The sequence below is a fragment of the Ochotona princeps genome, chromosome 5 (genome assembly GCF_030435755.1).
Source record: "Ochotona princeps isolate mOchPri1 chromosome 5, mOchPri1.hap1, whole genome shotgun sequence".
NCBI classification, from domain to species: Eukaryota; Metazoa; Chordata; class Mammalia; order Lagomorpha; family Ochotonidae; genus Ochotona; species Ochotona princeps.
The window spans coordinates 67,022,706-67,083,653 of NC_080836.1; the positions used below are offsets into that span (position 1 = coordinate 67,022,706).

Below are 60,948 nucleotides of genomic sequence, written 5' to 3' on the forward strand. Positions count from 1 at the left end.
AATGAAAGCTCTGTGTAACATTTTAAAAACTAAAGTCCACCTTAATAAAATTAACTGCATTTAAACCTTATTTATTTTAATCCTTAAGTTATAACTTAAATAAGTAATTTTAATTTAGATTTTAGACTTGAAATATTACTGAAATTATTCTGTAATCTAGGCAAGAATTTGAAGTAAAAATATTTCTGCTTTTCTTTTACATTATTTTTAGTTTAGCAAGCATTTGAAGTTAAAATATTTATTTGCTTCGTATTTTTAGTAGTTTGCAAGAAAGTAAAAAATTATGAAGATCTTAACTTAAAAGATTTTGATACTAGTAAAAGATTTTCCTCTGTGGTCAAATTTGTTTTCTACTGACTAAATTCCTAGCACATGTTGAAAATCATGCTATAATGATATATTATACATGGAATTATTTTAAAGTAGATTAATATCTTCTGCTAATGTAAAAATTAAGCAAAATTTATTTTTAGATTTTTAAATGATGCACTGAAAAAGTCCATGGAGTGTTTTTCTGCGTGTATACATTGTGTGCATTTCATTTATCATTTCTCCATGGTGGAAAAGTTCAAAATCCTTTCTCCTTTTCTTTTTGTTTTTATTCAAAACCTTACAGTATACAGTAGTCTTGTATAGTCTTATCATGCTTATAGTGTTTCTTATTCTAAAGGAATTACATACTTATTAATGCGATTAATACTATTTTTCATTCAATAATTCTTTATTATTTATTATTAGCCAATTGAAAAATCCCTGAACTTAGAAGACAATGGATTGTATGACTGGTGTTGCAACACTTATCTGTTGGCCTCAGATTTCCAGTGGTAAAAGTAAAAAGTAGTGTATCTCTGTTCCCTATAAATTTATATCAAAATATTGTGAGCCCTTAAAAAACAAACGAGCACCATAATAGAAGGGTGTCCTTCTGCTGTTTCCCAATACTGTGATAGGTTTGTACCCCTCTGCCAGTTTCTCATTTTTGACCAGAGGGCAGACACCTGGCAGGGGTTTGGGGCAAGGTCTGGGAGCAGAGAATAGAGCTTTTTGTTCTGAAAAATGTAAGTGGCCTCTGGAGGGATCAAACGCTCAACCCTAGCTTTGAGAGCCACAAGATCTAATCAAATGAACTATTAAAGAGCTACACAAACATAGCCAGTGAGAAACAGAAGATATTTCCAGGCCACAGGATTTCTCCTTGCTGCCATTTTCAGGAAACTAGGGTCTCCTAAGAGATTTAATGCATTACTTTTTGCAGTGGTTGTTCTAAGCAAATGCAGTGGCTCATATCAAATATTTATTGTTTAGGTCACTACCATTTTTGCACACTGTACACCAATTTACTGCCTCAGTGCACTAAAATGCAATCCAGTAGCCTAAAAAGTTAATGCATTTTCATCAAATTCTTAAGAGGTGTCTACATCTCTTGAGAAAAATGGCCTGCCATAATGCATTGGATTTGCCCATCATTAAAGATTAAGGAAAACCAGACGCCAACCAGATGCCCTGGGGATTTCACATATTCTTTGTTACCAAGCAGTGTCAGATTGGGCTCCTCAAGTTTTGGTTTTTTGGAAAATTAATTTTCAATATGTTACCACCTTTGTAATGTAAGCTTCTATACACTTGATAAGGTCAGTGCCTGTTTTGTTGTGTGTAGAATTGCAGAACATTTGAGAGCTCAAGCTCTAGTGTCAAATAGGCCAAGATGAAAAAGATCTCCACTTTGCCACTTCAAACTATATGATTATCAGTGAAACACTTAACTTCTTTACCCTTTGTTTCCTCATAGAATTTTGAGGAGATATAATTAAATAATGCGCATGAAATGCTAAACATGGCGCTTGTCATGTAGCAGGTCATTGATCTCTGGTCTTGAATGGTGGTTCTTTGCTTCTGGCCCAGGGTTGAGAGTATGCTTACACTGCTCCTCCCCCAGACTGCATCAGGTTGTCACTGCCGCTTGTCAATACACTTAGACTCTGAAACAAGGAAGGTTTGCTAATGCAGTTCTTCTACAAGCCGTGTTTTAGTTCTTTATTTTTCCTATCAAGAATAAAGGAGAAAAAAAAGGTTTTTCACTTTCATATCCCATCAATTCTCACTATTCATGGATTGCATGTTTTCAGGTCTTCCTAGCTGTTGAAATCTATTTACAAAAGGCAGAATTCCTGGTGCTGCTGCGGCCATTCATTGACATGCAAGAGCAGCATAAATTTGAGGCTTGTGACACACAAGTTCCTGGCTGAGGTCAGGCAAGACAAGGGTCTGCCTTATCATTCCAGCTCCGATACTACAGACAAGTGCCCTTTTCTATAGTCTCTATTGTGCTGTATTCTTCACAATTTTTCGTGCTTTTGTTGCTGTTGCTGTTGTTGTTGCTACTGACTTTGAGTTCAAAAGTGACCTTTGAGTACAGCATTCCTAAGCACAAGGTGGCTATAATGGAAAGCAAAACAAGGTGGCCAGGAGCTGGGGAGTGGGTGGGCAGGAGCGGTGAGTATTTAATAGATGCAGAGTTGCCGTTTGGAAAGGCAAGAACGTTCTGGAGCTCGTTGGTGATGTATATACTCAAAAATGGCTAAAATGGTAAACTGTTTGTTATACATCTTGTGCCATGCTTCCAAAAGATAGTTATATGCTTTCACAAAAAATATTAAAAACTACATGTGTTTAGATAATCTGAGGCACGAGTTTAATGCTCTGGCTATGAGTTCAATGTTAGTGAACACGTGTTGAAAAAAAAAACAAGATAGTATATTGACTGGTAGATGGAAAATGCTAAGACCAGAGACTCCTCTAACATGGTACCTCCTTTAGGAGTAATTTTCAAGGCCTGAGCTGGTAGAGACTTCCTATAACATAGCTGCCATGCAAATGAGAGCGGATTATATTACTCAACTTCCCTGGAGGACAGTGCTGGAGAGATTTAAAAGTTCTCAGAAGATTTCAAGAACTGTCATTCCCTTTCCAGGAGCAGGATCTGCCAGCTTCCCGCGACCCGAAGCAGCAGGGCTCATCAGGTGTAGGAACCTGCACTGTTGGCTAATATCTGCATTCGCAGTTTGGGTTGCTGTCTTCCTGGGCACAGGACAATTCCTTTCAGGATGAGTGAGTACAGAAGCATTCATTCATGTCAAGTGGGTTTCCTTGGGCTTCCAGCTGTTGGTTTGTCTCAGGCTGTTTTTTTTTTTATTCATTACATTGTATTATGTGACACAGTTTCACAGGTACTGGGATTCTCCCCACCCCTCCCCAAACCCTCCCACCATGGTGGATTCCTCCACCTAGTTGCATAACCATAGTTCAAGTTCAGTTGAGATTCCCTCATTGCAAGCATATACCAAACATAGAGTCCAGCATCTTATTGTCCAGTTAAGTTCAATGGCTTCTTAGGTATACCCTCTCTGGTTTGAAGACAGAGCCAGCAGAGTATCATCCCGATCAATTAAAAGCTCCAACATAGCATCAGTAAACATTTACATCATTATGGAATTAATTGACATGGTAATGAGTAGCCAATATGTTAAAAATAAATGCGAGTTCTTAACCACCTTCTGTGACCACCTCATTGACAGAAGTCAAGCTTTCACTTTACGCAGATGACATGATTCTTTATGTAGAAGAGCCAAGAGACTCAATACAGAGACTGCTAGAACTTGTACGAGAGTTTGGTAGAGTGGCAGGGTACAAAATTAATGAACAAAAATCAACAGCCATAGTGTATGCAAACAGCCCCAAGATGGAAAAAGATCTAACCAGCAAGATACCATTCAAAATAACAGAGAAAAGTATGAAGTATCTGGGAATAAATCTAACCAAAAATGTAGGGGACCTATTTGAAGAAAACTACAAACTACTTAAAAAAACAAATTGAACAAGACCTCAAAAGATGGAGTAACATCCCATGCTCCTGGATAGGTAAAATCAATATCATTAAAATGTCTGTACTGCCAAAAGCAATATATACATTCAATGCAATCCCAATCAAATTGCCCAAAACATTCTTCATGGAACTGGAAACAATGATTCAAAAGTTCATCTGAAAACACAAAAAAACCACGAATAGCTAGAACCATCCTGAAGAACAGGAAGTTAGCAGGGGGAATCACAGTTCCGGACCTCTGGACATACTATAGGGCAGTGGTCATCAAAACAGCGTGGTACTGGCACAAAGATAGAGAGGAAGATCAATGGAGCAGAATAGAAACACCAGAAGGGAACCCATACAGATACAGCCAAATAATCTTTGACAAAAAGACAAACGACAATCCAGGCAAATGGGAAGGTCTGTTCAATAAATGCTCACTGTTTTTAAAAGCAGTTGCTCATAGAAGTCGGAATTTAGGCAGCCAACTCAACACCTTGCAAGAATTGTTTTATTCTTCCTTGAAATGGATGGCTTGTGGTTCTTGAATTTCCTGTAACTATCAGTAAGACAGCAAACAAGTATCTCTCATCTCTGTTATAAATAACCATAGGTGGTTGCAAAACATAATTAAGGATATCAAGTATATTGTGCAAAATAGTATTTATGCTTTTGCTCTTTGCAAAGTCTCAGAACTACTGAGTATACTAAAGTTAACACTTGCAGGAAGTTTAGTGATAGAGCCAGAAGTGGGTGGAGGGGCAGGTGAGATTAGGAATCAAACAGGAGTGGTTCATAAAAAATTTAACTGCGAGAAAAAAGCTGAAAGTTAAAGTTAATCTAATAATTCTAGCTGTTTTTTCATAGTAACAGCTCTTTGATATTACTACAGGCCAATCATTTTTGAAACCAGAAAAATTATATAGTGCTCAACTCATAACTATGTTAGCTTTCAATAGATCGTAACAAAAAAACTTTTTTCCAAGACCACCCTTGAGGGCCTGGTGTAATAGCCTAGCAGCTAAAGTCCTTTTCTTGTATATGCCAGAATCCCATACAGGCACCGGTTCTAATCCCGGCAGACCTGCTCCCTATCCTGCTCCCTGCTTGTGATCAGGGAAAGCAATCAAGGACCACCCAAAGCCTTGGGACCCTGCACTCACGTGGGAGAGCCTCAAGAAGCTCCTGGCTTTGGATTGGCTGAGCTCCAACTATAACTGTCACTTGGGGAGTGAATCCTCAGATGGAAGATCTTCCTCTCTGTCTCTCCTCCTCTCTGTATATCTGACTTTGCAATAAAAATAAATGTCTTTTTAAAAATGTCCTTGAGCTAGGAAGTAAGAGAATAGTAATAGAAGACACAAGCTCTGAAATATGAAAGTAGTTCAGAAGTATCATTGGAAATATGGGATGAAAAAACAAATTTGTTTAGTTCAAGAAAATGTTTTGAGATGTATGCAAAATAATTGTGAAATCTGTCTAAGCAATTTTCAAAAAGATCATGAAAACATGTATTTTTAAAAAAAATGAATCTCCAACTTTTTGCACCAAAATAAAATCATTTCATGAGCTTTTTGAAATACCTACATTTTGAATGTGTGTGAATTCATTATTTTATGAAATAGTTGAATGCCTGCTGCCCACCCAGCTCCCTTCTTGTGGCCTGGGAAAGCAGTTGAGGACAGCCCAATGCCTTGGGACCCTGCACCCGCATGGGAGATCGGAAAGATGCTCCAGGCTCCTGGCTTCAGATTGGCTCAGCTGCAGCCATTGTGGCCACTTCGGTAGTGAATCAGTGGATGGAAGATCTTCCCCTCTGCCTCTCCTCTTCTCTCTGTATATCTGCCTTTCCAATACCAAATAAAAATAAATCTTAAAACAAATAGTTGAATGCCTTTTATGTCGCTGGCCCAGTGCTAGATTCTGAGGGTGAAGCAATGAGTCAAACAAGCACAGACAGTGTTTCCATGAAACCTATGATCTGGTTTCTTCATATATCATATAAAGTATGAGGAGGTCAGGCACTGTGGCACAGAGGCGTAAGCTGCCTCTTGGAGCACCCATACCCAATATCTCAGAGCAAGTGTAAGTACCAGTTCCTCTATTTGCTGTTCTATTTCCTGCTCATGTGTCCTGGGAGGAAGTAGATGACAGCTGAAGTGCTTGAACCCCTTAGTCCCTAAGGGAGACCCGGTGCAGTTCTGGGATCCTTGGCTTCAGCCTGGACCAACCCAACCTGTTGTAGGCATTTTGGGGAGTGAAATTCTTATTCATTCATTCATTCATTCATTCATTCATTCATTCTCTCTCTCTCTCTCTCTCTCGCTCTCTCTCTGTCTCTCTCTCTGTCTCTCTCTCTCTCTCTCTTCCTTCCCCCCCCCCCACCATCTTACCTCCCACATCATTTTATGTGCTCTTTCAGTGGAGATTTGCACTGGAATGCAACAATCTTTAAACTTTTTCTTCTAGGAATCAACTTTAAATATCCATGTTTGTTAATTCAAAGAGAACACATTCTATCCATTCCATAGGTACAGTTCCAAGAAGACAATCACATTTTGCTTACCTCCCTGCTTTCCCAACACTCATCCCTCTCTAACATTTTTGGATTACTTAACCTGAATATTGTTGCCATGAACTTGAAGTCCCTTCTTCTGAATACCTGAAGCTTTGCTGTTAAAATGACACTGTGGTGATTTTTAAAACCTTGTATATTTATTTAATAGCACAGAATTATTGGTCACAGAAGAAATATAAATATTGCTATATTATTATCGCCAACAACAAACTTAGAGGCGATCTAGAGCTGTCCAGAACAGGTGTCGATTCTGGAGTATGCTGAGATCCGTGATCTTGAGGGTTCCTTGCAGAAGGCCTCCAGGTCAAGCTTGGAGACATCCATATGACGGCACTGCCTTGTCTAATAATGCCACTGGGTTTCAAGTTGTGCATTCACTGTCCTCTAAAGGCAGAATTTGCTCCCCAAAACTTCAGAGTAATGTATGCCCTTCCAAAGATTGGAGCTCTGGTTTATTTACTATGAATTTGAGATACAATAAAAGCTGAGATATGGTGGTGTTTTCATTTCCTTTGGATAAAAGGTTCTTGACTCAAATGCGTCTTGTTGTACAGATTGTGTCCTCTGTTAGGACAACTCCCACCCATTTGTGTTTTAGTTGTTTCTTTGTCTTCCTGCCTTTTTCCTCCAGATTATAAGTTCTTTGAGAGCAGAAGATTGTTTCTTTTTTTTTTTCATCTCTCTTCAGTCCTTAGCTCAGTGCCAAGCTCGTGATTAAATGAGCATAAGGATGCTAAATAAACAGTTGAACCAGTAAATGAATGAGCATACCAGAAACCTCAACATTTTTTAAAGATTTATTTATTTATTTTATTGAAAAGTCAGATTTACAGAGAGAAGGAGAGAAAGATCTTCCTTCTCCTGGCCACAGAGGTCAAAGCTGAGCTGAGCTGAAGCCAGGAGCCAGGAGCCAGGAGCTTCTTCCTGGTCTCCCACGCTGGTGCAGGATCCAAAGGCTTTGGGCCATCCTTGACTGCTTTTCCAGGCCACAAGCAAGGAGCTGGATGGGAAGTGGAGCAGCCGGCATTAGAACCAGCACTCCTGTGGGATCCCAGCACATGCCAGGCAAGGACTTTAGCCACTAGGCTACCGCACTGGGCCCTCAGCATTCTTTTTTAAAAAATCAGTACGCTTATTTAAAGACAGTGACTCTTCCTGTGTGTTCAGTTTATTGTAACTGTAGCTTGCAGCATTTCTAACAAGTTTCCTCTTCGAAAACAGCAGGAGAAAGTGACATTCTAGACCTCTGGGTTTAGGCAATTCCCAGTAATTCTCTAGTTGAGCATTGTGTACCTGGAGCATCCCATGCAACTTTTGCATGTAATGATCTGTAGCTACCCACACAGGGTGATTCTTAACCAGGGCAATGCTAGGAAACGCCAGCATGCAGGCTGTGGCAACACTGTTTAAGGTGTCCAGTTGCTTTTCCCTACACAGGTTCATGTTTAGGCCTAGAAAGTTTAACAAGCATTAAAAGCAGCTATAGATACACCTTTTTTAAAAAAAACCATTGATTTTTTTTAAGATTTTTTTTTATTACAAAGTCAGATATACTGAGAGGAGGAGAGATAGAGAGGAAGTGGAGCTGCCAGGATTAGAACCAGTGGCCATATGGGATGAAGGCGAGGACCTTAGCCACTAGGCCACGCTGCCGAGCCCTATAGATACACTTTAATGTGTCATATGTGTGTGTGCATGTGTGTACATGTACCCAAGTGGTCACTTAGCGTGGCGAATACAGAGCAGCGTGCTTTGCTCTGATCCAGTGGAGAGAACTGTAAACCAATCAACCCCTGTCTTCTCTCTCCTTTCTTCGGTTTTCAAAAATCCTCTGCTTGGACTCAACTCATACCAGCAAGAAAGATGCTTTTCCTCAAAACTGGGACAGAGTCCGTCACATCAGTTTAACCCAAGAAGGCATGCTCCATTGAGTATCCAGGTGAGGCAGACCAGAAGTCAACCTGTTTTCCAGAACCCTCTGAGTGTTTCTCTCAGGCTGAGCTCCTTAGCTCCCAGGGGCATATGTAAGTACCACAGGACTTATGCACATGTTTTAGGCATATTCAGGCTCATCCCAATAACACATTGCATTTTAAGCAGTGAGTATCTTCACTTTCAACAGAATCGACAAGGTTTACTATAACAGCTGAGTTGTTGACTAGAACCAGAGTGACACCGAGTGCCATCAAGTCACAGAGGTTGACTTCTCAGCATTAGTTGTGAACATTCTCCATTTTTTTTCTTTACGTGGGATTTTACATTACTTAAGCTTGAGACCTTGAATCAAATAATTAATTTTCTTATTCTGCCAATAGCAATAGCAAATAAGCATTGCCGTTTGAGCACTTTGCCCTAATGATATGGTTTGTGTATGGAAAAGATCTAGGATCCACTAATTTAAACTTTTTTTTAAACCTGGACTTAAATAATTCTGTCTATGTTGTGGGTATGTTTTAGATTGCCTGATGTAAGTGAGTCAATCTTTGCCTTTTAAACTTGCTACAGTCATACCATCATTATTGGTCTGTATGTTTGCATATCATTGTCCAGTACTGGATTAAGACAGCACAAGTTTCTGCCTGAAGCTATAAATCTAAGTTTTATAAATGGAGTATAGTAATAGATCTAGATTTTGTATTAGTTTTGTACTTATTTTCATTTTCTGTGAGGGGTATAGAGACAGAAAGAGATCTTCCATTACTGGTTCACTCTCGCGATCTGCACACCCGCCAGGGCTGGGAGCTCAGGATGCAAGCCATGTCTCCCAGATGGGTGGCAGCGACTCACGTCATCGAGCCACCATTGATTGCTTCTTAACATAGACATTCTTAGAAACCTGGATTGGCTCTCTAGTATGGGGTGCAGATACCCGAAGTGTGTCTTCACTACTACACCAAGTATCTGTCCCACCTTCCGTTTTAAAAGCTTTACTCTTACTATTGCTAGGAACTAAACTTTTCCATAACCAACCACTCCCCAAGCGAAAATCTTGTGATTTCAGAGTTTTGGGAGAAATTTGGAGTATGTTTCTGCAGACTGAATAAAGTTTAACTCTTCTTAGATTAACATTTATAATTGTAAGTATTAAAATCATTTTTTAAGCTTTAGCCTTCTCTTTAGTTAGGTAATGACTTGGAAGTAGTGACAGCCTTAGAAGATTTCAGTTCTTTCCAAGAATGCTCTAAAAATGTTTTCTTATTTCATTGAAATTGCCTACAAGATTATTTTTCCTAAACCACAAAGGATTAGCCTGCAGAAGCACTGTTATCTAACCCTATAAATTCCTAGAAAGAACCTTTTAAATATACTACTTCGTTCATTTATTCGTTTACATTGATTAAATACTTACTGAACACCTGATTTATGATCAGTCCTATTGCAGGAACTGGAGTCAGAAAAAAATTATACTTTTTTACCTAAGGGAAAAACTAGAATTTTGTGACTATAGACTTTTAATGTTATTAAATATTATTAAATATTAAATATTCATAAACAGACTAAGACACAGAGTTTATGTGACATCAATTAGAATGAACATTTTATTTAATTTAAAAAATGGTTTGCATTGAAATACCTTTCAAGTGCCAAATAATTCTTGATTTTTTTTTTAATGTTCTAAAATTATCAAGGTCAGTGCTCAATTTCCTGAATCAGTGCCACAGTGGTGTCCTTTGTTCTTGGACTCAATCCATGGTTTGCCTGGGCAACTGAAAGACTCATTGACCTGTTTTTGGCAATTAATATAGGGATTTTTATGTCTGCTTACTAAATTTACTCTGGAGATCCATTGACTCAGAAACTGGGGTCAGCCCTTTGTTATAGAATGTCACTATTTAACTCGATCTGCGGTATGTTAAATTATAGATACATATATTCTTAAAATTTAAAATTAGCAAGTCAGCAGTTTCTAAGAACTTTAACCATAGGGAATACTATTTTTGACTTCTTAATCAGTTTAAAAATAGATGCAGCCTTGAATTATAGTAAAAAATATTTTTGACTAATTAGATTTAACAGGAATATTCTGTCCCCTGCTGGAAACCTTAAGAATTGCATCAGTTTTGCAGTCAATTTTTCTTTTTTTTTTTCTTTTAATTAATTACATTGCATTATGTGATACAGTTTTATAGGCACTGGGATTCCCCCAATCCCTCCCCATGCCCTGCCCCCATGGTGGGTTCCTCCACCTTCTTGCATTACCACAGTTCAAATTCAGTTGAGATTCTTTCATTGCAAGCATATACCAAGCATAAAATCCAGCATCTTATTGTCCAGATAAGTTCAACGGTTTCTTGGGGAGACCATCTCTGGTCTGAAGGTAGAGCTGGCAGAGTATCATCCCGATCAATTAAAAGCCCCGACATAACATCAGTAACAATTTACAACGTTATGGAATTAGTTGACATGGTATTGAGTAACCAATATGTTAAAAGAGAAAAATGCAAGTTCTTAACCACATCCTATGACTTCTTCATTGACATTTCAATTTTAGTTTATGTACAACCGGGTTCCGTACACCTGAAAATGGCTATAGGTTACTATTCAGCTGTCTCATGTCTATTTTAATTTTAGCATTTAGCAGTTTATAGTGTTGAAGCATAATTTTGCTGAACCTGGCTGTTTTTCGGATAGTCTTAAACTGGCTTATAAGGACCCAAGTGCTTTAGCCTAAGCTTTCCCCCCTCCCATTCCCTGTCCCTCATCTCTGGAAGGTAGAATTCTGCTGAATGACATCTGTAAGTAATGCCTTACTATGATTAATACTCAAAATCTGTTCTGTATTGTAAATTTTTGCATTATGCAAGGATTTTAGACCTCTAGTACAATATAGTAAAATTTTACTCAGTGAAGAATGCAATCTATGGACAGCATAATATCTTTCATGAATCTTAAGGTACTTATTGATGTTAAAAATAAAACAAAAAATGTAGAAGTACAAGACTAAATAATAAACAAATAGTAGTAGAGGACTTTAGTTCCAGGAGCGTGGCCGTTTAGTGAGTGGGTCAGTGGATAGAAGATCTCATCTGGGAAGATCTGTCTCTCCTTCTCTGTAACTCTACCTTTCCAATAAGAATAAAGAAATCTTAATAATAAAAGAAAGGTTTGTTTGAATTCAGCAGTGAAGCCATATTGTGCTAGGGTTTTCTCTGTTGGGAATGTCTTGGTAACTGATCAAATCTCCTTTTTTATTGATCTATTTAGGTTTTCTGTGTGTTTGTGACTCAGTTTGGCAAGCTTGTATGCGTACCAAAATCCGTTCAATCCTTGTAGATTTTCCAATTTATTGGAATACAGCTGTTTGTAGTAGATCCTGATGATTTTTGTTTGTTTCTGTGGTATCCCACTGTAACATCCCTTTTTCTTCTCTGATTTTGTTAATTTGGTCTTTTCCCCTTTTTCTTGGTTAGTTGAGCTAATGATGTATTGATTTCATTTATTTTTCTTTTTAAAAACCAACTCTTCATTTCATTGATATTTTGTATCATTTTGTCTTAACTGCATTTATTTATTCTCTAATTATTATTTCCTTTCTATTAATTTTGGGTTTGCTTTTTCTTGATGTATGAGTTGTTTCAGAGCAGTAAATAAAAATTATAACAGTTTGGGATTGAGGAGGAGGTCTGTAGCCCAGTAATAGGTCCCTCTTGGGCTGCCCACATCCTATGTTAGGGTGTCTGCTTCAAGTCCCAGCTACTCCACTCTATTCTAGCTTCCTAGAGATGTGCACCCCAGGAGGAAGCAGATGGGTGCTCCAGGAACTTCAGGCCCTGCCACCCGTGTGGGAGTTCTGGATTGGGTTCCGGACTCCATGCTTCAGCTTGGCCCAGGTTTGGCTGTTGCAGGCATTTAGGCACTGTATTAATGGAGAAAAGTTCTCTCCCCATCTGTGTCCCCACCTTTAAAATAAGCAAATGAAATTTTTAGATTTAATAATTTGAAGGTAAATTGTGTTTCTAAATATTTGCATTAGGATACTTTCCAGATATGTATTTTGTCAGATTTCTAATTTAAATCCGTTATAGTTAGAGAAGATACTCTATATTATTTCAGTCCTTTTACATTGTTACAACTGTTTTTATGGCCCAGCACATGGTTCATCTTAGTGCATGCTCAAGGAGCATTTGGAAAGAATTCATATTCTGTTGTTGCATGTAAGGTTCTATTTTGATTAAGTTGACAAGGTTTAAGTCCTACAATGGGACTTCCGGGAAATTGTGGAGAAATGTGGAGTTAAGTTTGGGGAAGAGAATTGTGGCACAGTGGATTAAGCTGTTGATTGGGGTACCCGCAAACTTGTGAGAATGCTTGGTTCAAGTTCCAGCTACCACTTTCAACCCATTTCTCTGCTAATGTGCTTAGAAAGAAGCAAATGATGGTTCAAGCACTTGGGTCCTTGTTACCCATCTGGGAAGCCAGGATGGAGTTCCAGGACCTTGGCTTCAGCTAAACCCTGCCCTGATTGTTGCGGGTGCTTAAGGAATGAGCCAACAGACAGAACTCTCTCTCTCTCTCTCTGTCACTCTGCCTTTAAAGTAAATAAAATAAATCTTATAAAATCTTTATAAAATAAAGTTTATCTTAATGTTAAAAAATGAAATCCATGGATAGCTTTTCAAAATACTAACATGCTGGTTACCGTTTTAAAAAAAAAGATTTATTTATTTATTTGGAAGTCAGAGTTACAGAGGGAGAGGCAGAGAGAGTTCTTCCTTTCGTTCACGTCTTAAATGGGCACAGTGGCCGGAGCTGGGCCAGGCCAAAGCCAGGAGCCAGGAGCTCTTACCAGGTCTCCCACATGGACAGCAAGGGCCTAAGAACCTGGACCTCCCTCTGCTGCTTTTCCCAGACCATCAGCAGGGAGCTGGATCCCAAATGGAGCAGCCAGACTCTCACCTGGCACGCAAGCCAGCACCCATATGGGATGCCAGCGTCACAGTGAAGGCCTAAGCTGCTGTGATACTAGCCCTTTGGTGATCTTTTAAAGACTGCTTGCGCATGGAGACTTCAAAAGGCTCATAGGAAAAATGAGTTAAAAGATAGTGTAAATTTTCCATGAAGTTTATGACATTTCCTTGTATATATCCTTACTTTTTCTGTCTAGATGTATCCATTACTAAGAGAGGAGTGATGGATTGAGCTAGTTGTCTTTGCAATTCTGTCATTTTTTGCTTTATGTGTTTTGAAGAACTGTATTGAGTGCATGCATATCTTGTTACACTGTCATGATAAATTAAATCAACTATTTTAGCATTATGAATTCTCCCTCTTTATCTCCTGTAATATTCTTTTTACTGATATTTGCTTTGCTTTACATCAATAGAGGCACTCTGTTTCAAAATTAGTTTCTTATACGTATGTAGATATGTGGATTTTTGAGTCACGCATTTTTATTCAGTCTTTCAACTTCTGTCTTTAATTGAGATGTATGGAAAATTTACCTGTAACGTACTGTAATTTTCAATGTGATTTGTGTTATCTGGTTTTGTATTGTCATATTTGTTGTTCCATGTCCTTTTTTCTGTCTTCTGTCAGATTGGACATGTCAGTGATTCATTTGGTCTGTGCTATGAATGTCTGCATAATGCCCTTTTTTATGGAATTATTATTCTAAAGTTTACAATGTGCATCTTTAGTTCAGAGTAATCTACCTTCAAATGATATTTTACTGCTTCACACATAGTATAAAAGCTTAAAATAAAATACTGCATTTTTCCTCTCACAGTTCATGTGATTGTCATTGTGCATTCTCCCTCTGTCAGGTTATAAATTCCCTCATTGTTTTGTCTTGAACAGCTTTCTTTGAAGAGTCTGTGTATTTATTCGTACATTTGTACATTCCAATGCTCTTCGTTGTCTCATATAAATTAGTATTTCTCAACTTCAATACTATTGAAACTTGAACTAAATAGTTATTCATTAAGCACTGTAAGATGTTTGTATCTTGGTTCAATTTATTAGAGTTTGGTAACTCTCCCCCATGTCGTATCTGCCAAAAGTGTCTCCAAGTATTGCCAAATATTCCCTGGAAATAAACTCCAGTTAAGAGCCATTGTTAACTCTGTATGTATGTGGATATGTTATAATATATGATAATACTTTACTGAAGCCTAAGAATATTTTTAGTTATTTATTTGAAAGAGAGAGAAAGAATGAGAAACAGAGTGCCTCTTTAATCTAAATTTTAAACTGAAGTTCACTCCTGTCACACCCCCAGAGTCGTGGCTAGGTTGAGGCCTAGAGCGTGTAACTCTCCCATGTGGGTGGTGAGAACTTAAATTCTTGAGCCATCACTCACTGCCGTAGGATCATTAGCAAGGGACTGGATCAGCAGCAGAGTTAGCTGGGGCTCAAACTGGTACTCTGATATGGGATGTGCTCTCTAATTTGCTTTTTAAGCTAAGATCTATAAAACAATGTTATAACTATAAAAAAGGGAAAAGCTATCCTTATTGCATGTATGCTCTCTCCATATTCCTTTCAATTCCATGACATTTAGTAGTACTTTTTTTTTCTGATGTTTGCTCCAGTCATCTCCTTTACATCCTTTTGGACAGTAAATAGAAACTCCCAATTTATCCTATCCAAGGCAGAACTCTGGATTGACCAGTCTCCCCCGCCCCCAGCCAGTCTCCATTTCAGTAAAGGGCACCACCATTCAACCAGGGGCTCATGCCAAACAACGGAGAGACAAGGAGTATTTGCCACTCTGCTTCCTGCGTCACAGATTTGATAGAAACGAAGGAATCAGAGGGCTGGGAGGTCAGGAGAACGTGGTCTAGTGTGGGCCACTGAGCCCACAACTCCCACAAATAAATGCCACTTTGTTTTTAGCTGGTGATGAATTAGAAGCTGTATCTGTCTGTTCGTATATCCTCCCTACATTTTATAAGCAAAGAGTTACTTTTCCACTTCACTGAAACTAACAATGGTTTTCTTAACTTTACAGTGATATGGAAGTGATACACATTCAGTGAAAACCAAAGTTTGAATTTTACATTTGTATCTCTCCCCAGACTGGCACTACATCTTGCAGTTCCTCTCTTCATGAAGCTGAGTAGCAAGAGCAAGTTCCTGTCAGCCCTGCGGTCATGAGTGGATTCATCCCAGTGTGCTGGGTGGCTGGTGGTTGAGGAATACAGGTATTCCATAAATTCTGAGACACTCGGCACTGGCTTTGTGTTAGATAGTTTCCTTGAATTGTAGGCTAGCTGTTCTGAATACCTGTTAGGCAAACTAGGATAAGCTATGGTATTTGCTAAGTTGAGTATATTAAGCACACTTATGATATTGTCAACTTTTGCTGGATTTCTCAGGACATAACACCTGAGTGTATAGTGATATGTATTTGAGAGCATCTGTATTTGTCTTTAGTATTTGAAGTGGTGATACTTGAATGAAAAGTGAGGGGTGTGTGTGTGTGTGTGTGTGTAAAGCCTCTTGTACTTCTATATCTTTGTTGTAGTCTATTGGACCTGCTAGGGGATGGTTACCAGGTAAAGTACATAACCTGAAAACACTAGTTTGATGCTAAAGTAGGGGAAAGTGGAAACCTACTAGACACTCTCTCTGTGTGAGATGTTGACTGTCACAAAGGTCCATGTATATATGCAGAATTCATTCCTCCCACTGTTATGTAAAAGTTGTCCTTCTTCAGTTATGTAAACATGTAAGCTGGCTTTATGCCTAGAAGGATATAGTTCATTGAATAAAAGTATTCTGTGTGACTCACCATTTAGCCATCAAAATCATAAGACCTTTAAAAATTAGTTTCATGAGGTCCTGTGCTAAGTGTATTGACAAAAAAGAAAGACATGATTTCCCTAATAACCTCCCTTTGCAGTGAGCGAGACGGACTTGTAAGCAGATACCTTAAAGTAGAAAATGGTAAGAGCCCTTCTGAAGGCTGAGCGAAGAGCTGTCAAGGCAAAGAGCACAGAGGCCTCTGCAGGAGGGAGTCAATGAGGTTTAACAAGGTTTAACAGAATCGGCGACATTTGAGCTAGATCTTGAAGGATGAGCAGGAGCTTGCCAAGTGAATGAGGTGATCTCTATATTAAGTGCCTAGTACAGGGCCAGGCACTTGGTAAGACCTAATAAATGTTCACGTCTAGTTCCATTCAAGGAAGTGTTCCAGGCAGAGGACACAGGTCATTCAATTCAAGGAACACTTATTGAGTACCTTGTGTATGTCAGGCATGGCTCCACGTTCTTTAGCCCTGTGTGCCAGGTGAAGACAGATATTTTACAAGGGTCTGGTGTGAGCCAAATCCAGATCTACTATTTATAGACTTTGTTCTCAAGATGAAGTAGGACTGTTTGTTTTAACACTGCTGACACATTTCATCACGATTGCAAGCCTTTACTACTACGGCACTGACAACAGGCTGAAGGAGTGGCCTAGGGCATTGCATAAAGGCAGTGCTAGCAATCTAGCTTGGCTTCACCTTGTGTTCTGGTCACTCTGATACGCACTTGGGGTCAGCTGCAGGCAAGACCGTCTTCCTCACCCTGGGTGGGAGAGTCCCAAGGCTGCGTCTCTATTTCAGCTCACTGACCCTCTCTGGTCCATGCCCCCTCTCTTCAGTAAATTCCCTCATCAGACACAGCCACCAGATATTAATACTTTATTCTGTGGGCTAGAAAAGAATAGTATAGAGTTCAGACCATCTGTATTTATTAATATAAATGTAAAAAATATTTGTAACTATATTATACTACACTTGATCTTAGCCAAAAGGCCAAGAAGTGATATTTGTAACTATATTATACTAAACACAGAGATGTATTAAAATCACTCTTTCTGCTGCCACTTATAGTTGCCATTACGTACCAGACAAAATGCTCAAATATATCCTTTGTAACACCCAGGTATTTTCTTTAATTCATTTTGAAATATTTTACTTGACAAACAAAACTTGTTTATTTTCCTGATGATGTTTTGCCATATGTATATTTTGGGGAATGGATGATTTAGGCTATACATTATCTCACGTATTTGTTTTTTTGTATGTGAAAAGAACACTTATAAAAAAAATCTGGGGATTAGCCAATTGAGCCATCACACCAGGCCTGGAACACTTATTTCTACCCTGTGAAAGTAGTTGAATGCCTGGCTAAGCGATACCAGGTGAAGGATCCTGACTTTAAGCCTAGATCTAATACTTCTGAGCCATCTTTTCCTACCATACTTTACAAATGATTTCCAACCCTGGGTGTAAATTAGAATCAAGTCGGGGACATTAAACAGAGGTCTGCAGACAATCTGATTTAATTGGTCCAGGCAATTTTAAAGTTTTCTGATTATTTTAATGTGATTAAAGAGCGTGGCTCTCAAAATCAAAATGTGTAGAAGGTGTTGTTGCATTTGCTGTCATTAATTAGTGGAAAATGCTTTTTATAGAATAATTTTTGAAGTGATTGTATTTTCCTTGATGGTCCTGAAGATACAGAAGAAGGAACAAACCTAGCTTTGTACCTTGGTTTCTACTCTGTGTCCTGAAAGACCCCTGACACGTTCCTGAGCATTCAGCAAAAATAATGATTGTGAATAAAGTAAAGGGTATTTTTTTTTAAAAAAGGAACATTTGTTCTCAGAACAACTGGAAGGCAGGCTGTCCTTGGTAGTCCCTGACTAAGGGGTCAGTGTTCTTGCATTGCATTAAGACGACCCTGCAAGAACTCTCTTTGTCTTCTAGCCAGTCAGTTGTCAAACCCATCTTTTGTTTCCCAGTCCACCTGCCAAACACCCCCAAGAAATCAGGGGCCCCTCTTTCCTTTTTGTGTGTGTGTACTTTATATCTTTCGCACTGTTCTTAACTGGTAAATTATAAAATATACATAATATTGTACACATTTATGTGATACTATACGAGGTTTCTTTTTAAAATGTGTTTGTTTATTTGAAAGGCAGAGTTACAGAGAGGGAGAATCAGAGTGATCCTCCATACTCTGGTTCGCTTCACAAATGGCCACAATGACTGGGGCTGAGCCAGGCCATATCCAGGTGCCTGGAATTTCATCTGGGTCTCCCAAGTGGTTGGCCCAAGCATTTGAGCCATCTTCCATTGCTTTTCCAGGCACATTATCAGGAAGGTGGAGAAGGAGTGCAGCAGGGACTCAAAAGGAATACCAGTGTTGCAGACAGTGGCTTAATCCACCACACCACAATACCAGTCTCTCAATGACATTTCTTTACAGGTATACAATGGGTAATATCCAATTACAACTACTTAGGAGTGATTCTTTTATTGACACATCATATGGCATTACTGGGAAGTGAACAGAAGAGAGAGTTCCCTTTTAGCTGTGGATGTCAAAGAAGGATGTGTATTCCTGGGTGGGAAGATACGGATGGTATTGTTGCTGTCTTATAATATACTGAAGATATATTTCAAACTGTAGAAATGATGTCTGGATGGTAATCGAGGTTCCTGGTTATTCAATTAAGTCCTATTCATTATTTTGCCAAAAATTTATTCTCTTTGATGTACAATTGCTAATGTATTTTAGTAACCTTTTGAATCAAACACTTTGAGGAATTAGTGTAGAAATGTAACCATTTACTATTTTTTAAAATTATTTTATTTATATTGGAAAGTCAGATTTTTAGATAGAGGAGGAGAGGCAGAGAGGAAGATCTTCCGTCCGTTGATTCACTCCCCAAGTGGCCACAGTGGCTGGATCTGTGCTGATCTGAAGCCAGGAGCCAGGAGGCTCCTCCAGGTCTCCCACATGGGTGCAAGGTTCCAGAGCTTTGGGCCATCCTCAGCTGTTTCCCAGGCCACAGGCAGGGAACTGGGTTGGAAGTGGGGCTTCCAAGATTAGAACTGGTGCCCATATGGGATCCTGGTGTTTGCAAGGCGAGGACTTTAACCACTAGGCTACTCCACAGGGCCCCCATTCACTATTTTGTGAGGTCAGAACTTGAAACTCCAAGGAACAGTCTATTTTACCTCTGACTCAGACTAACAAATGTGGTACCCAGAGGTCATCTAGGAAAGAGAATGAGCAGTTCAAACAATCATATTCACTTTGACATTTAGCAACACTCCTTTGACTACTAATGGTAAGATCACCACACACTTGAAACCAGAAGCCATTTCTTTCCTTTCTCTGTGTGTCCTTTCTCCCAAGCAACTGGTCCCTTGTGTGAGCATACCGTGGATGCTACATGCACACAGATTGGACTGGGAATCAGTGATGATCTCACTGGAATGGCGAAGCAGGGCATGGGCTGATCACACCAAATGCTGACGAAACACTCCTTACCTTATTAACGACTGTTGCCTGCAAGCAGTTGCCTTTCAACTGCAGGGCCTTAGGAGACAAAGTGGCTAGTGCAGTAAAATATTATGGTGGGCACTGTGAGGCTTGTGGGAGCTAGTTCTGTTCACACTTGAAAGCTTGCAGAAAGACAATGACAAACTTAGGGGATTGTCTTCTTACCTACCTTAAAGAACATCATATGTGTTGTAGAAGTGTGGCTGAGCTATCCAAACAATGAAACTCAGATGGCTTTTGTAGATTTCTGCACTAAAATGCAGCTTTTCCTGGCATCACTTAGATTAGTAGGATCAGACATTGGAGATATTTAGGTAGGTTGCCATGAATCCAGCTAGCTTGCATGTACAAGTCCCACTTATTGGTAGTCATTAGAAGTACTCTCTGCTCTGAGAATCTGCCTCTGTTCACCAGATAACAGTGTCATGACCTCACCTCTGCCAGGTGACTTGCAGGAAGATGAGGAGTCTTTGTTGCTTCCACACTCAAGTTCGTTCCACCCTGAGATTTAAATCTAAGAAGACCTCAGAGAAGAAAAGGAATGGAGAAAAAATGGAAAAGAAGCATGGTGCTCACAGACCTATTTTCTATACACTTAGGAGGCTTGGATTTGTATTTGCAATTTCTTTTTTCTATTCTTCTTCTCATTTCCTTTTGCCCTTAACTAATACTTAAGCTATCTGTGTTTGGTTTGGTTTGGTTTTGGTTTTTGAGTTTTATTTGTTTGTTGTTGTTTTGTTTGTTTTGATTTGGTTTGGTTTTTGGTCAGTTAGGGTGACCTAAGCTGTCACTCCTAAAAAACTTGAATTGTGTTGAGCTTGGTTTGCTTTAATATTCTAACAACTTTTGCCACAGTGATGAAAGTAAGGGGTCCATGACTTCCAGACATAGTTCTCCCTCCCTCTGTTCTGTAATACCAAACCTTGTTTCACTTTCATTGCCTTAGCAGATGCAGTGACACCTTTCTCTGCTTGTTGGTACAGGGACATGAGAAAATCCAAATGGTTTGTGTGGTAATCTCAGCTTCCATTCAATGGAACTCATTTAGTGTTTCCTGGAAATATTCCTCCTTGGAAGAGAGCACTGTATTGTAGGGCTGGGAGTCAAGGTTTTGTGAGTAGGCTTCAGGAAAAAAAATAATGAAGGAGCTCCTGCAACCTGTACATTTTGGTTCTTGAATCTATGTAATGTGAGTGTGGACATTATATATTGGTTTTTGGCTCAGAATGGACGGTACATTGTGGGGCAGCCTCTCAGGCCCACAAGAACCAGTGTACATAAGTTGCAATGGATCACTTCACCCTGTATCAAGCCAAATACATTCTATGAGCTTGAAATGAAGTCTTCTAATTCTTTCAGTATATTTCTTAGGTAGCGTTTTGTGAGATTTTAATGTAGTGAATCCTTAAGTCCATGATGGAGGTACTAGAAGAAACATTTTAGGGAGAGAAGGCAAATCCATATTCACATTGACTCTTCTCCCATGATGGGGGAGTCCAGCGGTTGGCTGGCATGGCATGGGGATGGCGCCAATTCAGTAGCTCCATGTTGATCTCTAATGTGAGGATGGACACTCACTGATGGTAGTGCCCAGCCCCGCCTGGGTGAAGAGAAGGTTCAACAGTCCCACACATACTCAACATCCTTGTTTCCAGGGCCACAATGTTCATGAGCCCATGGACAAGCACGAACATGGCCAGGGAGGGCAGCTCACTGACAATCACAAGCTTGACCAAATGTTTACCTGATTATGGAAAGTCTGTTTTAAAGTGAATGCCTTTTCATAAGTATACAGTTGGGACACAAATAACCTCAGTGTCCACTCTGAAAAGCCCATCCCAAGACCCTTTCTCAGACCTCATTTTAATTTCATAATATCTGTTTCACAAATCTGATTCCTTTGACAGACAGCTCTTCGCCCATGAATCAATGTAGATCTCTACTTCTGAAACACGCACACACATAGTCTCTATCCAAAGACAACCTCAGAGGGCATCTTAAAACCAGTAAGACTTTATAATCTTTCTTGTCCATATGGAACATGCTTCTAACTTGTCCTATTTACTCAAGCTATCCTTTTACTGTCCTTCTCCAGAGCCTCTAAAATAAGTTTTCCTATTACAGGTAGGCAGAATATTTTAAAGCCCAGACAGATGAAGTTCTCCCCATGCCAGAAAAAAAAAATCCCACAAGCAAAAAACTTCTAGTTTCCTGCTTGAATAGTTGGTGAAGAAAAACTGTGGACTATCTCTCAGGAACACTGGGAAGTATATACAGCCAAAATAGTCTGGTTCAAAGATGAGAGAACTAAAATGTTGAAGGAATAAGTGGCTTTGTCGAAGCTTCCATAACTGCCTTAGAATCTACAAGAGACCAGGGTTCAGCTTTCCAGGACAGTGACGTGAGTTGCTTGCATTCACTTCATGGTCTTATGTCGGGGAAACTGAGTTATGCAGTAGATAACGAGAAAAAGTGATTGATGGAAGGAAGACGAGGCACACACAGGACAGGGCGATCCAGGGCACTGAGCTGAAGGTAAGCATCGGTCAGGCTCTCCAGAAATGCCCTGAGCAAATTTTATGTGATTTCCTTGTTTTTTCTTTTTTGTCATACATGATTAGCAGGTTGTAGAAGTGGAAAAGGGGAAAGGGCCTATAACATATATTCAAGTCCAAATAAATATCTCCAAAAAATGTGCATGGCAGAGATGGGATATGGGAGCAGTCGAGTGAAGGACAAAACAACTTACTCCAAAGGTGAATTTGAGTCTGAGCTCAAGTTGTGTAAATTCATAGAAACCAAGGAGGAAAACATCATGTTTGAGTACCAATTGGTAATCCTATTTTACACAAAAAGGAGTTTTTGTCAACCGGATAAAATGAATATTTTAAAATCATTGTAAGTTCCTGAGACTTGACTTGGTTTATGTTTTGTATGTTATAGCTAGTTTTGTTTATTATGACAAAAAAAACCCACCCTCTTCTTCTATAACAACTCCAAGAGTTGAGAAATCTTTTTATTGTGGTAATTCTAGCTGTGTGAACTAGTTAGTTAACCTTTCCATGTCAAAACCTAGTTTCATCAACTGTGAAATAAAGAGATCATGCAAGACATCTTGTAAGCCCTCTCTTAACTTTCAGACTCAGTTATTCTATGAAAAGTTTAGTTGTTTACTCAAGAGCTGATTTACGTTCAAAAATTCAAAGAATAAAAAGGCTCCAGCAGCAGGGGTCGCTGTACTCACACTGAGCCCTAAGTTTTGTTAACTGCTGGATGCTCCAGCTGAGGGTCCTTTCTTTGTCTCGATTTTCTGATCTAGCTGCATAAAGTCTCCTGTACACCAGCCTCATCTGAATTGACCTTCAAATGTACTCAGGAAACCCATTCCAAGTGTTTTTTTTTTTTTTTGGAACATTGTAGTTGGGTGTCTTTTACCCCTGTTGATTCTGAGGTTCTTCAGATGAATTTATTTTATTTAATTTGCTCACTTTTTTACCTGTGAGGTCTGTGATAAGCATACTTCTTTAAATATGTGAGAATATATTAAAACAAGATATAAAATTCAACCCTGTCCTGAAGGGAGTTTTTAGATTCTGTGTACATAAAAAGCCTGTGTTCAGCTCCTTCAGATCCCTTCCCTGAGAGTGCTGGGCTTGGATTAACTGTGTCTACTCCTCAGAGTGAACCTGCTCTGCACGGGGAGACTGAAATGGGCTAGCTCATATGTTGAAAATCCAGGTAAGGGTTTCAGTGCCAGTTCTAATTTCAGCATTACATGTTTTGTTCAAAAAGACATAGTCTGTATATATAATAACAAGAGACAGGGATCACTGTGTCTGTGATGCCAAAAAAACAGTAGATTTCCAGCTAAGTTAGCATTACTCCCAGAAAATTCTAGTCTTTCTAGAGATTTCTGAGATTTAAGGTGAGGTTTTTAAGCTTAAATCGTTAAGTCTTTAAAGATCTTTAGACCTGTAATGTAATTTAGGACTGATCTGCAGAGATTGAGGCTGCCCTGAAACCTTTCCCCAAACTCTGTATGGTACATAAAACCAAACAAGGGTCCCATTGTGGTAGATATCAAGAAAGTTTGCTTTCTGTACCCTGAAGAGCAGATTCTAGGCCCTCAGCCCCATGTACGTGGCTCTGCTCCTGACGCTCCTTAATTCAGGGCAGCTCTCAGTTGAAATGAGATGGACAATTCATTTCGTTCTCTTTTTCTGTTGCACATTCCTGTCTGCCTCTCTGAGAACCTGTTGCTGCCCTTTTTTTTTTTGATGACAGCAGGAGCTGCTCTGTTGAAGTCCTAGTCTGGCTGGGCACATAATTGGGTTTCTTTCTAGTAGTGAAAAAGTAAAGAAGGCCACTGTGAATCAGGGATGGCCTAGAAACAAAGTTAGAGTAAGTAATGACTGGAGACTAGGTTATCAAAGGCATTGCACCTTTGCCCTGCTCTTTTGGATTGCTTGCTGTCTGGATGGACAGCTGGCCTGTGTCACACAGCACTGTGCAGAAGCTCCGATGCCTCCTGTCAACGGGCAGCACTGACTTGCCGAGCCCAGCAGAGCGCCACCTTGCAAGTGGTTCTTCCCCGGTAGAGTCATTCTCCTCTCCTGAGGTCTGCAGCGCAGCCTTCTTTTCTACACTTATTGTTCTACCTCCATGCTGACTTAACAGAATCATTCTTACTCAGTTGCCAGGCTGTAGCTGGTCACGTTTCTGAGGTCAAGGCTGGGTCAGGTGGATACCCCTTGTCTGCTTAGCACAGACAGGACTTGCAAAGGTAGAAGGTAATTTGCAGAGAAAGGTATGTGCACTGAGGTTTCTCCCAGTGTCTCCACCTGCGCCTCCCCACCCGCCAGTGTAGATACAGGATATAGGACACTATAATCTAATTGCCTGTTTTATCTTTTTTCTTTCAAATCCACTCTATTCTCTGCTGTCCTGAACAGCAGAAATTCTAAGTCATTATGGATACATTGTTGCCATCTCATACAGTATTGCTCAAAGTAGGGATCTTTATAAAATGTAATTAATAAGTAGAGGCCCTCAGTACTCTAGTGTTTAAAAATGTCAAGGTCTCTTGAATTTCTGGAAGCCAAATTTTGTATCTAGAGTTTGTTCCAGAGTATATGAATGCTTCAATGTATTTGTGGATAATGGAACTAAAAGGCAAATTTATTTTGATATAAAAAATTTTGAAATTCATAGATTTTTCGTAATTTCATATTTTCCATGAACTTTCTGAAGACTCTGTGTAGACCTGTGGAATTTCGTTCTTTTGTCTTTTTAAATTTACTTATCCTTTTTTAAAAATTTATTTGAAGTGTAGGGGTGACAAGGAGAGAAAGAGATGTATTTTCCATCTGTTAGCCCACTCCCTGCAGCTCATGTCCTGCAGCAACCAGGGCTGGGCCTGGCCAATGTCGACAATCAGGAATTCCACCTGGTTCGCCCATGTAGTAACGGGCACAAGTGCTTGAGTCATCACTTCTCCCTACTGGGATTCATATTAGCACAAGGTCAGATAAGGCAGAGTTGCTGGGACTCAAACGAGGCACTCCACCATGGGATGCAAGGCTCCCACGTGGCAGCTTACCCGCTGCACTGTGTGATCTCTTCAACTGTGAAATCTCATGATTCTATTTATAAATACATAAAATATAAGCACATTTAAAATTCTTGGGCTTATGAAATCATGTTTAATACTTTAAAGATTATGGTTACAAAGTATTGTATATTCTTCACTGAAAACCTTTACAATGTGGAAAATCAATTGATAAAACTTAAAAATAAATCACTTATAATCTCTTGAGCATAGATTTCTCTTAACCTTTGGGTTTATCTGTCATTACAGGTACTAAAATTGACTAACCACATTGTTTTTCCCCATCATTAGTTTTTCTTATATATGATTATTTAAAAGACTGAACAATGGGGCCTGAAAGAGTTAATGGTAGAGTGGAATTAAAAGACATAATTATTTGGACCAGCTTTGTCACACAGTGTGTTAAGTGTCTGCTTGTGACATTGATATCCCATATCATAGCACCGATTTTAAGCCTGTGTGCTCTGCTTATAAAACAGAGAGGTTTTTCATCTACTGGTTCTCACCTCAAATGGCTTCACCCACCACATCTGAGGCAGGTCAAAGCTAGAGGCAGGGACTCTGACTGGGTCTCTTGCATGGGAGGCAGAAGCCCAAACACTGGCCATCCTTCACTGCCTTCCCAAGTGCATTAGCTGGAAGCTGGATGAGGAGCAGATGAGCCAGGACTTGAACTGGCACTCTGATATAGAATGCCTCTCAAGCAGTGGCTTAACCCATTGCGCTATAACACTGGCCCCAAAATAAAGTGTATTTAAGGATCTGAATCACTTTTCCAAATTATCCTTCAGAAAGAAATACTAGTTTAAAAATTCTAACAAAAATATTCAAAAGTGCCTATTCTTCCTCAGTCCTTGCAAACCCAAAGAAATAACCTTTTAAGAAAAGTTTCTCCGATGACAGGTGTGTAAAACCTCTGCCTGTGGCACCAGCATCCCCTAGGGGCAATAGTTCCAATCCAGCTTCCTGCTAACATGCCTAGGAAAGCAGCAGAGGGTGGCCCAAGTTTTTGGGTTCCGGCACTCACACGGGAGATCCAGAAGAAGCATTTAGTTCCTAACTTCAGACTGGCCTCACTCTGGCCATTGCTGCCAGTGCATGGAAGATTCTCTCTCTCTCTCTCTCTCTCTCTCTCTCGTACATAAATAAATATTTTTTAAAAAAACCACTCTGCATCTGATCTGTGAAAAAATATCATTTCCTTGATACAAAGACAGTTTTACAGCTGATCAAAGGAAAGGACCAGCTCCTAAAGCAAATAGAATTTCCTTTACATCAGTCTCGTTGCTAGATGTAGAGGAATAGGAAAGTAGCAGAACAGCTCTGTGGTAACTTTTTGGTTTTTAGGGGAATGATGGCGTCTGCGTTTATGGAGATGGTACTCTTCTGTACTGCATGGCTAAGGCAGCTTCACGCCATGGGAGGGAAGCTCAAGGCAATAGATGAGTGCTAAACATTTTAAGAAATTATTAAATACTAAACTAAAACAGTAGAGTATACAGGAAGAATAAGAGTAACCACTCATGGATTGCTTATAAAGAAAGCAGGGGAGAGAGAGAGATCTATTTAATGTTATAAAAGTGAAAACTTGTTTATGTTCAATCTGGTAACTTTTTAAACTATTGACTCTGCTAAGTTCAAGTTTTGTTTTCGTGTCTTCCTTTCTTTATCTGTAACTACGCTACTTTGGGGATGCTCTTTACTAACAGGAACTTTTTACTTTCACGTAGCCGTTACAGACTTGAATATTGTTAAGGGCAAGTTTTTGCTTTGAGTGTGCATTTTAAAATCATGTAAATACATTCTAAACATGGCTGTCAGTCATTTTTACTTTATTAATTCCTTGGCTTGGTAACTTGATGCTGCAGACCTGTTATATGGAAAAATGATTGGAGGTAGTGAGAGGAGAAAACAGTCCGTTCACACCGCTACCCACAGCTTGAGCCAAAAAAGGGCCAGCCTTCGGACCCAGCCCTTGGAATAACTCATGAGACAGCAACTGTCCAATGACCAACAGGACCTTTTCCCGAGGCCCCCATACCCCTGCCAAGAGCTCCTACCTTCCCCCAGTGTCAAGGAGGGTGCACTCCTACATTGCTTTCTGTTGATCTGGAACTCTGAAGGAAGATTTGGTGAATGTGGCTGTTGGAGCTGGAAAGTAAGAGTAAGTCAGAGAACGTAAGGTGGTCTGAAAGGGTAACACACAGCTGCAGAGATCTTCCCAGGGCCTGTCTTTCAGAGAAAGAAGATATTAGCAAAGGACAACTGTGTGCTGTTTGTTCTCCTAGGGCCTTTTGTGTGCCAGAAACCTGGGTATTATTTCTAATCTTTTCAGCAATCCTATGAGGCTGATGCTCTTACTGCCATGTTACAGATAACAAAACTGACCTTCTGGAAAGTTAAATCATTGGCTCAAAGTCAGAGAGCTGTGAAATGTGAAGCCTGTGATTTAAACCCAGACCTGTCTGACTAGCAGATCCCTCACTCATTCCACGCTACTAGAGTTTTGTTTAAAGAGTTGGGGTAAAATGAGTGCTAAGTTTGTAAATGCCTCTTCTCATAGTCCTGTCTATATATGCAGTATTACTTCAGATTCCATTTGGGGCCATGTTTTCAGCAACCAAAGGATTTATTACAGGATGTTTTCTTGCCAGCAGAGTCTATTGACCTAAATCACAAAGCTCGCCTTGCCTTCTGTCACTATTCATGATTTATTCATAGGTCATTGGTTCCTTATTAGCATTCTATCTGAGTTATGTATTTTGAATGATTCTCTCCAGACTTTGGGAAAGACATTAAGGGCGTGGCAAAGAGAGGCATTTTTTAGATATCTTTATGGAGGAGATAGAGATGACCTCTTTAATTGGATCATGAGTCATTCAAGTTACGCTGCTTTAAAAAATGGTATTACACTAAGGTGAGGGACAAACTGGAAGAGAAAAACCAGGATAATAATTCACTTGAGGCTCTAAATATAATTGCAATAAATCTCTGAAACTGAGAAGAACCCTTGGTAATATCAGTGCTGTGGACTGAATGTACATGTCCCCCACCAAATTCATATTTTGGAATCCCAGTTCTCAGGGTGATGGTGTTTGGAGGTAAGGCCTTTGGGGAATCATTAGGCCACAAGGGTGACCTCATGAATAAGACTGGAGCATGGACTAAAGAGACCCCAGAGAGCTCCTTTGCAGCTGGAAAAGAACCTACCATGCCAACACCCTGACTTGGACTACTCCTCTTTTTTTTTCTTCTCAAAACATTTAATGTTCATTTTTCCTCATTTGTATTTGTTACAAAAAAAAGAAACTGAACCTATCTAAAAAAACATTTTGATTTGGACACAATCCTTGAAAGGTTTTTCTTTTGAAAATCAAATACTTCATATTACTATCCTTTGACTTACTCTAATATTTTTTATATTTCCTGTAACAGTCTTTTTTCTATTCTTATTTTCCGTTTCACAATTTTGTAGGCTTAGGTCTTCCTCCCTCTCGTACCCATTCCCTCTCTCCCTGTCCCGGTTGTCCCCTGACCCCTGTCCGACAGGTGGAACTACCACTTCCTAAGTGCCAGAAGTAAATTTTTTTGCTGATTAGCCATTTAGTCTATGGCACTTTATGGCACTTTGTTATCCAAGCCCAGGTGGACTAACACAGCCAGAAACAAATACAATGGAAATGTAATTAGGATTCGGTCCATAGGGCGGAATGTAAGTAAGTATTATCTTGCATTCCGCCATAGCATATGCAATAGCCAAAGTTTGACAAATGAGGGAACTGATTAAGCATTCTCCAAAGGCCTACTGTTGTCACAAATGATCAAGGACCTTGATGTCCAGAGGCAGGCAGTTGCGAAGGGAAGAGGAGTGGGGCCTGCAGACATGAACTAGATCCCAGAAGACCAACACCGTGCCACTTGTTGTCTATGAACTTGGTGGTGTGGGTGTCCTGCAGACCCTGGGCCTTTCTTCATGAAGCTGAACTCACACCTGGCTCAGAATCAGAGATGCTGAAGGAGGATCTAGTGGAAAGTAAAGTGGCTTCAGTAGTGGCCACTGCCTTGCATGGCTGCCAGGGATGTGACAACACGGCTGGACTGCACAATGGCTGCTGCTCCACATCTGTCCTCCACGTCCTCCCACAAGGACCTCTGGAGCCACCCAAAACAGAAACATATAGGAGAAAGTTAGCTCAGGTGGGCATATCACAGAATTTCCAGCTAAACAAAAGCAGTTTTTTGTTTGTAATCTAGAATGTCAAGGGCAAAGGACTACTGACCGAAAGAAAATAAACTTCATGCTGCTCATTGGTGCATCTTCTGACCTGACCACTGCCACTGTCCTTGGGTGTTGCCCGCTCTCTGCACTTCACCTGCCCATCTGTGGCCAGAGAGAACAGGGTGCTATGTTTCTTGTCTGCTGTTGGCCAGTGTCCACATTGGTGCTGCTTCTGCTGGGATGTCCTTGCCCCTTTCTCTTCCCAGACAGTGCCTCTCATAGTCCGTTTGTGCTGCTATAACAACAGATCACAGATTGGGTCACTTATAAACAACACAAGTGTGAATTTTTTTTCATAGTCTGGAAGGCTAGCAAACCCAGATGAAGCACTAGCAGGTGTGGTGTCTGACGAGGGCTGTTCGGTCAGTGATGACTTCTCATTATGGTAGAATGGCAGAAAATGGCCCAGTCAGCTTCTCAAGTCCTCATGTAAGGGCACAAACCTCACTGATGAAGACAGAACTCCTGTGGCTCCATCTCCTCCTTAATGCCACTGCGAAGGGGTTAGGGTTCACTTGTTGGTTCTTTTCTGATATTGTGTGTAGCCAGCGCCTGCAGCCCCACTAAAACTCAGTTCTTCATGCTTTTCATTTCTTAAACTTCTTATTCAGTGAAGTATTCAGCCTTTTACTGTAGTGTAAGTCTAGAACGTGTTATCTCAAAAGTATAAAATAAACGAGAGGGGAGAGGGACGAAGGATGGGCGGAAAGGAAAAAGGCAGAGAGGAAGAAAATGTCGTTGTGTTCTTAGAATTGTATCTAATCTGCTCTATATATTTTGATGAGTAAAAGCTTTTTTTAAAGTTTCTCAGATTTACCATTGCATGAGTTGATTAAAAGAATCCTCCACTCTCACTCCAAACACAGAGTAAAAAACTTGAAATCAGTGAGAGTACCCGAAGTATCATAAGTGCTAAGCCAGAGTGCTAAGTAGAATGCTATGCCCAAACAGCTCATAGAAATGTTGAAAGGGAGCAAACTTCACTTGAGCTATTTTTTTTAAATTTTTATTGCAAAGTCAGATATATAGAGAGGAGGAGAGACAGAGAGGAAGATCTTCCATCCAATGTTTCACTCCCCAAGTGACCACAATGGCCAGATATGCTCTGATCTGAAGTCAGGAGCCTCCTCCGAGTCTCCCACATGGGTGCAGGGTCCCAGGACTTTGGGCCGTCCTCAGCTGCTTTCCCAGGCCACAAGCAGGGAGCTGGGTGGGAAGCGGGGCTGCCGGGATTAGAACCAGCATCCATATGGGATCTCAGGGCGTTCAAGGCAAGGACTTTAGCCATTAGGCCACTGCACCGGGCCCTCACTTGAGCTATTTAGAAAAATCTAGGAGTCATTGAGGATGTGCTAACTTTGAAATAGAGACTAAAGGAACCCTAAACCTTCATCCAAATAATTGAGGTGTACTAGTATTCCATACTCATGAATAAAAAGAATATCAGGTACAGAAAGTCAAAGCCCTAGGTCTGTACCAGCCACAGGTGGGGAATCTGAATTCTCATTGCCTGTGTGGAGAGAGTTGATGCTGAAATACCAGCCTCCGAGATGATCCAGTTCTTTTGCTGAAGCTGAAATACAAGAGAAGTAGCTCATAGACTGACTTCTGCACACTGAACTGTTTTCTAATGAGCAAGGCACAGTCAAAAATTATAAATCCTACCCTAAAACAGCTCATAGGCGGGAGTCAGCAGAGAAAAATGGGAGCCAAAGCTTGGCATCACAGATTACCTGCAAGGGATGTTTATCAGATATGTTTTAAATGTTCAAAGGGATGCAGGAAGAATGTAAACCATAAAGGAAGAGAAGAATAAAGAAAAGCATGAGGAGTTGAAAACCAGGCTATTGGGCCCGGCTGCATGGCCTAGCGTAAAGTCCTCGCCTTAAAAGCCCCGGGATCCCATATGGGCGCCGGTTCTAATCCCAGCAGCTCCACTTCCCATCCAGCTCCCTGCTTGTGGCCTGGGAAAGCAGCTGAGGACGGCCCAAAGCTTTGGGACCCTGTAGCTGCGTGGGAGACCCGGAAGAGGTTCCAGGTTCCTGGCATTGGATTGGCGCGCACCGGCCCGTTGCGGCTCACTTGGGGAGTGAAAACATCGGATGGAAGATCTTCCTCTCTCCTCTCTGTATATCCGGCTTTCCAATAATAATAATAAAATCTTTAAAAAAAAAAAAAGAAAACCAGTCTATTTAAACTTTAGAGATCAGACTGAATATTCAGTCTTGTTCCAAGGCCTGAGTGAGTGCTCCTGGCTCTACCTGAACACTTGTCCCTCACTTCTCCTTCAGGTTCACCTTGGCTGTCTGGGCTTACACATCCCTTCCTGTGGGAAGCCTTTACTGAGCCCGAGATGCTGTTGTCTCTGTGATAAGCTCCTGCTTATCCTCTCACCTCTTCTTAGCTACACTCGTCAGGGTTAGATTTTCTTGCTCAATGTGTGTTTGCTGTGTGACTGTGAACTTCAGAGTGGAAGACGCTCTTTCTGCCTTGTTTGCCTCTTTCCCCAGTGCCTAACCCAGTGTGTAGCACATGGAGTAGTGACATGGAAGCTACACACAGCCTTGTCCCAGCTTACATCTGCTGCCTCCAGTGACTAGTAAGCCTATCCCACTTTTTTTTTTCTTTCTGATTTGTGTGTTTTATTGTTTTTTTTTCTTCATTAATTAGATTGTATTACGTGACACAGTTACATAGGTACTTGGGTTCTCCCCACCCCTCCCCAAACCCTCCCACCATGGTGGATTCCTCCACCTTGTTGCATGAACACAGCTCAAGTTCAGTTGAGATTCCCCCATTGCAAGCATATACCAAACATAGAGTCCAGCATCTTGTTGTCCAGTCAAGTTCAACAAGCCTATCCCACTTTTTTTCACTCCATTTAACTACCAGCTTGTATGAATATTGTAACTATTAACTACTTGACGTAATACACCAAAATGCCCAGTTTATTGTCTTCCTCCATTCTTCTCTTAAAATCCCATTATTATCACTGGTTTCTGTGATTTTTTTCCTCCTTCTTTTAATGTACAAACTTTCTCCATATCCCTTCCAGCCCTATTTCTTACTAGCTTCATTGAGATTAAGCACTTTTGTAAAAGGCACCCTAAATATCACTAGTGCCTTATCACATTCCTAGTCTACACTCCTTCAAGTCTCTAAATCCAAAATAATCACCAGCTTTCTTTGTTCCCTTACCTGTGTTGATACAGTCTGTCACTGTTCTCTAGCAGAGAATGAGTAGATGCCATTGTAAATGCGTTGCCAGCCCTCAGGGCCTCTGGCAATATTCCACGCTCCTGTTCCCGTCTCTAAGATCCCTACAGACCTCGAACATGACCCAGCCTGAACCTTGATCATACTGCATTTGGGTTTGTTTTATAAGACTGTTTATTCTGCTAAACAAAATTCCTTGGGTTTAGGGCTTTCTGTTAATCATCTCCATACCAATAGCACCTAATAATTTTTTCAACATGTGGTATGTGCTGAAAATAATTATCTTTTTAAGATTTATTTATTTTTATTTGAAAGATAGATTTACAGAGAAAAGGAGACAGGGAGTGAGTGAGTGAGAGAGAAAGAGAGAGACATCTTCCATCTGCTGGCTCATTCCCCAAATAGCTGCAACAGCTAGAGTTGAGCTGATCCAAAGCCAAAGAGTTTCCTTGGGTCTCTCACATGGGGGCAGGAGCCCAGGACTTGGGCCATCCTCCACTGCCTTCCCAGGCCAGGAAGATGCATCAGAAGTGGAGCAGCTGGGACATGAACCAGTTCCCATATAGGATGTCAGCACTGCACACAAAGGATTAGGATGCTGTGCCCCTGTGTCAGCCACAAAAATAACTCATGATCAATGAATGAATGAGATCTGGTCAATGATAAGGCACTAATTCAGGAAGTATGATTAGCAATAAGAGGAATTAATTGCCATGTTTATGCTCTATGACCATATTAATACCCAACTTATAACTACATTATAAGTAACATCTGTTCTAAGGATCTAAAATGTATACACTGGAGGTTGCCAGCATATACATTCCAAGTAGATTCTCAATTTTGTAAAATAGATTCAGTTTTACTGAGTTGTTGTGGTTTCTAGTCTAGAAAAATCCTCCCTATACATTTCCCACCACCCATAGCCTTTTCCTGCTGTCCGCTGTCATTTTTCCCCACCCTGCCTCTACTGACTTCCATGTTCTGAATTGCTGTTGGTTAAAACTGTTCTCACTTCTCTCCTTGTCTAGTATCTAGATTCCTTAATGATTCTGAATTTGAATAAACCATGGAGTTTATCTCTTTGATCCAGATCAGTTCCCACCTGGGCAAATCCTAATCAATGTATCTATGGCAGTCATCATCCTAACTATGCAGATAATTTCACAAAATGTCCTTCAGTAACCATACCCTTTGTCTAAAAGTATCTACCAAAATCATACTAATCAGTCACAAAGTGTGTTTTCTTCTTGGATTTCAGAGTAAACAACTGTCTAGCAACTCAGGAAGCAACTTTCTGTTGTGGTAATGTTGAGTGGTGACCATCACTGAGGAACAGCTTAAATTCACCCAACTGAGGAGATTCTATTCCTAGATCCTACTATTCTGCCAGTAAGAAACATAAGCTGGAGAGAGAAGAGTTGAAATTAGAGACTGCCAAGTACTCTTTGGCAGCTCTGTGGGCCACCTCGAGGTGTACTGAAGAGAAGGGCCATATTTATATAAACTAATGTTCTTATTCAAATATCTGTGCTATTATGCTTCTGTGTTTTAATACCAAATATTTAGTACCCACTAAAATGTGAGAAGCCAAGTGATACATTGGAATGAGCATTCAGACTGACTTGGGTGGCAGTTGATTCTGACATTTACCTAGTGACCTTTGGCAAGTCCCCAAATTGCCTGAGATTCATCTGCAAAATGGGAAGAATAATACATCATCCACTGGGTTGCTAAGATAATGAAATAGAACTTATTCATAACACCTGACAGAACACCTAGAACAAAATACTTTTTTAAAAGTTTTAAGTTGTCATTCTATTATTTATCCTTGTCTTCATATTCACCCACAAGTACTTGATCTTAACTCTTCAAGGTGGGAATAGAAGTGGAGGAGATTTTTATTTCCATTTGAGCAATATGGGATTGGGCTGGTTTGCCAGTCACAGTCCACTCAGTCCACTCTTTAGCTGAGGCTGTTTGACTTCAGGATGATGGCCAGCCTCGTCCTTCAGCAGCTCGAGGACTGCTTGCTACAGAAGTGCTTTGCTGAAAGAGTGGAGTCAGACAAAGTCAGGTGTGGGCATTTCAAGAAATCAAGCCAGGATACAGTTTTGGAAATGTGGTCATCCAGTAACATTTATTGCTATTCTCTGCAAAGATACTCAATTAGACAATGTAGGATGATACCAAAGAATAGATCGAATAACAGAATTTCATAGCATCAAAATAGTTGTCTAGTATAGACCTTCAATATCTCTAAACATTATCAAAGATAGAATCCAGTGCCTTCATTTTATGAAGAAACTAGAGCCTACATAAATTATGTAACTTGTCCAGGTTAACAGACCAGCTGTCTTTACAAATATTCCAGTACATTTGCCACTGAAGTCTTCTGGTGACTATATCTGCTCCATGTTGAACTATAAAGACAGAAGTTGTCTGATTTTTATGTAAGGACAACTTAAAACAGACATATGAATTAATGCAATCACATCCACTTATAAATAATATGAAATTGATTATGTTTGAATATTTGTTTATTTTTAATTTATTATTTTTAAAATGTCTTCTTAAGATATTTGAAAAGACTACAAGCTGATTTCTGGGATTGGGCTAGAAACTGTTGTGGGTTCTAAAGTGGTTCACCTTCTTCCTAAAATAAGGACACACCCTGAAGGAAGGTTGGCATTCTGCATATGAACCTGTAAGAAATAACTTATCTGAGTCTATTGGGACCAGACGGGGAATGGGAGGTTAAGGGTTAAAGAGAATAGAGAATAATAATGGCCCGGGTTCAATATTGCCTGTCTGAAGTTTATTAACAACCTTTATTAACAAACAAAATTTAACAAAATTCCATCAAGACCTAATTGCAAGATATGGAAGAAGAAAACATTTTCTAATTTAAAAAAGTCTTAAAATTAAAATTATAACTTTCAAGGACAAGTCATGTCTGAAAGGTTGAATACAGTGTTAACTGAAATTTACCTTACTTTCTCAAATTCACCTCACTTTCCCAAATTCTTACAGGAGGAAGGCAAATTCTCTCTCAAAATCTTTACATGAGATTTCCACATTCTTTAATTTCTGATTTATTCATAGGTACTAGTTTACAGAATCGTAGGAGAAAGGAAAGGAAAATCTTTTAATAAGATATGTTTTTGCAATATCCTTGACTAACTGTGAAATTGTATTTTCTGCCTTTCTAATCTCATTGACTTTATATCTATTATGCTAGGGCCAAGGGCAACAGTAGCTGAATTGCAAAATAAAGGAAAAGCAGGCCATCAAGACTTGGGATTATAGATTAGCAACTAGGGGTGAAGCTTGTAGTAAATAAGCCCCAGGAGGTGTAAATGATGTACCTAAGTTCTACCAGCCTAAGGTATAATACTTACTTGTAATGCCAGCATTACAATGTCAGCAGCCCCCATTTTGCCTTCTGGGAGAGTCCCAAGAGTCGTTACCCAGGCTACTTTCTTGTCAAACCTCACGCCACCACATCTGTTGACTGTAGCCTCCCAAGACCCTCCAGCATTGAGTAAACACACTTCTTCTAAAGAGCTTTGCTGCTGCAGCAGCTGCTGTGCCACCACATGTCAGCCTCTAGCCTCTAGGGAGGAGTACTCTGCTCCTCTGGAGCACTCTGCAAGCCAGAATATGTCATTCCCTCTACTTCCCAAGGTCTGGAATCAGAGAGAGAAATAACCTCCACTCACCTACAAACTAGATGTCTCCCTAAGTCCCCATACTTATCCCAGGATTTATCTCTTTCTAGAGATCTTTAAATAGGAGTTCTCTTTCTAGAGATCTTTAAATAGGAGTATTCATTTTCTTCTGAAGAAACTTACCATTTCAAGGTGTAGATGTGACTTGCACCTCAAAAAAATGATAATATTAAAACAAAATGAAATATTTCACTATCAGAGAAATCTGATTAACTTAGATATCCTTGATGCTGCAATACGTGCCCCTTATCAACAATATGGTTGACCAAGGGTACTGATGTTCAAATTTCAGTATTTATTAGGATCACTTGGAGTATTTGTTTAGACGTAGATCACTGACTTCAACTCCAGAACATCTGCTTCAGCATGTTTTGTGTAGGGCCTGAGCATTTCCATTTCTAGTAATTATATGAGTCTGAGAGAGAATATGTACTTCCATCGATTAGTCACTCCCCAGTGTATGTGAGAGCCTGCTGCTGGGGCTGAAGTCTAGGGCTGGGGTCTGAAATCAGGAGCTGAGAACTCATGCAGGTCTCCCATGTGGGTGGCAGGGACCCAATGCCTTGGACTTCCATGGGTACTTCCTCCAGGATCTGCATTAGCAGGAAGCTGGAGTCAGGAGTGGAGCAGGTATCAAACCCAGGAGCTATGGAATGGGACCTGAGTGTCTTGCTCCCACCTTGGCTACAAGACCAAATGCCCAGCTCAATGAATCTGGATTTTTAACACGTTCCCAGGTGATGCTGATACTAGTGGGCCATTAAGTGTGTTTTTAAAACCAGCGGCCCAAGTGTGGAAGTAAACTAGAAATCCAAAGCATGATGCAAGAGTAGAATGTCAGAATGTCTGAATTAGTGATATGTGTTGCTCCCAATAAACATCACTTAATGAGGGTATATTTGACCAAGGAATGTAAAACTACATTGCAGTAAGTTGAAAATTACCTTTATCTCAAAAAAGGTTGATGTTTCAGACAAGATATCACAGTGTGAGATGGCAAATCACCTCCCAAAACTGCCAAGCATCTCCAAGGCATCAGCTCTATTGAGATTTTGAAAAAAAAAAAATGAAGAGTTTTGTTTTCCCGACCTATTAAAAGCAGTGATTTCTGCATCCTGTTGTTATACTGCTTCCCCTTGGGCATCAAAGAGTAAATCAAGTATTTTTTCTTTAAAGACACTTTCCTAATCCAGGATTAAATCCAAACTCTGCTCAAATATACCTAGAAATAATAGTTATGATAAATATAAAATGTAGTGATGATTTAACATAGCTAAGTCAATAAATACAGTAGTAGATAAAGTAATAGAATGGTAAGAAATATTAGCAGTTTGTTTCCTTCTCTGACACATGGTCATTTTGTCACTTACATAACATCACTATTAATACTATCGTCTGATCTCAAGAATAGGGTTTAGAATCAGTGGTATCTCAGAAGATCAAGCTGGGAACTAAAATGTGTCTGGCCATGTCTTAGCTGCTACCAGGTGTTGGCCTTCCTAAGTTTTCTTTTAAAATTTATTTATTTATTTGGAAGTCAGACTTACAGAGAAAAGATCATCCATCCACTGCTTCACTCCTCAAAGGGCTGCAGCTGTTGGGCCTGAAACCAGGCTAAAGCCACATAGGTGGTAGGGGCTCAAACATGTGCCATTAGCAGGGAGCTTAATGACAGCACCCAGGTGGGATGCCAGCATCAGAGGTGGCAGCTTTACTTGCTGTACCACAACATCAGGTCCTAGATGCTGGCCTTTTTTGCTGGTCTGTGCACCATCTCTGAGACTTGTGTTTCACCTCCATTAAATGTGTGTCAGTCTATCCCAAGGAGGACACTAAAAATTTTGGGCACAGCGAATTCCTAAGTGCCAACTCTCAAAACATTTAGAAGCTCAAAAGGCACAAGACAACAATTACTGACCTCTAATCTTTCTAAAGGGAGTGAGTAGAGAATTGGACAGAAGTGATTCTAATTTTGTGATGGAGGAAAAGGGGGCAGTTCGTGTCTCTAGGAGAGTCGCTCTGAACAAAGGGCGAGGTTGGGTCCATGTGTGACACAGCAGGCAAGGAATGGAAACTGCTGGGGGACCTGGATGGCTCATCAAAACACCTTCTTTGATAGCAAAGCCAAAGTCCAAGTGGAGTCTATCTGTTGCTTTCCTTCTTTCCAATCCAGAAATGAAATCAGAGTCTTTCTTATGGCTGAGTCCCAAGTCAGGTAATCAAATTACCGGGTAGTCCGTCATCTCGAGTGGAAGGCTGAGCCTGAGTGCCCAGTGTCCATTAGCCATCAAATGATGGCGCATTAATGATCCCAACGAGAAGGATGATGTTACACTGTAAATGGCATTGGGAGGACTTTTATTATCATTCAAACCCAGTGAATGTGCCAGTATCATCTCTTTCAACCCTTGGTGAACTAAGCAAGGTATTTAGAGATTAAGTCTTTCAGTACCAGCCTACATGACCATTTAAGGCACTTGTGCAGACAGCGGCAATCTCATTGGGTCTTCAGTGTTTCTTCCTTAACATTCAGTGGGTAGATAAACAGACAGGCAGACAAGCAGTGCTTATATCAGATGTGTGTGTGCACATACACACCCTAAAAGTACATAGTATTATTTTTGTGTTTGTATGTCAGTTTTACATACACACTACTAACGTTTATTTTTTCCTCCTGTTGCTGTATTCAGAATAGGTTATTTTCTTTTCACTTCTGCCTGAGAATATGATGAATCTATCCATGTATCCAGGGCTTGTTTGTGAACTTTAGCAGAAGTTTAGTTCTTCCCCGTGCATTCATTGTTGTTTTATGTGAAGAGCTTTGTTAAGTTGTTATTGTTGTGATATCTTTTTTTATAGTTGTTGAAAAGGGGAACACTATAAATTTTTATGTTAATCTTATGTTTATTCCTTTTCATGTTTTTCTTTCTGAGTTTGTGTTTTGTTGGTCAGTACCTACAAAGGTCTGTGTCAGTAGTTAAGTATATTTAACTTGCTCTTCAGTGCAGAATGTAAAAGGAATATTTCTAAAATGAACATTGTTATAATACTTGATATAAGTTTTTTTTTTTCTAATTTTATATAGCAAAGGAATTCCTTTCCATGACTAGTTTTCCTAAAACCTGTTTTCACATGCAATTGTTAACCTTTATAAATTTATTTTCCATAATTGTTGATCTAATCATATAGCTTACCACTTTTAGATGTGTGTTTCCTTTGTGTGGCCTACTTGGTCATGATATATTATCATTCTTATTCTTTATCACACATTGAATTCAGTTAGTATAGTTTTTTGATTTTTCATCTACATTTTCATGTGAAACTGACATATCATTTTCTTTTACTCTAAGATATTAAGTTTAGCACAAAAACTATGCTAGCATTATAGAAGGACTACATAGATTTTTTTTTAAAGATTTATTTTATTTTTATTACAAAGTCAGATATACTGAGAGGAGAGATAGAGAGGAAGTGGAACTGCCGGGATTAGAACCAGCGGCCATATGGGATCAAGGCAAGGACCTTAGCCACTAGGCCACACCGCCGAGTCCTATAGATACACTTTAATGTGTCATATATGTGTGATTTTGCACTAATTGAGGCTTCTGGGATTTTTGTGGACATTACCTGTAAAACAATCTAGACTTAGACAATCTTTTTAAAAATGTTCCCTTGTTTTAAATAACTGGTTAGGGGCAGGCATTTTGTGTAGCTTGCATTCCATACAGAAGTGTCTGGGTTTGAGCCCTGGGTCCAGATGGTGATACCAGCTTCTTGCTAATGTACAAAAATCATGGAGGCACCGGGTGATAAAGGCCCAAGAACTTGAGATCCTGCTGCCCACAGAGGAAACCTGGGTTGCATACTTGGTTTCTGGTTTTGATCTAGTCCAGCCTTGGCTGTTGCAGGCATTTTTGGAATGACCCAATAGGTGGAAGATCTCTTTTTTATTTTTATTTAATTTTTTTTTTAAATTTTATTGTTATTGGAAAGCTGGATATACAGAGAGGAGGAGAGACAGAGAGGAAGATCTTCCATCCGATGCTTCACTCCATGAACCGCAATGGGCTGGTACGCGCCAATCCGAAGCCGGGAACCAGGAACCTCTTCCAGGTCTCCCACGCAGCTACAGGGTCCCAAAGCTTTGGGCCGTCCTCGACTGCTTTCCCAGGCCACAAGCAGGGAGCTAGATGGGAAGTGAAGCTGCCGGGATTAGAACCGGTGCCCATATGGGATCCCGGGGCTTTCAAGGCGAGGACTTTAGCCGCTAGGCCACACCGTCGGGCCCTCTTTTTTATTTTTTAAGATTTATTTATTTTTATTGGAAAGTCAGATTTACAGAGAGAAGGAGAGACAGAGAAGATCTGCCATCTACTGGTTCACTCCCCAAGTGGTTGCAAGAGCTGGAATTGAGCACATACGGAGCCAGGAACTTCTTCTGGATTTCCCACGTGGGTGCAGAGAAAAGCCTTGGAAGGCTTTTGAGCCAGCCTTGACTGCCTTCCTAGGCCACAAACAGGGAAATGGCTGGGAAACGGGGCTGACGGGATTAGAACTGGCGCCCATATGGGATCCTGGCATGTGCAAGGCAAGGACTTTAGCCACTAGGCTACCGCGCTGGGCCCTAAATAAAAATGTTTAAACATTTTAAAAATAACTGTCTAGATTTCTTCAGTTCCTATTTTTATATACAGCTCTTTTTTCATCTTGGAAATTCTAACATATATATCAGAATTTTACATATATATATAATTATATATATATTTACAAAAATTTATATATTTTTATAAAACTGGTTTATTATCTTTCTAATTTGCTAATTGGCAATAGTTGATCATCTTTTTTTTCTTTGTTAAAAATATCTGCTTTCTTTTAGCTACTTTTCATTTTTCATTCAGTATACTGATTCTCCACACTTCTTTTTGTCTTAACAAATCTTTTCATTCATTTCTAAATATTTTTGGTATTTTCCTCATGTTCCTGTTAATTTGCTTGTATGCTTACTGAGAAAATAACTCGACAGAATGGCTAGCATCAAAAAAGGCCTTCAACATACGTGTTTGTCTGTACAGCTGTGTGTGTTAATATCCCTACATGCTTCCTTTGAAGTTTAAATAATATGGTACTGCATTGATTTAACTTAATAATTGAAGTACATTTCCCATGACTATCATTGCAATTATGGCTGCACCTTTTGGGTCATCTTTTTGCTTCTACATACATGTGTAATCTGACCACACACCATCTCAGTCACACTGTGGGTCTCTGGAACCAAGAAGTGCAGAGTAATGAAGCCCAGTGGATAACCATGGATCAGTGCAGTGTAGGAGCTGACAGGTAGACATTGGTCTTTTGTATCGTATGTGGACAGTTCTGAAGACATTCTGTTGCTTCTCAAAGTCACTTGTGGACTGAGTCCCAACTGCCACCAGGAGTGTGGTGAGCAAGTCGATGCACACCTCCACACGGGCTTTCCGCTCTGCTTTCATCTTCCCAGTCCCCTGTTCCTGCCCCTGGGCACTGTGTCCACGACTCATTGCCTGTCATTAAGATCTTGATTCAGGCTCGCATTTTCAGGGAAATGATAGAAAACTCCATGTTTGCTTTTCAGGATTTCTTTTCCTCCTTTCCTGATATCCATGGCATACTCAGATTGGTTTCTGCTATTTTGAAAGTTATTCATTCTACTTTTGTTCTTCCAATGTTCACCTCTAAGTTATGGGCCAGGGGAAATGTCCAAAGTCTATCAATATCTCGGTCTTTTCCCCCAAAACAATTCAGTAATCTTAACTTATTCTTTTTTTATTATTATTATTAATTCTTTTGCATTATGTGACATTTTCATAGGCTCTGGGGTTCCCCCCGCCCCTCCCCATGCCCCTCCCCCACGGTGGACCCCCCCACCCTGTTGCAGCATTACAGTTCAAATTCAGTCAAGATTCTTCTCTTGTAAACAGATGCTAAGCACATAGTCCAGCTGCATATTGTCCAGATGGAATGTACAGCTTTTTGGGGAGACTATTTAGCTGCGATCAACCCCTGGTGGTTTTAATAGTTCTAGTTATGCATCATTGCCAGTCTCGCCACTCCCATTTCGATGAGGTCGTTGTAGAGTTCACTGGTTGACACTGTCCATCATATAGTCTTCATTCGCCCGGTTTTCACTGCCAACATATATCTGAGATGGTTGATTGACCCGTTCTGTCCTCCGTCCTCTCTTGGCTAGAGTTCTGAGTCCAGCTGGTCATCTCCACAATCAGCTTGTAGGTGCAATTCCTGGGCTGGTTTGCTTTCGGACTAGAATTGCTCTGGATCCAGTGGGTGTTGCAGACTACGTTGGTTCTGCCTATCACGTACTCGGCACTTGCGTCAGCCAGTGGGGGTTGCAGCCTAGTCGGGGCAACCCACAATATCCCCCACCAAGCCCGCCCCCTATCCTGGTTTGCCTATGTGTATCGCAAGCTAGTCCAGTCTGTCCCACATCCCATTTACCTCTTATATTTGTCCCTGGGTTTTAAAGCTTAGTTCTGACTAACCAGCTCAGCCATCCAGCCCCCACAGATGTTGTCGAGGTCCGCCCTGTCTAGCCACCCCAACCCCCTTCAAAGTTATCATGTCCTCCCGAGGGAGCAGTGACCCTGGAGGGAGGAACCCATTATTTCCCTTCTGGTTCGTTCACTGTCCCGGTTTATGCACTTTTCGGGTGGTTCCGCAATTTGACTCGACAGAACTAGTCCCCAGCGCCAGCTTCTGCCAGCTGGTGTAACGGCTAAGTCCTTACACTCCTCATACCGGTAACCTTGCCCTGACATTCCACATTGTATGCTGGTTTTGTCGCGACCAAACCCGGCCCAACCCACACTCTGTTCTGGTGTTTGGATATGCCAGTGGACTACATGCACTGATTCAGCCTGGTCTGCCCCTGTCCCGTGCCAAATGTATGCCCGTGGGAAATTTTCCTTGGCCTATTCTGGGCTGTTTCCTATTGTGCTTCTTGCGCTGACCTGGAGGGTCTGTATCTTGCCCGAGGAGTTGCCCAGGCACCTCCCTCTGAGCCTCTCCCCTCGCCAAGTTATGCACATACCAGGGGGTTTTTGAGCCAGCTCTTCTCAGTTCACCTCCTGTCCAAGCCGGAACAGTGGCTTAACCTGGCTGGGTGAAAGCCAGGTTCTTGTTATAGGATGTTTCAGCCCAGCTGTGGCACATCTATACCCATGTACAGTTCACAAGTGGCTCAGTGGGGGGTCGAGACCTAGCCTAGCCAGTCTCATGTTTACCTTGGTTATCCAGGACACTAGACGCTGTTGGGGTCCGGCACAGTCCGGTGCATCCATTCCAAGCCCACACTAGTGCCTTGGGAGACTACCACTAATTCTGGATTAGGACACAGCCCCCATGCCAGCACACGTTCCCCTTGGAGGGAGCCTCAACCCGGTCGGGGTATCCCCCTGGCTCCCACCCTGGGCCTGTTACTAGCCTTAGATCATATGCCTGCCAGCGTTTGCTCTGACTCAGCTTGCTGCAGTCCCTCATTTGTCCTAGCTCCAGCCTTAGACATTGTGGCTTCGCATCCTAGATTCAAGCGGAGTAGCAGGTGCAATGGCCTGACTCGGCTTGACCTGCGTTCTATTCACCATCCAACGAGGGCGGTGGGTGTGTTGTCCTAGAGATTCAAGCCTCTGTTCCTGGACACTGCGAGGAATCCTGTCTCCCCTATACCAAAGCTGGGTCTATTAATGAGTGTCCCCAAATAGCTTTCCATATCATACAAAATCTCTGAGCTCCTGGCCAGGCAGCCAGCAGGCAGAGCCTGGCACCATTTGGTGCACTGGCTGCCCAGAACAGAGGGCTGGCCCTCAGTCTCCCTGCTGTGGGTTTGGCCAGTGAAACTCATGGAGATGCCCGCTTCCAAGTCGCGGGAGCAGGGCGGAGCGCGGACTTTCATCCAGCTCTGAGGCGGCCCCCATGGCTGTGAACCTGAGGGCTCTGTTGCCCCCCCCTTAACTTATTCTTATCACACTTTGATCTACATCTACATACCACTAGTACTTATGACTCATTTAGTATTTTGATTTCAAATCATATAGTTTGAATTGATTTCTTTGTACTAATTTGTCAGTTAGACAATAATAAAGTCCATCATTCTTTGTTCATTCATAATTAGCAAATCTCACCACTTGTTCCGGATTCATTTTTTCCCCTGAAGTATAACCTATAAAGCTTATCTCAAAAAGAATGCATGAGAAAAATCTTTGAAATATTTATTTTTTGGTCATGTTTGAATTATAGTTTAGCTGGAAAAGAGACTTGCACATTTTCTTTCCAAACTTTGAACTCCACTTTTTCCTAACTAGTGTTGCCACCAGAAGTCAAATACCTGCCTATCCGATACTTGTTTAGTGTGATTTTGGTTAGAATGTTTCTTCTTTTTTATTCTTTTCCTTTCTTTGCTTTCTTTTCCTTTTCTTTTTTACCTTTCTTTCTCCTTCCTCCCTCTGATCACATTTCCTTTCTTTAAAAAAAGCATTTATTTACTTATTGTAAAGGTGGAATTAGTAGGAGAGGGAGAGAACTAGACAGAGAGATCTTTCATCTGCTGTCCAATTTCCCAGATGGCTGCACCAGGCTAGGCTAAAGCCAGGAGCCAGAACGCCATCCTGATCTCCGTGATCTCCCACGTGGGAGGCAGGGGCTCAAGTATTAGACCTTCTTCTGCTTTCCCAGCAGCACTAGCACAGAGCTAGATTGGAAGCAGAGCAGCTGGGACTTGAACTGGCACCCATTGGGGATGTCAGCATTGCATGCGGCACCTTAACCCACTGTGCCATAATGCCAGCTTTTAGAGTTTTATTAGTCTTTGATATTGCTCAAGCCTTTTATAATGTTTTAATTTATTTTTATTTCAAAATGCTTATAGTCCTCTAAAATATAACCACTTTTAAGTTCTTCTTTTTTTGTGGCACAATCAACTGCTTGACTCAATGCTACTTACCTGGAATAGAAGCTAAAACCTAGACTTAATGTCTCAGAAGGGAACGCATGTGAATATGCATGTATATAAAATGGAAGAGAGTATATCAACCTTAATCTGGGTTCTATCATTTCTCATTTTCCCTTGCACTTCTGTGGGATATTCTCAGATCCCTTGGCAGGAGACAGTGTTCATGCCTCTGAATCAATACCTTCATTTGCAATTTCCTTTCCTAGTCAGTGAATAAAGAGTGTGACAAGATCAGGAGCCCAGTGGATTCTATCTGTTCTCACTTCCAACCCCAGCTGGATCCAAGCTGCACATTAGATGTGTGTGTGCTAGGGTGGGGAGGGTATGAGTGTGATATACACCAAATGGTTTTTTGGTGTGTTTGTTTTGCACAGTTCTAATTTCTGCACAAACCTTCAAGTCAAGGTTCAACTTGCAGCATTATGCCTTTGCTCTCTGGCTTCAGTTTGACTGACCGTGATTACAACTCCAGTTTCAGGTTCCCCCAGGACAATGAGATATGCTGTTAGCAGGCACATCCCAAGTTGTGGCCCTCTGCCTGCACCCCCACATACACACTCATCACCCCTGTTTTCTGTCTACATTGACTTTTAAGCTGTTTCCTGATTCCTAAAGACACAGGAACTGTGTCCTGGCCTTGGATTTCCTACAGTCCCATCTTCTGCTGTGACCATGACTGGGTGTGGAGCCAACCGCCTCTGCTCAGTTTCCTATCTGCTTCAGACCCTCCTTTTGCTTTATTCTTAAACTCCTACACAGTTATTTAACTTTCTATGAGCATATTTATATAGATCCATACTTTTCCTCAAAATTCCTTGTCTACTAAATGAGTTCCCATACTGGTTTATTATGAAAATAATGCATTTAACTCAAGACAGAAACTGTTCGTCTAGTGACTGTGGATATAGTGGTGTGGTTTCAGATGACCAGAGCTCAGGTCCCAGCTCAGGAGGCTAAGCGGTGGTATGTCTTTGGAGGAGTTTCCCTGTCTTTACAATGCAAGTGGTTAATGCAGATCTTTGGTTCACCAGAGGACTCTGTTACACGGACCTGCCATTCCTAAAGGTGATAGTAAAGTGAGCGGGCAGAGTAGGGCTGAAATACAGTGGGCTTCTTAAAGAAAAACATACAAAATTACACACACAACTCAGATACAGTATGTTGGAACGGGGGGCCTGTGCAAACGAGGATCCCTGAGACTTATGGTTCATGAGCTTCTTTGAAAATCTTTGCTATAATGGAAAAGAGACTAGAAATGCCTTCAGTGTTATTCTGTAGTCGCTAGCAAGTACTGTTACTATAGTCCCTGGTGGATAGCAAGTAAGAGGCAGGGTTGGCTGTTCTGATTCTTGGAGAAAATAGAAAGGTTCTGTATTGAACTAAATATGGAAATGTTTTACACACTCTTGAGGATGCACAAAATGTGTGAGTGGATAGAATCACAGTCCTTTACATGTGCAGATAACACACATTGAAAGAGCTGAGCTGCTCTTCCCCTTGTCACCTTCTCCCGCTTAGAAGTACAGCACAGAAGTAATTACCTGATCCAGTGGGCAGTTAGTTCTCCTTCCTTGTCCCTAGGCTCCTACATCTCTGGTGCTTCCCATATTCACTCCACCCATCAAACTTAAGGCACCACACCAAACACCTGCCCTGCATGTGACTTTTTTTTTTTTTTTTTTTGATGTGAGCCCATCCAGGCCTGCTGAGGTCTTGGCCACACCTCCAGGTGGGCAGCACAAGCATTGCCACCCACTTCCTAACTGGTTAGGAGACTACTAATGGGGAATATTTTACCTGTAGGTTCTCGTCTAACAAGGAGGGGTCAAGGAAGGTTTAGAACCCCAAGATCCTTCCAAAAAATCCCCTTAGTGTCTCTCCCTCCCCATTTCGAGAAGCACCCCACCCCCCACTTTCTTCGGGAGGTACTTTCCCCTTTTCTCTCCCTTCCCTGCTCACCTGGTCCCTTCGCAAATAAACTTTTCTATCTGTAACAGATCCCCGGCTTTTTATTTCCATAATATAAGTTGAGGAAAGAACCTACTGGGCTTTTCTGGTAACATATGGATCATCAAAAGAAGAAATTGGAGCCAATGTGGTGATGTAGTGGGCCTGTGTCACTAGCATCCCATGGGGACCATGTTCATATTCAGGCTGCTCCACTTTTAATCCAGTTCCCTGCTTGTGACCTGGGAAATCGGTGGCAGGTGGCTCAAGTGTTTGAGCCTCTGCACCTATGTGGGAGATCCAGAGGAAACTCCTGGCTCTTGGCTTAGGATCAGCTCAGCTCTGGCCATTCTGGCCATTTTGAGTAAACTAGCAGATGAAAGATCTCTCTTTCTCTGTCTCTCCTTCTCTCCATAAATCTGCTTTCAAATAAAAATAAAATAAAATAAACCTTTAAAAAGTGGCCAAGAAGACAAAGCATATGAAACAAAAAGTGATAATGTTAGAAATGAAATTCCCAGGGAACACAGATGGAGTCATAGAAAACAGAGCTGACCATAAGAATGACCTTGTTCCTGCCCTTAGAGAGCCCCTGTGCAGATGACCAGAGGAACTTAATAAAGACAGGCTTAATCAGCACACAGGAAGTCATTGTAATGAAAAATATGATGATATCTTAGAGGAAGTGATGCTAGCAAAGCAAACCAAAACAAAAGTCCGATTAAAAAAATCTTGGGGATGTCTTATGACGCTGACAGCAGGAATGGCTGAAAAACAGTTGGTCAAAGCATGAAACAGATGCCGGCTCCACCCTGTGAGGTATATGACAGGAAGGAGGCTGGAACCCTTCAAACTGCTCTTCCTTAGGTTCTTAGGTAAAGAAATAAAACACTGTGTTTTCAATTGTAATGTTTTTTTTTTTAAGATTTATTTTTATCACAAAGTCAGATATACAGAGAGGAGGAGAGACAGAGAGGAAGATCTTCCGTCCAGTGATTCACTCCCCAAGTGACTGCACTGGCCGGTGCTATGCCAACCCAAACCCAGGATCCAGGAACTTCTTCTGGGTCTCCCACGTGGGTACAAGGTCCCAAGCCTTTGGGCCGTCCTTGACTGCTCTCCCAGGCCACAAGCAGGGAGTGGGATGGGAAGCGGGACTACCGGGAATAGAACCAGTGCCCATATGGAATCTTGGTGTGTTGAAGGTGAAGACTTTAGCCACTAGGCCACGCCACCGGGCCCTGCAATGATTTGTATATGCAAATGTATTTATTTTTGCACCAACCATGAAATCTAACTTGTAATAACTCCTAATTATTGGTGTCTATTTGATATGATCATCATCAGTTGCCTTCTGTTCTAGGAAGTTGGTTTGATTTTGTATGACCTACTTAAAAGCTGTAATTTCTTTGTTAACTGCCAGAATTTTTTTACAGGAAATATGTTTATTCCAAACTAAAAATCTAAGCAATTCCTCTAGAAAACTTTATGATGGCTATCACTTCCCCTTCAAAACATCTAAGAAATGTGTAGATCATTCCAGGAAGGAAAATACGGTAGCTTATATGGGAGTTATTAGTAAGGCATTACTTCATTTCCTTATTTTCATCTCTGAGTTGTTTCTTTAAAAACAAGAAGTGTCAAGTTCCAGTTCCTTCAGGGCTGGTAGTCACGTTTTGTATTAGAGTACCTGGAATTGCTTCTGGCCTCCAGCTCTGGACTCCACTTTCCTGCCAATGCAGACCCGCAGAGGGAGTGCGCATGCCTCAAGTTGTTGGCTTCCCACCACTCAGATGGGAGACCTGGCTTGGCTTCCTGTTCCTGGCTCTGACCCCAGCCTGGCCTACACCATTTGGATCTTTAGGGAATGAACCAGCAGATGGGAGTTTTCTTTTTGCATCTCAAATAAATAAATAAATAGAATTTTGTTAAGTTTAAACTGTGCCTGTAGGGGTTAAAGAGTGGATATTACATGAAGTTCAATTTGGGAAATACTGGTAGAAAGTGCAGAGAGGTGGGCTTTGGGCTTTTCAAAGAATCAGTACAGCAGGACTGAGTGATTTGAGAGAATTAGGATTTAGGAAAGGCAATAGAAACAAAAACAGTGGTCGTTATTCACTTGCTGCTTGACTGTCAGTCCTAACAAAATACTGAAAGTGTCATTTTTTTTTCTGATCACCACACGATTATGTGTCCTGGAGGAAAGCTGCCTGAGGATGAGTGAGAATTTCTTGAGATGGCAATTTGTGTATTTTGATGGTCTTGAAAAATATTTTTTTTCCCGCCTTGGAATCTCAGGCTATGGACTTGTTTCATAAAGGGATTACCATGGATTTGTCTGGAGGTAGAAGTGAAATAAATGTGTTTAACCACTGAAATGGCCAAGTACTTGGGAATGGATGTTCCCAAAGAAGCAACTGAGCTAAGACTGCAACCTAGTGGCGAGTTTGTTGAAAAATAATAATAATAATAAAGGCTGTTTCCATTCTAGAAATTTGATAATTGGGTATTTGAATTCAAAGTGAAAATACCTCAGGATGTTTGCCCTTCTTGTGAAAGCTAATCTTCAGATCACGGTGGTTATGAGCTAAGAAGCAGGGGCATGGTGGCTGTGGCTGCAGCCTTGAAGTTCTCAGTTTTATACCCTGTTTCCTACCTTATCTGTTGCCTTTCACTTCACTCAGTTTCTTGATTCCAAAGATGAAGAAGACCTGGTTAGCAAAACCACTGTGGTCCATCCTCACGCTACTTGCACTAATTTGCTTGTTAGTTCCATTTTAGAACAGAGTTCGATTTGTTTCTATTTTTGTGTTTAAAGCAATTCACGTCCCACCTTTTGTTAACCCAAATCCTTTTTTTCACGTGACATGATTCTAAGTCATCCTGTGACCTGACTTAGTAATAGTGTTCAGGTTTTTATAACTTGATGTAGCCCTCACAGCCCTCAAATTGTTCATTGCTAAGCATATTGATTATCACTTCTTCACATGGCTCTTAGTATTGTTGCAGAAGATGGCTAGATCTGAGGTTCTTTGTACAGGAAAATAATTTCGATGTGAGACAGAGAATTGCGGTAAGTGTGCTTAACCAAGTTTAGAGAAGAGGATTCTAGTGATAAACCAGCAAAACACTGAGAGATCTGTGTTCAGACAGACTGGAGTTTTTACACATATGCACATGATCCTGCCCCAGGCCACACCTCTTCTCATGGGGTGGCCCCACTCACTTCTGAGTATGTACTATCCCTCTGCCTTGCTGCTCAGTCCTAGCTCTGTCTCCCAGCTGTATTGTGATGTTCAGGAAGACAAGAACCTGGGCTACGTCTAGCTGAGACATGTCTGAAACTGAGCCCCAGACAGTGTTTTGAATACAGATGTGAGATATCAGACCCGAGTCTCATGGCTACTCTCAGCTTAGCACATTGAACTAGGGAGTGCGATAGCTGCAAGAGTCCAGGCACTGGACAAATGAGGTCATTTCAGTCTCCAAATTATAATCCTTTGGTGCCAGTATTGTCTTGAGAAGTTGTATGTAGGTGAATCCCAGGTCTGGAAAGGAGAATTCCAGGTCTGGGGAAGAAAGTAACATCTGCTTGCATGTAACCCCTAACATGACTAAAGCCCACTTGGCCATCATACCAACCAAAATCTTGGACACAAGCTGTTATAACCAGACCTGATAACCATTGTGATTCCAGTCAGCCCCACATCACCTGGATGCAGGCAAACATACACCTGTCCCTATGCTTTGTCTTCTTTCTTTCCCACTCTTGTTTCCTTATAGCCTCTTCAACATTCCCAAAATATCCACATTGAAGAGGGTGGTGGTTCTTCAAACTCAGAGGTCTCTTACTCTCTCATCTATGAAGAAATATAGCTTATGTTTCCATAGCTATCAGACCCTGTCTTTGTTGGTTTTGATTTGATCCTGGGGACAGAGACAGATTTCAGTAACATTTCTGAGCGCAACTAGACCTCCTGATCCCTGCACTATCAACCAGGGTCCCATCCCCACAACAAACTTTCTTAGGCGTTAATTACTTTGTGCTTGGAGCCAGAGATTCCTGGAAACCCCTCAAGACGAGACAAACATCAAGATAGTTATTTGTGGAGGAGACAGATGACCTGTTGAATCTTGTGTTGTGGGACCATGTAGAGTCGTCCATACCATTCCTTTAATTCAGTGAATCAATTTTAGTAAGAGTTTTATTTGTAGTCATAAAAACAAGGCAAGGAAAATTTAATTTAAGGGAAAGAAGCTGGGAGATTTTGTGAGATTAGTGGCTAATAGAATCTAGAATCTGCGTGAAAGGCACTCTATGAGGGCTTGCTTCCAGCAGGAGGAGCTTAGATCAAGACTGCGTGCTGTGGAACACAGGTTCCTGGGTGGTTTGTCTCCTCAGTCATTTGCCATGGGACTCAGAGAAATTGTAGGAATCTCACTAGAGTTAGATAGAACATCAATGTGGTTTTCATTTATATCTCCCTGACTGCTAGGGAGCCTGGATGCTCCTTTTATATAGTAAAGCTACCTGTGCTGCCATTACGCTGAATCCCTGCCTGGCTGCTCATCACTAGCCACCCAAGTCATTGATGTAAGGGAGCTGATCAGCTCGAGATTAACGTTGTGGGGGGAAGGTAGACATCTTGATCTCAAAAGCACATTTCTAATTTACAAGGTAGCAGGTGGACTTTGGAGTTGGGAGAGACTAGGGAAGACAATGTTCTAATTGTCAGGCAGGTTCCTGGGGTTCGTTCCCACAGTCATTCTGATACTAATTAGCTGGAGGTCTCTTTCATATGAAGTTTGAGTGTTTGGATCTGGTAATCATAAATTCCTGCCTTACCTGAGGTCTACCATTCTAGCTATTTCCCTCATTCATACAAATCAGATTAGTCACCAGGTCAGCAGTTAGCATCTGGTAAGAGTGTGAAGTTGAAAAGGAAATTGTTTTCTTTACAGTTTCAAATGTATGGTTACTCACAGGGTTAAAATGTGAAAAGAGAGAGGAAGATCTATTCATTAACTATAAATGCATGACTGTTGGCTTGCTCCTTCCTAGTCTTTTTTCATAGCACAGGTTGATATCCAAGTGTCAAATTCACTCCTTTTCCTCTCTGCAGTAAAAATCATCTTATGCTTTCATAAGGATTATCAAAATATAATAGTTGAGGTTTAAATTCTGTCTCCACCACCAATCTTCCATTTTTTGTTGAAATTTACTTTTAGAAAAATTTCTTCTTTCATTCCCATGTGTCTTGATTCTTTCTGTGTGCCTGAATGTTGGATCTTGTGCATCCGTGGCGCTGCCAGTCATTAGCAGATGGCTTCCCATTGCACGTCTCACTGTTGTGAGCTGACTGCAGGAAGCCCAGCTCCCCCTTCCTCATCATTCCTGGGACTGTCATCCTAATGAAACTCTTTTTGATTCTGTTTTAAAGCAGTTTTGTGCAGGGTGCAAAGGAGTTTTAAAGGCTTGTTTATTTGAAAGGCAGAGTTACTGAGAGAGATAAGGAAAGAAGGAGGGTTGGTATGAAGAGATGGAGAGAGAGAGGGGTTGATTTTCACTCCCCCAAAGAGCTGTAATGGCTGGGGCTGGGGACCAGGCCAAAACCAAGAGCTCCGCCTTGTCCTCTCATGTGGGTGCAGGAACCCCTGTACTCAGCCATCTTTCTCTGCCTTCCCAGGTGCATTAACAGGGAGCTAGATTGGAAGTGGTGCTGCTGGAACTAGAACCAGTGTCCTTATAGGATGCCATCATCACAAATGTCAACTTAAAGCCCCAAAGTACACATTTTGGGGTTTGATTTTAAACTTGATCGAAGTGGGATAAACCACAAAATCAGCCAGTCTGTAATTACAACCATGTATAAGATAATATAAACAAATAACTTTGGCTACTTATAGAATTAAGGGAAATGAGAAAGACATCACACAAAGATTATGGTGGGTGGTATGATACTCTTAAAGCAGTTCCTACTAAAATAAAAGTTAATAGAGGGCCCACACAGTAGCCTAGCAGCACTTTCATGCACTGGGATCCCATATGGGCACTGGTTCTAATCCCAACAGCCCCGCTTCCCATCCTGCTGCTGCTTGTGATCTGGGAGGCCAGTTGAGGACAGCCCAAAACCTTGGTACCCTGCACCTACTTGGGAGACCTGGAGGAGGTTCCTGGCTCCTAGCTGTGGATCAGCTCAACTCTGGCTGATGTGGCCACTTGGGGAGTGAATCAGCAGACGGACAATCTTCCTGTCTTTATCTCTTCCTCTGTGTATATCTAAATAAACCTTTTAAAAAAAGGTTAATAGAACAAAGTGCCTTTCTGGAATTCAGTTCGACTATGGGAATAAAATGAATGTCCTTGCAACTACATTCACACTTAACTAGATTGTGGGGAAGTTAAATTATTTAAATAACATGGCAAGGCTCAGAGATATACCTATACAGCAGATTTTGTACGTGTTGCTGCCATCTAGGGAGTGAACCAGAAGATAAGTTCTCTGTTACAGAGTTAGGACTTTAGTTATATGAGAAGATAATACAAATACATTTTCAAAAGTAAGACCATTAGGGGAAAATTTAAGTGTAGGTGTTACTGTAGGTAATATTTATTTAAATGTTAGACACATATAATAAAAACCAAGAATTGTCATGCTCTCTTTTTTATGCATAAGTTTAAATATATTCAGTCCCTGAAAAGCAAATGTCCACATCCTCCTCCAGTTTCTGAAGTTTGGGCCAAGTACGTGCTGGCTTAGTGGAAGCCAGCTGGCCAGACACCTTGGTATATTTTCTCAGTGCAGCTTCCCTTGGCTGTGAGAGTCCCCAAGAGTTGTTAGAGTTTCCAAGAGGAATATATAGGCAACTCTTTTTTTTAAAAAAGAATTATTTGTTTTTATTTGATAGTCAGATTTAGAGAGAAAGTGAGACAGAAAGATTTTCCATCTGCTGGTTCACTCCCCAAAATGGTCACAATGGCCAAAGCTGAGCCAATCTGAATCCAGAGCCAGAAGTTTCTTCTCAGTCTCCGAGATGGGTGAAGGGGCACTTGGGCCATTCTCCACTGCTTTCACCTTCCTAGGCCGTAAGCCAGGAGCTATTTCAGAAGTGGAGCAACCAGGGCATGAAACAATACCCATATGGGATGCTGGTGCCATATATTAACTTGTTCTGCCACCATGCTAGCCTCTGACAGGAACTTTTTTACAGAACTAGGAAGCTTAATTTTGTCCTTTGCTTTTTATACCAGGGACATATATTCCTATTTAGAAAGAATGTGAACAACTGTGCCTTCCTTGGGGAACAATAAGGAAGGTATCTAGGACTCTGGTTTACAAGCCAGACTTGGCAGTGTGGTCATTCAAAGAGAGCAGCAGAATGGATGTGCTGATACAGTGCTACCAGAATGTTCCCTGAAACTTCATCCCTGTCCGTAAGTGCTAGGCCAGGGTGACAAGGACCAGATGTGAGGGTTAGGGAGAGAGAACTGGGGCTCAAGAACTACTACCCTCCTGAATGAGGATTTGTGGAGACTCTAAGGAAGGGTGAGTCAGGAAGAAGGAGAATGAAGGATTGGGACAGCTTCATTTTTGCCTCCAGCCATGCAAGAAAGGGCTGGTTGGAGTCACAATGATTATCTGGTCTGCTTTATTCATGTTGAGTCTAAGTTCCCTGGTTAGTATGATGGTCACGTGGGCTTCAGTCACCATGGGAGTTGTCAATGATTGGAACTCGCTTTCTGCTCCAGATCTGGAATTCTCCCTCCAAGACCTGAGATTTCCATAAACAGAACTTCTCAAGATAGTACTGACCACCAGCGTGTTATCTTATAGAGAATCAAATGACCTAATGTGTCCAGTGATTGGACTTTATTCTATGAACTTGTTTTAAAGGTTTGTTTGTTTATTTCCTCAGTTCTGTGAATGACGCTAAGGCAGGATGGCTGGGAGACCAGAGCCTGATAGTGTCTAGCATCTGCATTTAGGGCACTCTCTGGGGGCTCTAGCTTTTTAGGGTCTCAGAAAGCCCATTTCCACCCACATACTCATTCCTTCTCCAACTCCTTATCTATACATCACAACCCAGGGCATTGAATCAGAGATCCACAGAAGTGAATAATGAATTTATGGATGATAGATCTTGGATAAGCTCAATACTGTCACATATTTTCAATAGTTGCAAATCTTAGAGCTTGCCAAATGTGGTTCTTACGTCACTATGAAATAAAAATATATGAAAAACCCCATTATAAAGTTTATTAGTCATTCAGGATAAGTAACATGTTCCTTTCAGATATTATATTAGAAGATAAACAATTTGTGAACATAAATCTAAGTCAAATTTTATGAAGGTTACAAAGCTGATGATCGTTGGAGTTATTTTTAAATTCCATTATTTACTTGTAAACTTCTATCATTATAAGTGTTGCTTCACTTGCTTTCTTCTTACTCTGCTTCCAGCAGCAGCCACAGATGGTTCCAGGCAGAGCTTCCCGAAGCCTGCCATGTGTACTGCTCAGGGCACATGGCTTCTGTGGATCTTTACAGCCTAATTATTATAAGTGAATTAGATACAATATAATGAGGCCAAATCGGTGAGTGATTTCATAGACATAAGAGTCAAATACTTGCATTTGTATGCAATAAAACAAGTCAATAATTAAACATTACAGAAATAATGGTAGGATGACACTCATGGGGTGGGGGACATAGAAATATTGTTTGATCTTGTAAGGAAAGAAAGCCTGATTCTTAATGTGAAATACACTTCCAGGGGATCCACTGTTTCCTTTAGAAGGGGAAGTAAGGGCTTGGTGCAATCGCCTAGTGGCTAAATCCTTGCCTATACATGGTGGGATCCCATTTGGGTGCTGGTTCACATTCCAACTCCTCCACTTCCCATCCAGCTCTCTGCTTTTGGCCTGGGAAAGCAGTTGAGAATAGCCCAAAGCCTTGGGACCCTGCACCTGCATTGGAGACCTAGAAGAAACTGCTGGCTGCTAGCTTTGGATTGGTTCAACTCCAGCTACTGCAGCCACTTGGGGAATGAACCTGCAGATGAAAGATCTTTCTCTCTGTCTCTCCTCTGTGTAAATCTGATTGTCCAATAAAAATAATAAATAAACCTTGAAAAATGGGGGGAGTGAAATTTCATTTTTCATTGGGAAATTTAAATTGTTAGAGGACTTTTAATTTTTAGAGAAAATTATTTGGGGTTCTGCCACTCTTTTCAAGTCAGATTAGCTTTGAAAATCTGCCACAAGATCAAAAAATAAACTAGTAAGTCTAAGGAAACTAGAAATGCTTTGCAGAGGTTGTATTTATGAAGAACCTGGACATGGGAATAAGCACAAGTATTCAGTTAGCTAAAGCTGCACTGAACAGAAGTCTGTTGAGAAAACCCAGAGACATGCAGCGATTACTCAGCTAATTTACCCACCTTAGGCAAGCACATCTGCCAGTCACGTAAATTATCACAGACCATGAGTGGTGTCAGCTTGAATTAATTGTGCACGAAACAATGTACCACACTTAAAAGGTCTTCAAAACATTTCAATAACATGCATATTATGAGAGAACTATGCATGGATTCCCAGGATGTGCACTGAAATTAATTTTATCTTTTAATTGCATTTTCCAGTTTCTGAAGTACCCTTCCATGGTTGTGCACGTATGTGTTTCAGAACCTGAGACCAGTATTTTTTAATATGACACAAGTATGTGAGTGTATCTCTGTTTTTCTCACAGTTGGAATTAAGTTGTACGTGATGTATTGCAGTCATCATATGCTTTGTTTCCTGCAGCAGTCAGTTCAGGTGTGTCTCACCTGAAACATTTGGCTGCAGCACCGATCGGTTCATGTGCATCAGCCTCATCCTTTAACAACCCAGAGCACTCCACTTGATGATGCTTCAAAATGTAGCCAGTCCCTTATTCATGGATTTCTGGACTCCATCTAAATTTCCTCAGTGATAAAGTGGTTGCAACAGTAAAAGCTTATGTTGCAATGTTTCCATTTTTTTTTTTAAAAAATGCTGGAACATTGCCATTAGACTCATAAGAGGGACTCATAAATTATTTGTGTAATTAAAATGTATTCACAGATAAAATATAAATGATTCCCTGAATGTCTTTGTAAAACAATGTGCTCATCCTTAAAAACATGTGAATACCTGTTATAGGTCACAATTATTTTCTTTAAATGTATCAGCCCACTTTAGTTTTTTGTATTGTTTTGTTTTTTGGTTTTTTTCCAAATAACCAGTCCAAAACTCACAGATGTCAACACAATACTGAAAAACAAAGGGTTTTCTAAGGTGATAAGGGGAAAACAACTTGTCTATGTTTCATATGTTCTAATTTTAGTCCTTGATGGAATGCAGCATATGTTAGAGAAAAAAACAGTGGCAATGTCAGCAAGTAACCAAGACTAGTCAAGAGTTGTATCGAAACCAATCTGTAGATCATAATATTCTAAAGAGCCTCCAGCTAGTAGTCCCAGCTGATTACCTCCACAAAGACTGCCCTTGAGGGCCCCGTGTGTTGGCTCAGTGGCTAAATCCTCCCCTTGCAATCTCCAGAATCCTATGTGGGTGCCAATTCATGTCCCACCTGCTCCACTTCCAATCCAGCTGCCTGCTTATTCCTGGGGAAACAGCAGAACATATTCAAGTCCTTAGACTCCTGCATCCACATGGGAAACCCTGAAGAAGCTCCTGAATCCTGTCTGCAGATCAATTCAGCTCCAACCGTTGTAGCCACCTAGGGAATGAACCAGCAGATGGAAGATCTTTCTCTCTGCTCCTCTTCTCTGTAAAATCTGCCTTTGCAATAAAAATAAATAAATTTTTTAAAAGTATGTAATATCCTCCTTTATATCTCTTTAATATTTTAAAGACTTACTTCTTTTTTTATTGAAAAGGCAGATCAGATTTACAGAGAGAAGGAGAAACAGAGATCTTCCATCTGTTGGTTTATTCCCCAAATGGCTACGATGGCTGGAGCTGAGCCAGAGGTGAGCCAATCCAAAGCCAGAGCTTTTTTCCAGGTCTCCCACACAGATGCAGGGTTCCAAGGTTGTATGTCATCTTCTACTGCTTTCCCAAGCCATAGTCAGGGAGCTGAATGGGAAGTGGAGAAGCCGGTACACAAACCAGTGCCCATATGGGATCCTGGCACTTGCAAGGTGAGCATTAGCTGTTGACTAATTGCACCACGCCCTCTTTCTACATTTTTTTAATAAGTCTCTTTACCTGACAGGAGTATAGACACTCTAGCTTGTTTTTTTTGTTTCCATTTTCATGATCTACTTTTTTAACCACCCACTTTTAACCAATGTGTATCTGTGAAGTGATCTTGTAGGAAGCATGTAGTTAAGTCTTGGGTTTTTGTTCCATTTTGTTTTTCCTTTTTGAAGACTTTTTTTTACTTAGTTGAAAGGCAGTTACAAGAGAGAACATTCACCCACTTGTTCACTCCCCAAATGGTGGCTGGGGCTGCGCCAACCGAAGGCCAGGAGCCAAGAACTCCATTCAGTTATGTATCTGGGCCTAAACAACTGGGCTTCCTTTTGCTGAATTCTTAGATGTATTATTCACTATTGTTTACAATTTTTTTCTGGATCATATTTTCCTCTCTAAGTTGGGGTCAATTTCAGGAGAATTATTGGAGGTGCCATGCTCCCTAACCCCTTCATGCCTCCTGTGTCCCTGTCAAGTGCATCTGGTATAATAGTTCCTCCTCCTTAATGGAGTAGGTTTCATTGGGAAAGAATATTCATTTCAATAGAACGTGGAATATCACTCGGATCTTTGTTTTGGCTTTGGTTCTAGGTGAGCCCCAAAGTGTAAGCCCGAGTGATTTCTTCAGCTATGACCAATATTACTGGTATCTAAGGGTGCCACAGCTATTTGGTCTGCAGTTCATGCAGGTTGCAGCATGACTTTTAAGTAGATTGAGCTTCCTATGGCATTTGTCTTATTTGTCTTCAGGCCCCAGAGTTGGACATAGATCACCATAGAGTTTGCAATAATGTAGTCACATATCTGGTGCTATGGGATAAAAATGTGCCTGTTCTTCCATTATGTCAAGCCACCCTGAGTGGAGACGGGACTGTGGCATCCACAGTTGCAGCTCTGGAACTCTACAATATGAATGGGACCTTCCCCAGGTCCACTACATGAGTGAGACCGATGCTGGGGCCTGTAGGACCAAAGATTCTGCTCCCAGCACTTGGGGAAGGTAAAAGGGAACTTGCTCCAGTCATTTGGGGTGAATACAGTTTAGGCTGGGGATTGTGCACTGCCAGACACGTGTCTTAAGTGGTGGAATACAGGTAGGTTCTTTCCTGGGTTCCAGGGAAGAATAGATTCTGGTGACTCTGAGGACTCTAGAACTAGTTGTCACAGTTCTGGACCTACAGAATACAGTGAGATCCTTACCCCGGTCTAACAGGTTAAGGGCCAGTTATGCTGGTAACTGGCTTGGCAGCCAGCAGCCTGCCTCGGGGGAGTGTGGTGGGGCCTCCGAGAGCCCACAGAGTAGATTTGCTGCAGAGGTCGTAGCACCACCAGCAGCCTTGAGCTGTATGTAGGCCACAGGGGGAACTGTCCTGTTCCCATAGGACTGACAAGGATGCCACTCAGGCTTGTGCTCTGGGCACCCAGAGCAAGGTGCTGAGAAATGCATGGGGGGCCTCCTGGGCTAGTCCTAAAGGATTTCTTATGGGCTGCTCCTGAAGCCAAGCCCTGGAACACCAAGAACAACTTTTCCAGCTCCAGATGCTGTAGAGTGAGCAAGAAGGATTTTGGGACTTATGCCCAGAAACCCCAGCACTACAGGATGCAGGGACCTGCTCTCTGCCCCGGAAAACACTCTGTGTCCCTGGTTCTGGGGGCTTCTGGTAGTAAGGGGGCTGCCTGCTGTCCCCTAAATCCAAACAAAGTTTAGCAGCAGCTGTTCCACTGCAGCTTGAGGCCAGTGCTTGTTGGAGGTAGGAGGTAGAGTTGCTGAGATCCAAGCCAGATTTCTAGGTGAACCAAGAGTCATTGAGGGCAGTGAGAGTCCCCTAGAAGTAGGCCTGTTGCATGGCTGGGGCTACAGCCCTCCAGCTTATAATTTCCAGCAAGTTGGCCTCCCCTGGATGCCGTGCTAGAACAATGACAGCAGGCCTGGCTCCTTCCTCTCCACAAGCTCCTGGGGTGTCTGCTTTTGCCTTAGGCTGTCTTCTGGAAACTGGGCCTGCTCTGGAGGTTCTGGCAGTTTTCTGTGGCTGAGGTGAGGGGAGCTGCTCGCTGGGAAACCACCTTGGCCACTGTCTGGATTTGTTTCTTCAGTCACAGTTGAGATTGGGTCTCAAGGTGTACAGCCTTATAAATACACAACCTGAAACCAAGGCAGACTAGATTCCCAGGTCACACAGGGAATTTTAAAACCTTGTAA

General features: G+C 41.1%; 1 long non-coding RNA gene and 1 pseudogene across 1 annotated transcript; one reads left to right on the plus strand and one right to left on the minus strand.

The window, feature by feature from the left end:
* Positions 1 to 8,341: 8,341 nt before the first annotated feature.
* Positions 8,342 to 49,933, plus strand: LOC131480314 (uncharacterized). The gene is made up of 3 exons (XR_009245408.1): positions 8,342 to 8,467; positions 15,461 to 15,586; positions 49,805 to 49,933. It is a non-coding gene; the product is annotated as an uncharacterized LOC131480314 (long non-coding RNA).
* LOC118757986 (U2 spliceosomal RNA) lies at positions 17,044 to 17,197 on the minus strand (annotated as a pseudogene).
* Positions 49,934 to 60,948: the final 11,015 nt, after the last annotated feature.